Genomic DNA, 60,948 nt, shown 5'->3' with positions numbered 1-60,948 from the left:
AAGTTGTTTTTCTTTAAGCCCATTATGAAATATCTCTTCAATTAAGAATCATTTAATTTTTTCCATGAATCACATCATGAGTCCAAGAGTTTTATCCAAAGGATAAAGTCTCTAATGGTTTCGTTTGGGTTACACTCAATTGGATAGAGTTCTTTTGCTGTACTCCACCGATCACCTTGTCTTGAAAACCGTGGATAAAGGCTGGCTTTAAGGTTATGAAGTTGGTCTTGATCGCTGGCACTAATGTGATGAAGCATCGACTAGCCTTTCCCTCTAAACATAGGTTTAATGCATGTACCTTGGTGGGGCAGTTGGGATTTCCAAAGGCTTCACATCTTTGTTCAAACACTTGTATGAATTAAACAAGATCTATTGTTCCGTTGTATTTGGCCATGATTTTGGAAATTTGTACGGCCGTACGTTTGTATGAGTCATTGAGGCCATATGTGAGTGCTCTTGTGGGTAGGGACTCACATAGTCCTTGGGCTACCCCCCTTCCTAGACTAGTTAGTATGTCCAAGGTGTGGGCATCCAGGAAAGGGTTGGTACCTATAGGATTTATGGAGATGTTAGGTAAAGGACCAAAGCCTCGGTGGGATTGAAGTGACAGGGGGTCCCGATGACACTCTTGTTATAGGCATGGCCAATGGTATTGGGAGGTGCATTTGGGGCATAGATCTCAATGGCTTGAAGATGTCAGCCACCATTGGGTTCAGTCCTTGTGTGATCCTTGGCAATATCATTGCCATGTCTAATTGCCTAATTGCTCCTTAATGAGCAAGCACATGTTTTTTTTTAAACTTTTTATATTTTCTCATAGCCCGTTTACAGCCTCAAGAGGCCTGGCGTACTTTTCGTTGGGTCAAACGAGTGTCCGTTCGCCCTAATTAACTTTATACGCACGTGAACCTCTTAGCGACATTTTTCCAAAAAAAGTGCATATTAGTAAGTTCCCATATGGAAAAGGAAGTCCTAAAACCTATTTTCCATCACTGTCTCAAGACGAAAAATTCTCTAGGAATTTTTCCCTGTTTCGCAGCGCACGTTTTTTAGGGTGTTCGAAAAAGAATTTTGAAAAAACTATGTATGAGAGAGTTGTAGTATTTTTGGAGTGCTACAACTTTGTTTCCCTAAGTTGTTTGTGATTTTGTCGATTAGACCCTCAAAAAGTGGCACGAATATGGTTCGACGTCGTTTTCGTGCTGTTTTTTAACAATTTTTTCGTGCTTTTCAAGCTGTTTTTTGCCTCGATCTTTGGGTCGAATTTTGAGGCTACTGGTTAACAGAGGCTAAAATAATCGATTTTGAGGCTACTGGTCGAATTTTGAGGCTACTGGTTAGAGGCTAAAATAATCGATTTTGACTTCAGACATCCAAGACCAAAGTTGAAGAGCTCGATGTCAGCTTTGCGATGAGCCCTAGAGCGCTTTCATCGGATATACGGTTTAGGAGATACGAGCCTCCAAACAAGGGTGTTTTTCAGAGTCTTAAGGCGTGAGACTTTTAAGCCGTGAAAGGCTTGGCTGTGAAACTCTTGGCCGTGAAAGGTTAGCTCGTGAAATGGTTTAAACCTGTGAAAGGTAATTCTATGAAATGGTTTAGAACCGTGAAGGGTAATCCCATGAAATGGCTTGGAACTGTGAAAGGTAATACCGTGAAGGGACCTTTTCTGGAACTGGGTAAACCCATAATAAAATCCATGGAAATACTCTACCATTTCCTCTCTGGAAAAGACAGCGGATGTAATAATCCTGGTGACTTCACATGCTCGAATTAAGTAATCTGACAGTGCAAACAATCTGTCACATAATGATTAATATGCTTCTTTAACTGTGGCCACCAGTAGAAATGTTTAATGAGATAAATGGTTTTCTTAATTCCTGGGTGTCCCCCCAGCACATGGACTACCATGACATTCTTGTGTCACCAATATCCTCAAATTATCTAAGTCCGAAATGCATATCTTGCTATTCCTCTTGAGAATTCCATTCTCAATGGTAAATCTATGTTTACCAAACAATAAATCAGACTGGGCTAATTCCTCATTTACTTGGCTAGCCTTACTGAATAACAATTGAACATACGGATCCATCTTTTGAGCTTCACGTATTCTATGAATGATCTCATTCTCAACTATACCAAAACTCGTCTGATACAGTATATGAGACAATGCATTAGCAATAACATTCTCTTTTCCTCATCGATACAAGATTTCCATGTGAAACCCTTGCATCAATTTGGCCCATCTTGCTTGACAGACTCTGAAATTCGGCCCCGGCTGATCATGATACTTCAGTGTATCATGATCCGTGTATAACTTAAACTCAGCTCCATACAAGTAATGCCTCCACACCTTGAGTGCATGTATAATTTAAACTCAGCTCCATACAAGTAATGCCTCCACACCTTGAGTGCATGTATAACTTAAACTCAGCTCCATACAAGTAATGCCTCCACACCTTGAGTGCATGTATAATTTAAACTCAGCTCCATACAAGTAATGCCTCCACACCTTGAGTGCATGTATAATTACATAAAATTCAAGCTCATAAGTGGGCCACTTGTGTTGCAAACTACTGAGTTTCTTACTCTCAAAAGCCACTGGTTGGCCTTCTTGGCTCAACAGAGATCCTATGGCAATGCTACTAGCATTCATCTCAAATGACAAAAGGTAATGATGGATCCACAATCTTCAACACAGGTGCAGTTAATTGCTTACTTTAATTTATCAAAACTCTGTTATTGAATGTGAATGTCGGTCTAGACATAAACAACAGTAACTTGTAACAAGCCAGTCAATGACGTTGCTATTTTAGAATAGAAAATAATTTTTTTAAAATTAAAACTAGATAGTCCTAAGAAATATATGAGCATAGTAATGTCCTATGAAACAGGCCAAGCCAAGATTAATGCTACTTCCTTTGGATCCATCTTTATGCCTAGCGCCGATATAATGTGTCCCAAATATTCAACTTCCTCTTGACATAGGAAAGTTTTTTGTTTATTGGCATACAAGACATTTTCTGTGAGCATGCCAAATATAGTAAACAAGTGTGGTTTGTGCTCTAGTAAAGATTTACTATAAACCAAAATATCATCAATAAAATCCACCATAAATTTACTCGTGGATGGCCTAAAAACATCGTAAATGTGGCTGGTGCATTAGTCAGCCCAAATGGCATTACAAGGTACTAATAATGACCAAAATGAGTACGAAAAGTAGTCTTAGATACATTTTGGTCTTTAATATGAATCTGATGATATCCACTATCTATTTTATTGAAGACTTTAGCTCCACTTAGAGCATCTATCAAATCATCAATCCTTGGAATTGGATATCGATGTTTTACATAGTAACTTTATTTAAGGCTCTATAATCTTCACACATTTGATAAGAACCATCTTTCTTATTAACTAGCAAAAATGGAAATTGGGGAAAATGAGTCCTTTCACCAAGTACCCCTCAATCACCTTCGACATCTCATTCTCCTTGACCAAACTCATATGGTACAAAGGTTTATTGACCGCAGTTGCACCGGGCATAAGCTCTATTTGATGCTTCAGATTTCTATGTGGAGGCAAAGAAGAGGGTAGGTCAAATTTGAAAACATTAGAAAATTCCGTTTATAATTTTCTCTTCTTGCAAAGATTTCGTGGCATTACATGTTGAAGTTCCACTTTCATGTGTGTCTACAACACTTGGAACTTTTTGAACCCAGCTTTAAAAGAAAGACTTACAAGTTATTTTAAGCATTTGTGAATGAGTAATTAATGCATTCTTGGGCAGATCTAGCTCACCTTTATGTGATGCATCCTCCCCTCATGCATGAATTGATAGACATGCATTTCAAAGTCGATGAGAGGCTTCTTCCATGTATGCCATTCTTTCCCTAGCACAACATCAAACCGTTCTAGTCGAGTAATATCAAAGTTGAGCTCCTCAAAGTAGAATTGAATTGTGAGACCAAGGCCTACAACTTGTTGGTCCCAAACCTCTATTTCTTTGCCATCTTCTAGCTCAACTGTGTACTGATATATGGTGATGGTTGAGTCTTCATGGCTAGAGCTCATATCGAAGAGCACCTTCACTGGTTTCCCTTCAATCGAGACCTTCATTACAATAAGTTTTGTAACCCAAAAACTGGTAATCGTAACTAGCCTCTAAAGATAAGACTGTAGGTACTCGTTTCTAAATTAACACTAAGAGTATCCTAGTAGAATTCTGGTCTCTGCTTTGGAGTATCATCTAATAAATCTTCCTCGTTCGAGATCATCCCCGTGATTTGAATCTATAGGCTCAATGGTCATATTTGTAGCTATGTGTTGCTTCTTCAATGGACAATCACGCCATTGATGCTTGCCTTCCCTTTTTGCTTTTTCAAACTATTTTGGAGTGAGAGAAGATCTGTGATCATTCTTCATTGACACATTTCTCTTAACTCCTACAAGAGTCCCTATAGAGGAATGTATAGTAGACATAGATGCCTTTCCCTTTTGCCCACTAGTGTACCTCGAAGCTTCATAAGTAGATTGCATAAAATGAGACTTGGAAACTTAACCCTCTACTTGATTTTAACCCTTTCGACCATCAGTCAAATTTCTCCAATTGATCAAACAATTGATGTGATTAGGTGTTTTGATGCATCTACATGCTCTCAAAACACTCAAAAACCCCAATTTCGACTACTTATATAATCAATTTAGACCCCAATTAATACATTTTCTAAATTTTTAGCCTCTTTGAACAAGATTAATCACTCTTAATAACAAAAACCAGTCCATTAAGAGAAATTAGTCAAATTCAAGGGTTTTTTGATGGTTTTAAGATTTTTTTTAAAAGATTAAGCTACTCCTAATGGTTTTAAGATTTGATGGTTTTAAGATTTGATGGTTTTAAGATTTTTTTTAAAAAGATTAAGCTATTCCTAATGCTTGCTAACACTCTTATCCAAATAATTTCAACAAAAAACACACAATTAAACTAAAATTAATGATCTTAGATCTATGTTTAAACTAAAGAGAGCTAACATTCATTAAGAAATGCATTCTCTTGCATTGTTTGATGCAATGGATGCAAAGTAAGCCTAATATAAACTATGTGCAGGCCATAAGAACATGAAAAATCATAAAAACAATAACAAAAATAACAAATTAATCTAAAAATTAAGCAAAAAGCATTCTTTTCAAAAACAAAAAAGAGAGCTATTTTACACCAAATCTCACACAAATCAATCACCATCAACTCCACATCTTTTTCATGGAAAACCACTAATCAAGATAATGGGCAATGTGTTATGCGTAGATTAGAGACAAAACGATGGAAAAGCCAAGGGATGGCTCCTCGGAGCGGCGCCAAAAATGTTAAGGCTCACCCTAACCCTCCTTGAAACACATCCAAAAAAGAGTACCTGGTGAACCGCAACTGTCGTGAGGATCTTTCCAATGGCCGAACTCGTAACCCTCAAGGTCTCCAAGCTCTACAACTCCTTGAGAAGCAATTCCACCGCATCTCCTTGAGCGTTGTCACACCGTCGCGTTGCACTATGGGTCCTCGTCCCTCCTCTCACCTCACTTCACTCACACACACTCACTAGCATGCATTAGGGAGAGAGATTAGCAATAGGATTAGCAAGAGCAAGACTCAATTGCACAATGGGAGAGTCCCTGTATTATGAGAGAAATTCACTTATATACATGGCCATAAGTGTTCACACTCACTTAAATTATGCCCGGCCGAGCACTTTAGGCTCTTAAGAGGCCTAATGCTATTACAATGACTACTCTCAAAATATATCCATGAAATACATCACTTAGGACTTCATCCTAACCTGCTACCACACGCTCTTGAAGTGGATATCGCCATAAATACTCCATCACACCATTACAGGAGCCCGTCCAAGTTGTAGCTTTGGACACTATTGATGTAAGATAATGGCGGTAGCTCTTGTTAATCCTAGAATTGGATTAACATATATACATAGTGGGATTCTTTAAAAGCTCATCTATATCTATAAAAAGCTTCGTGTTATGCTCCAATGGCATTGAAATAAGCTTAGAGCTTGTCATTTTTTATACTTAGAGAACATGTTTAAGCTATATTGCCTCTTTGTAAAAATAGCAAAATGTGATCAGATGATCTCACCACCTCTTATACCAAGAAAATACCACAGATCTTTCATCTCAAACTTCTTCTTTTAAAGCATCCTAACATCATGTATGTTAGCATCACTATCACTAAAATGATAATTAAGTCATCCACATAAATGACTAACAGCATGATTCTGCTATCTATCTTTTTCACATAAACTGAAAATTTTGCATTGGATATCTAAAATCCAATGGTAACAAGCTATGCTTCGATCTTGTTTGACCATACTTTGGATGCCTACTTCAAGCCATACAAGGATTTTCATAACTTGCACATAAAATCTATATGTGTACCGCTCTCAAAACATGGTGGCTATATCATGTAAACTTCTCATTGCAAATTACCACATGCAAGAACACATTCTTTACATCCATTTGATGTAAGACCAACCCTTTGCTGCAAACAAAAGAAAAATATACCCAAAAAATGGCACAAAAACTTTACATGGGGAAAGTAAAAAGTTAGCATGGGGAAAGTGAGAACTCTCGATTGCTTAAGTTATATATAGTGTCTAACTGTTTTAATTAGACTAGTTGCTTCCGGCACCACTTACATTGTGTAACATGGCAGGTAACATTACTAATCATAAGCTTAGCAACAAATACCTCTTAGGTTTATAACTCCCTGAATTGACTATAGAAGAGGTGCAAAGATTAACACCTACATAGCAGGAGTCGAGAGAAAGATTGGAGCGACAATGTGAGAGGATGAATTCTATCGGTTCTAACATCATGCAAACCCTTATCGTGATTAGATATGCAAACCCATTTCTTGGTTAGTAGTTATCATAATATCTAATTATTTTAAAATTTACTAAACTTGATAATTCTTATATAGTTTCAAAGAAGGAATAGAGAAAACTTTTGACACTCCTTATGAGACATGAACAATCCTATAGAACTGGTGATCTAGAGAAAGGAGAAAAACAGAACACTGCAAAAAAACATCAGAACCTAGAATGAGAGGATGAGTGAATACATGCACACAGTCTCACAAGAAATAAAAGCATCTATCTCAAACAAAATTAATGGAATATTACATGGTCTTCATCATTAGGTGTTATTTAGAATTATTTTACAATAGGATTTCCTCCATAATGAAAAACTATTGCTCAAAGTTTTTAATGGAAGATTTTTTTTAGTGCAACTTTTTTTGGGAGTCTTTTGTGGGGATTTTCCAAAGATATTACCCCCTACCTTTTTTGAAGATGAAGTAGCAGAGGAAGAAGTAGAGGGCCTATCTGCATCTATTGTATGTTTTCCTTGATCTAATGCTATGGCGGCACCTAACATTTTTTGAATCAATGATGCTTGAGTTAGCCACATATAGCCAAGTTCCTGAGAAAACTAAATAAAGAAAAAAGCAAACAATATCAAGGGCATTATTCTATAAATAGAATACAATAAGAAAGATAAAACCATCATTCGATTGCTCATCTTCAAATCATTCTTGAGAAAACTAAATAAAGAAGAAAACAAACAATATCAAGGGCATCATTCTATAAATAGAATACCAATAAGAAAGATAAAACCATCATCCGATTGCTACCTTCACATCATTCATTTCATTGAAAACGTGATGCTCTATAAATGGTATTGTGTTGGAAATAACTTTCTAGACACGTGTGGGCATCGTTTTGGAAAGGGACCTGCTATTGTGGGCATTTATTTGGAAAGGGACCTATAAGCTTAAAGATTTAGTATCATAATCATCTCAGTTAGTTAACTAAAATTAAGACTTATAGGTTTGTTGAAGTATTTCATTGATTCGACAAATGTTCTACTAAATTCGTACGCTCTATTATTTTAACCATGGATTACAATAGAAGAAGAATATTTTTCAATTCAAGAGAGGTTGGAACTAATAAAATTTAGAAGATCAACCATACTACAGTCTATCGAAGAAGAATCATCTCATATATATAAAATAGATGATTGACTTATGGGATGAGTCATCTCTAGTTAGTTTAGTGATGAAAACCAATAGGTATTTCTCAATCTTATTCTAGTTATCAATTTATATCACACAAAATATGTTTTTTGTCCTTGGCAAGGAAGGTGATCTAGCATGCAAAGAGAAAGCTTTGGAGCCCCTTGGATGCCTTTTTATTGCATATCGTAGGTCATCTTTGGAGCCCCTTTGATGCCTTTCTATCGCAACATCGGTCATCCCCATAGATTTATAATTAATTTCAATCTAATTAACTATTATTTTTATCAGCTTGAGATTGAAGATGCTGATGGTTTCTTGGATGAGCTGGTGGAAGAATTGGTAAGGACTCTAGACTTGGTCATTATATTGGTAAAATGAGCAAAGAAGTTCTTGCCATTTTTTTATTATAAATACTCCGATAGGCCTAAGGCTACATTACTAACACTTAAGGAAGTTATAAGGTATTTGGGTTAGTCTATTGTCCTCTCAAATACTGAGAGTTATACTTGTAGAGAAATTAGAAGCTATTACAATTTTTGGGTATGCACCTAGGGTTTGGGCTATGATATTATCTTATTTTATAAATTACATCGTACATGCTTTTGTGGCTAATAAGATGGATGCAAATCTCCTAACAGGATGTACAAATCTCAAAAACATAAGTTTTTGAGATTTAGAGGTGAGATTAAGTTTACATCTACTAAAGAGCCATCAAAATCCTCAAGGAAGATCAAAGAAAAAAGAAGCTGCCAAAAGAGGAAATCATCTTCTTACCAACATACCACTAGTGTTTAAAATTTATGTAATTGCTTTTCAATATATAAGTTTCATAAAACTGAGTTTTTATGATGCTACTTGAGCTTCAAATTTGTCACTTATTTATAAATGGTGGATCTTTAATAACAACATATCTTCATGTGATTTATCATGAGTAGGCCTTTAACACCTTTTTCTCATACTTAATTTCATGTGATTTAAAGAGGCAGAGAAATGTATATTCATTAGTTATATTCAAAGTTTAGATTACATGGTTTGCTGACTTTTTTTTATTGTAGAAAAAAAAATATGAGAAAGACCAAAATAATTAGCATTAGTAAATTATCAATTACATCAATCCATAATCTCTAAGATATGGGGGTTAACACACTGTGTGTAGGTGAAGGAGTTCTCAAATCTATTCCTCAATTTCTTACCATCTAACTTAAAATAAAAATAAGTAGGAGGGTCACGTAACCTTAAGGAAATGATTTGGCTAAGGAAGGTTGGCCTTCCATAGTTACTGTAGTTATTTCGTGCTCTTCCCAAAAAATGTTCAGTTCCACCATTACGGAATCACCACATATATCTTGGCCCATGCTCCTACTAATATTTCTACTTTTAAAGTTTATTATTCTACCTTTCTAATTCTTTGTCTAATCCCCTTTGTTCTTTGTCTTGACTTTGAAAAAACCTTGGTTGTTAGGGTACATTAATACCCATTCAAATGTGTTGTATGTGTCGTTAATCTATCTCGTTATTTTGGAACTCAATACTATATATAGAACTTATAACCTTTCATCTTTCTCGCATCTGCACAAATAAAAGGAAAACAGTTTAGATCTTATTTTCTAACTTTTTTTTTGTTTTTTTGCATACAATGGACTTTACATTAAAATAAGACTAAGAATTAAAGAATAAGTAGAATTTAAAATGTGTGATCTTATAGCTCTTTAAAGAAGATGTTGATAGATAAAGCAAATCCTTAAACCTGTAACAAGAACCACGTAAAGATAAACATTATGGAAGATTACCAAAAAAGTAGAACACGTAGACCCAAAAAAACCTAATGACTGCTTATTATCTACTCTTAAAGAAAATCTACAAACATCATGGAAGATTAAGCTCTAAATCTAAAGTCTAAACTTAATTAAAAACTTAAAGAGTGATTATTACCTACTCTTAAAAAAATCTACAAACATCATGGAAGATTAACCTCTAAATCTAAAGTCTAAACTTAATTAAACACCTAAAGAGTAATTATTACCTACTTCGAAAAACTTCTGAGTAGTACCAAAACATCAAAATAAAAAGCTTAAACCTACAACATAACATGCATTATCAATAACTTGGAACCTAAAAAACTAATCAAATAATGACACAACATCAACAAGGTGTAGTAAAAACTAGAATAATAAAGACTTGAAGGCTAGTAGGCTTAACAATGTGCTTGTAAATGTTTTCCTAAATAAGAGAAGGAGAAAAGTAAAATCTATAGTATAGTTGAATGAGAAGTAGGAAAAAGGGAGGCGGTGGGGGAGGGAAAAAGAAGAAATGTGGAAAGGGGGGAGATAAAAAGTAGGAAGTCAAGAGTATAAGTGTAAACAATCATGTTTAAATCACCTTGTTGAGAGTATATTTTTTTTGAATTATGGTTAAATCACCTTTTTGTTAAGAGTACAAGGTAGTGGCCATGTTGCCCACCTGTACACATTATGTGCACCACTTGCAATATTTAATGATCTCTAAAAACACAATGAAAGCTGTAGCACACAATCCTTAGTCCATAAAGCATATACCCAAGATTCATTCATTGAAAGATTATCAACATCCATGTTATCTTATTCACTAAATGAGGCAAAATAGTATGTACTCTAGAATCCAAAGAAGTAAACAATATTTCCATTCCCATTTTCACAAAAACATTCTCATCTTCTATAACACCATATGACAAGTCTTGAAGTTTCAAATGTCAACATAATTTTCATTCTATTATTGGCATATTACTTAATACATGAAATTAATTAGAGCCCATACAATGAAAATATGAAAGTGTGGTTGACATTCCTTATGGAAATTTTAAGAGTCCATACATTGAGAACATGGTTGACATCATGGACACAAAAAGTCATAAACATCCGTGAAAGGAACAAAACCATAGTAAATGTTATAAATAGGGCAAACATCCATGAAATGTCATGAAGAGAGTGGTCCTCTGTAGATGACCTAAAACCAAAATGCTACACCATTGTTGACACGTAGACAGAGAGAGACAAGATTCACTCCCAACAATAGATAGATTATCATAAGTTTGACTAGGTTTGCTATGCACTATCGTGCATAGCTAGTCACAGAGGACTATCATATAGTTCATAGAACTATCATGCTCTGTGCTATATGATATATACAATGTTGATCATAAATCATGTGCATGTAATAACTATACTGTATACAAAGTTGATCATAGACCAAGTGTACGATGTTAAACATGTGACTGTGTGAGAGGTTCGGAGTGAAGGTCTAGCAAAAGTGCATCGTAGTGCTCGATGCATAGACAATGCCTCTGCATTGCTGTGACATTCTACCCATCCCACCAAAACTTGCAAAAAATCAATGATGCTATGACCAGGCTCTGTGAATGTAGTGATAAGCCACCTGCAAAAACAAAGTTTTTCTTATCAAATGGAGAGAAAGCATGCATGGATAAAGCATGAGTAATTAGTCTCACTGGTAGAATAGATCTGTTCTCTCAGCCCCCTCACGTATATATATTCGTGCCACCTTGGTCCTTGGAAAATTAAGACGCCTACTTTCCATGAGCACATTGCTAGTTTTGCTGGAAAGCTCTTGGGATCCACTTGAGCACCATAAACACGATGCATGGCCGGCATGGGATAATCTTCCTCCCTAGAGAACATCCCCAATGTCAAATCAAATACTTGAAATGAAGGTCATACTCATTAGCATATCTTTGATGGATATCCTACCCTCCCGCCATACCAAACATAACCATAAAGGCTACTCTTACTCTCTCTCCATGTCAAACATAACCGTGGTCACACAACAAAGTATTTGTGCACCACAATGCCAACTCATTCTTGGTTGCACTGTTAAGAACAAGTGGAAAATAAGCTACCAGGTAACAAGTAACAAACCAACCTTGATCGGCAAAACAAAGTCGGCAGCAAACTCTGCTGCACCCCATGCCAGCTCATCAAAGAACTTGTTCCAAGCCCGGGACATTCTTTTGAATCTACAAGCTCCACCTTCAAGCTAGTTGGAAAGTCTACCCAAACCAGGTTCACCACTTTTGTGCAAGGCACACCACCATGAGAGAGAGATGGTGTATTTGTCTTTTTCAACCACACTTAAATCCTGAATCTTAAGAACATGCACACAAAGGTTTGATGTGGCAGTTATTACTAATACAAACAAAAGTAAGTACACCCAACTAAACACGTATATCTCGTTGTCTGGACCATCCACTAAGTTGACCACATTGGCAGTGATATATGTATAGAACCTGGATAGTAAGAAGAGAGTTTGTATAGCCAATTTGTGAAAGCATTATAGGGTTGCCTCTAATGGGAATCCAAAAAACTATGAGTTGCTTACTCTACTCTACATTGTACTCAACATCGGTTTGCCGCAAGTTCGACTCCCTACCTAACCCTGTGAGCAATGGATTCAATGCTCTCTTGCTCCTGCTATCCCTTTTATGGCTTGATTCTTCAAACCCCCCTGTATCATTAACAATGATAATTAACAATGATAATAAATTGAACAAAACACAAGTATATGGTCCGAAAGAAATGGAAAATATATTTGGTGCATAAGTGACCATCTGAAGTTCTCTTTCTTCACATTGTCGAACCTTGTTCCTCTCAATGGGTTCATACTCTCGTGTGAGTGAGTAGAAGCACAATGGATATCTTCAAAATCTAATGAGGAATGTAGAAGAGATTTAGCACCATAGATAAAGAATGAGATTTAGTTGAGACAAAGTTACACACGGGCATAGAGCTCATTTTTGGATGAATGCCTCATTCCAAGTGGATAGTCTAACTACCAAGGGCACACATGAATCTCCCACCTCAAAACATCACACTCCCAAAAGCTTTGAGGATACATGAACTCCCCATTATTGGAGTTAGCCTATAATGGGATTTGTGGAGGGCACGAATTTAATTTCAAGGCCCTCATCCAATGAACCCACCCACCTGGCTGCATGTCAATTAGAGTGATTCATAAATCAAAGACCTAGAGCATGATGGAAAACTAGAACACCCCTTACTTATACACAATCCTCTTAGCAGATAACTGAATCTTTGGTTGCTTAGGCGTATCACCCATGGGCTTCATATCGCTTACAATGTCGGGGAAGGCATCGTCTACATGGTTATCCCTTGCATCATTGAACCACTCCACAAAACCTTTGAGTAGCGACAAGGCTCTCATTTCAAGGTCTCTAATAAGACTTAGACTCTCTTTGCACATGCCAATATGTCTCCTTCTTAAGATAAGCTCGGAGGGGTACATGTTGGCATGGTTTTTTGTGAACTCTCTGCTTCATATGCAATGCTCTTCTAGATAATTCTTTTGTTTGTGCTGACAACATTATGTTTTAAGTGCCTTTTTGTTTGCTGTATGCTCCTTCAAAGTGTGCGTAGGAAGATTTGGTTTGTGACAATATGCCCCTTCGAGTGGAGCGTAGGCACATCAACGAGCTCGTTGATTGTACATATATCTCCTTCTTGAGATATGTGAAGACGCATCAAATGTTAGGGTTCTCTAGAACGGCAAACTGTAGCAGTGTGTCTTGTGTTGGGGTAACAGGTTGAGCGATGAACTGAAGCGGTACCGCCATAACCGGACTGCGACACGCTTTGCTCAAGGTCCTTGTGCCGCCGCAGCCGGGACCTGGAGAAAGCTCTTTCGGCGATCTCCATTACCAGGTGTGTCCATTCTCTGCTATTTTGCCTCTCTACGTAGAGGTGGCCGCACCTGCGGCGGGTGGATGTCGTATCTCCCTTCTTGAGTGAAAGGAGAGGCTTCACAAAGCTTTTTCCGAAAGCTCGGAGCCAACCGGAAAGATGTCGAAGATTATCTTATGGGGGTGGAGAAGTGCCTGCACAGCACGTAGGAAGAGTTAAGCGGCCCTGGAGGCCAAGATGAAGGAGGCCAACGAGACGAGACGCAGATGTCTCTTTCAGAGAGCTCTGTTGCTCTCATTCAGGAGCAGAAGGATGCTGCCGTTGTTGCTGTCATCCTCGAGCTGCAAGTGGTGCGAAGAGCGGCAACAGCTCGAAGCTTCCAAGGAGGAGGAGGATACTACCAAGAAAGAAGAAAAGTCTAGCACAGAGGAGGCAGCTGCCATGAAAGGAGAAAACCCTAATTCTAATTCTAATAGTGCCAATGGCTCGGCTTCCCAGACCATAGATGTAGGTGCCAAGCCTGCCACAGGAAACAGCAGCAAAGTGGCCCCTGCTCACACCCTGAGCCTCAGTGGCCTTCTTGCCAAAGAAGCCAGTGCCTCCACTTTGAAAGCCAGTGAGGTGAAGCCCCGCTCACAACTGAAATATCTGTGCGAGGCCATGGACTCAGACAAATTGCGGCTGTTTATTGCAGAATGTAGGAAAGACTTGAATGCCATAAGTGCCGAGCTTCTATTTGCACTCAAGTGTGCAGATGACCCTGCACAACTCGTGCTCAAAGCCTTGGAAGGCTACTATCCTTCAGACTAGAATGTCAGCCATGGCACCAAGAACTTAGAAGGATGTATCTTTACTGGCCAATAAACGTGCATGTGTCATATTGTTGGAATCCTTTGCTGACGTGCTAGCAGATCCTGTCCTGGGAACTGACCACACCATTGTCTCAGAAGATCTCAAGAAGTCAGCTCAGCAGATTGCTGACTTGTGGAAGTGTAAGATCAACCTAGAAGTTGACTTAACATCCAACTTTTCAATTGATGCCCAGAGCTTTTCATAACTGCTGGAGACTTTTGGACTGGCTTCTGAGTATGACCAGGATGAGCTTTGCAAGCTATTGCACAGAGCGAGTCGACTCCGTCTCTGAAAATTCCAAGTTTGTTTTCCAAGATCTTTCAGACTAAACGTACTGCTATGGTTTTGGATACTCTTAGCATCCGTCCTTACGTAGGGGGTACATGTTGGCATGGTTGTTTGTGAACTCTGTGCTTCATATGCAATGCCCTTCTAGATAGTTCCTTTGTTTTTGCTGACAGCATTGTGATTTAAGTGCCTTTTTGTTTGTTGTATCCTCCTTCAAAGTGTGCCTAGGAAAGATTTGTTCTTGACAATATGCCTCTCCGAGCGGAGAATAGGCACATCAACGAGCTTGTTGATTGTAGACATCTCTCCTTCTTGAGACTTAGACTCTCTTCGCACATGCACTACCAATAGGTATGGATGTTCGTGGAGTATTTTGGTCTCTTCATCATCATCAAAGCCTTTTGACATGTTGAAAGTTTCGGCATGGATTGGTCTTTGAGCAGGTTTCACTGGTTTCTTTGCATCAGTGAGATTCACATGCACTTTCTGTTTTTCCCTTCTGATGGTGATTATGTTCCTGTCCCAATCTTGCTTTACCTTACCATGTCTCAGCCAGGGCCTTCCTAATAATTGGAAGATTATAAATCTTCCCACTAATAAGTTTGAAAATTTTAATGCTTTCTAGTCTTACTTTATTTTGTTAAGAAGTAAAACCACTAGAACAAAGTTCACCACTATGGGAGATGATATCTCTCTCCTCTTTTTTCGAATCCTCTTCTTTGCTTGCACTTTGTTAAAGCTTTTGTCTTTATTATTTTTTATGGCTTTTGGACACCATCTTTTTGAGACTTATTATCATCATTTTTATGATGCCTTTTGTCCTTTGAAATGTGTGCGTGAGATCTATTTTCTTTTAAAGGACGTCCACCAATCTCTAAGTCAAAACCTTGCACTTACGAGAAAGGTAAAGCAAAGTATCTTGAAGTGAAAGGTGAAAGAGCTACAATGTTATTGTCATTATTGTCCAAAGAACAACTTAATTGTGAAGGACTAAACTAGTTGCTTATGAGAAGTTTTCTCGACTCACTCCAAACTCCCTAGTTGTGTGTGAATTATGTACTTTGAGCAAGACAATATAATAACTTGGATCTTCATAGTTTACACTACCTAGATTTTCATAGTTTACACTAAGAACTCTTCCACAAGATTTGGGATTTTTTTACTAGTATCCCTCCTCTTCCTCCTTCCACAAGATTTGGGATTTTTTTGATATTTTATCTCCCTCCATGTCTAGCCATGAAGAAAATAATCCTTTTGTCTGCATTATATGAGAGACTCCACTCATGGTTTGAATAAGAGTCTCTACCATGGAACCATGTGCTGCTAGTAAAGGTCTTTTTAGTTGAAAGAAAAAAGAAAATATATTATACTTTTCAAAACCAAGTTGGTGAGGTAGAAAGTAGCTTGTTTGTTTAATTTGATCTCACCTTAAACAATGTCTCCTTTTCTAACTTGAGATTTCTTTTTTCTTTTATGAAAACTTGTTAGCTTCATCACCTTTGAAATAAAACAAGACTTCAACTTCTTAATCATAAGCATATTCATTCAAAAGCAAAGCAAAACACAAATTAAATGCTAAAAAACCACAAAATAGCTTGCACATGTGAAACAATAGGTCAATATGTCATCACTAGATGTGAATTAAGTAGGCTTTTTGAAAGACAAAAGAACAAAACTACTTGCATAAAATATAAGAAAAATCAACTTTGTATAAGCTTTAATAAGAAGATTTATTAAATTTCAAACATAATTTCAATAATTTATTTTATCTTTGGGTGTGTTCCTCTTGATTCATGATTGGTATTAACCACTTTGCAACATGGTTTCACTCGCCCAACCTATGGCAAGACGCTTTGCTATCTTACCTGTGTCGTGTAGTGGAAACCCATCTTTTGTAAGATGGCACTAGGCTTTATAGAGCACCTTATCTTGACCTTAATGCCAAATGGGGAAATGAAAATCTTCATGTACATAGTTGCTTAAGACTAGAACTAGTGCCAATGGACTAAGTTTTGTCTGGCCTAGTGTGAAACTTAGTCATTCGTATATAAGCCAATTTTGGCATTAAGTAATGCACATTTATTCCCTTGCAATAGAATATTTGTGAGCTCTCCTTGTCTACTCGTTCTTATATGTATTTTATTGGATCTTACTTATTTGATTGATTCTTGCTTCGATAGGTTTGATTGTAGGATCTCTCTTGCATGACCTTCTCCTATTTGACCACCTCTTATGTGATTGATCTTCCATAGTGCAGGCAATCTTCTAATAGGGATGAGCTAATGCACTCACATTGTGAATTTGCATTTGCATCTCTAAGGCAAGACAAAAAATGACACTTGATTTGATAAAGTATAAGGTAAGCTCTTGACTTGAACAATTAACAAGAAATTAACTTATAAGAATCCTATCGAGAAGTAAGCATAAAGATTGGAAGGTAAAATTATATCATTGGTGGGAAAGCTCTATTTGTAGAATTTAAGGGTCAAATTATTGAGGAGGAAGCTAAAATTTAAATTGTACATTGAGTTTTCAATTTGGTATGAGGAATGCTTACTTGTGGAGGAGCTTTTGGAGCTATTGACAAGTCAAATGAATTAGCTACGTTAACTTTGATAAGGTTGAAAAAAAGATGGCACATGCAACTTCTTGTGATGTATCAATTTGAAAGCTCCAATGAAACCTTATAAGATTCAAGTCTACCATTGATTTCATGGCCTAGGCAATGTCATATAGGCGATTAGGTGTATGAAAATTGCTAACCAGTCATGGTTATAGCAATTCAATGCGTAGTAATCCAATGCACGAAGCTCTCACATAGCATGTTTTAAATAGCAATTAAGATTAATAAGTGTTGAATTGAAACTTTCATTCAATTAAAGTCATCTTTCACTCAATCCCATGCCATACGGGTGATTAGCTATATGCCAATTTGCTAACCAGTCAACGTGGATATGGTGATTCAATGCATAGAAATCCCATGCATGAAGCTCTCAGATAGCATGTTTTAAATATTAAACTTGATGTGTGTAATTGAGTTTGAAATCCAAAGCATGAAGCTCTCATATAGCATGTTTTAAATAGCAATCGAGATCAATCTTCAAATTGAAACTTTCATTCAATCTGATTCCATACACGTGATTAGGTGCATGCCAATTGCTAACCAGTCGTCATCAATGTGGATATGGTGATTCAACGCCTCTTCAACGCGTAGAAATCCCATGCATGAAGCTCTCTCATAACATGTTTTAAATAGAAAACTTGAAGTGCGTAATCGAGATTAAGCTTCAAATTGAAATTTTTATTCAATCAAAGCCATCTTCACACTAATCAAAGCTTCAAATTGAAATTTTCATTCAGTCAAAGCCATCTTCACAGTAATAAAAAGCATGGACTGGCTAAATCACTTCTTGGTTTCTTAAAAAAAGTATGCAAAAAAACTTGAACTTGATGCATCTGGGACTTTAATCCTCAAACTTGATGTGGTGCATCAAATCATAGCCTCAACTCAAGGAAACATTTGGGTCAAAAGCTTTCTATTCGATGTGTGACATCTAATTCACACTTCAAAGTTTTAGGGTTTGAAACCTTAACTTGATGTTGTGCATTGCGTAAAAGATTTAAGTTAGCATATTCCTAAGTGCATCACTTCATGGAGAGTTTTCTCAACTTGATGTGACACATTGAGTTGAAGGTCCATATTTGTCAAAAGTAGCTCTTCTAAGTGCATCAGTGGGAGAATTAGATGTGCCACATCTAGTTGAAGTGTTTCAACCTTGTATGTCACAAAAATTTAATCATTTTACACGATATGGCCCATTGAGTTGAGGCTTCAAGTTCACTAAGAATACTTATTGGTATATTTACACACTCTTTATTACCTTAACACGATGCCTGTCATCAATTTATCAGTTAAAATCTTGCTAAATAATAATTTGAAATCATCTGTTATTAATTTAAAAATGATAATTAAAGCTACTTTACAAAACTTTAGTCTATTCTTTGATCCCTTAAACCTTAAAATTTTATTTTCAATTGCCTAAGATATCATTGACAAGTAGAACTTTTTTATTAGTTAAATATTTTGGTAAACATCAAGTCCTTGGATTTTCAATTTAATTTTTACTTGCAATATTTTATGAAGTAAGTTTATTAAAGACAATTAAAAAAAGCTTATTAGAATCTTTTTTTTTGGGTATTTAAATTGTTACTTTGCCATCTTTTATGTAGACTTGTGAGCTTTGTATTTTTGGTGTGCTCTCTTGCAACTCTTAGCTCTTGTAAATTTGACTCTTCAAATAAACAAAACTCCAATTATGAGTCTTGACTCACTTATATACTTTGTTAGGGGCCAAAAGTAGTAAGGTCATTATGGTACTAATACTAGGACTTTCCAATAATCACAGCTTAAAAACTTTATAAGATTACCTCCAATAATTTTCTTAAGATGTCAAAGGATGAGAAATTAATCATTTCACTCTTCTCACATGTCATCTCAAAGGAGGTAATACTACATGATTTTCTTTTCAATTCACATAAATTAAAAGATTGGGAGAAATGGATTGAAATGTATCCCATTCTCTACCATTAGATTTTATAAATTTTTGATAGAACCAATTACCTTCTATTGTACATTGTCCTTTTGTGTGAGCTTTAGAATATTGCTATGAGAGTTGAGGAAGGCTCTCAACTAAAGAAGGACGATGACGATAAACCATCACCGTTGTGTAAGCCACGAAGGACAAGGGTACAAATTCTCTCTATAACAATGTGACCAATTTCTACCGATAGATTCTCAATTAGAGCTCCATCTATTTACTTGTTTACAAAGGTTTTGAATCATAAGGAGAAAGTTGTTGGCTATGTCAATAAACATAGCTTTTCTAAGCCTTGGTGAAGTATCATTACTTATATGAAACTCTTTTATAAACACACACACACACACACACACACACACACACACACACACACACACACACACACACACACACACACGCACGTACGCATGCACGCATATGCACATGTAAATGCATGTGTACATGCACACACAGATATGCACATGTGCATGTGCATATCTGTGTTCATGCACACAAATAAGTTGAAGGGTTGTTGTACCGTAACACTAATGATTTTTGTACTCAATAATATTTTAATATTTATGATGTGGCATCTTTTGTTAGAGTCTCATATTTTTTTTTCTAAAAACTTCATAGGTTGCACTATAATATGAGTGATTGATTTATAAAGATCAACTGTAATTGCGTAGATTATGAACAAGCACTTATAAAATTACCTAGGTGCTGAATGCATGAGTTGGGGTTTTAATTTGTGAAGGAATTAAGAGAGAGGGAGAGATTGGAATAGTTATTTCAACACGTGTCTTTGCATGCGTCCGTGCGCGTAGGTGGGTGGCTGTCGTACTTGCGCATGTAGGCGGGCGGGGCGATGATGCCGAGAGATGGATAGTGACTGGGATCATGGCGTTGAAGTGAGTGATGGAGATTGGGGGGATCGAGAGCACGCTGAGGACATGAAATGAACTCATGAGGATGAAGGTGGGGAGGGATGTGAAGAAGTTACACTTGGACTGGATTTCAATGCAATTGAACGCTCAGACGCTGAGAAGGATTTCTGACCAAGGAAAGGTACGTGTGAGAATCTCCTTCGAGCTAGTGGGGAGACAGGTTGGTCTATTCTCAATGTGCAGTGCCATACTGTTCTACCCTGGGAGACCGTCGAGTAAGTTGGATTTAGGAAAATGGTTGCAAAAGGATATTTTTCATGAAAAGGTGGTCTCTCAGATATTCTATCTTGGTGAAGGTTTTTTTAATGTCTTGTTCACGAAAGGCCAAACTGTGGGGCTGATCTATTTGCGAGAGCTCCATTATTCCTGGGATAGATGTTGGTACATGCTGTGCCTTTGATCCTTTGTTTGATGTGAATAAGAGCCTACAAGAGGCTTGCCCAATATGGGTGGAGATTCTAGGCCTGTCCGCCACATGTCTAAGAGCGGCGCTTGGAGAGCTGGCCAGCGCACTAGGTCTTGTTTTGTATATCTCGAAGGAAGAAGATAGTGGTCGCCAATCAAATAGTGTATGTATTACATGGAATACTTTGATAGAGACCCCTAAAACCTTGGAAGTGGAGTTGGGTGAGCTAGGGAAGATGGAACTGAAACTCAAGTTTGGTATATTTCTAGGGGCCTACTTCAGGTGTGGCGGCTTCAGACATATTGCTAAAAATTATGGTGGAGTGGAAGAACAAGAGGAAAGGGGAGAAAGGGAAGGAGGCTCTAGAATATGAGGGAGGGGGCTTGTGGAAGGAGGTTGGACTAAAGTTATTGATAAGGCCAAGGGGAAAGCTAGCCTTAGGAAAATCAAAGAGGTTCCTATGGAGAAATGTGGGGAATAATAGAAAAGCTGTAGCTTGGTTAGCCTGGGAAAAGATGAGTTTGCCTAAGAGGGAAGGAGGCATTGGGATTTTGGACTTACCCACTCATGCTAAAGCAAGGACAGCCATGAGTCTACCTAAATGCCTACATTAATAGGAGACTTGGGCCAGGTTGTTAAGAGAGCTGGTTGAGGATTCTAAAGTGTTACTCAAAGGCAAGTGGATGGGACTAGGCTGGAAAGATAAGCTTTTATCTTATGCTCCCCTAAAAATTATAGGTTCCCCCTTTTGCAAGTTCCTATGTGCTAACTGAAAGGAAGTGTTGGGGTTGGTGAAATGGGATGGCTGTACCAGAGCTACAGGGAACTCTCTGTTTAGTCTTGGTCTATGGTGGACTCATAAGTTCACTCCCCCTCTAGCTCATATGGACATTAGGTTAGCTAGGAAGCTGAATAATAAAGGTTTGAGGAGGTTGGTTGACTACTGGGATTGGTCTTAGGTGGGATGGAAGGAGCTCGGTCAGTTGAAGGAAGAGTTTAAGCTCCAACATAGGGAATTACAGCTGGTGAGATAGGTATTGGTGGAAGTGGAGAGAGGATGGGTATCTACTGCATTTGATGAGACTTTCTGTGGCTAAAAGATGAGCATGGTTTAGTGGGGTCAAGCTAGATAAAGGGGTAACTAGGGTTCTATATGAAGATATGAGAATGAGTGATGTGAATGTGTGGTATTGCAATAAAATTTGGAGGGTTAGTTGGAATTCTAGCATTTGGATGAAGAGATGGAGCTTGCTATGGGAAGTGGGTATCCCTATGAAGGCTCAGGTCTTCTTGTGGAGAGTGTCTGTATGCGGGCTTTGCCTATTGGATATAAACTTTTATAGAGGAATTTCACCTCTGGGATATGCCCTAGATGCAGGTCAGCATTGGAGGATGGGAGACATGCTTTCTGGGACTGTCCCAGCCATTAGAGAGGCTTGGGGCAAGATTGGGAAATGGGTCTCAAGCAGTATAGGTCTGCAGGGTATTGCGGGGACTGGGTGTTGGGAAGATTGTCTGAAGCTGATGGGGTTGCTAATATGGTTTTAAGTATTATTAGATACAATTGTATGCGGGAGATATTGAGCTCTAGGAATATGGGTTGCTAATATGGTTTTAAGTATTATTAGATACAATTGTATGCGGGAGATATTGAGCTCTAGGAATAGTATAATATTTCAGAAAGAGGCAAGTCAGGGGTAGATGTGATGGAGTTGATGCATAGATGTGTATATAAATGTTGGTATGTATATTATGTTAATAAAAATGAATCATGGTGTCGTGGTGCACCTCATCCAAGCCTTGCAGAATTGGATGAGATGATTCGTTCTTCGACTGAGGAGATTCTTGTACATACTAGGTTTTCCTAACATATATTGTCATGTGGCAAGGCTGTACAAGGATGGATTTAAAGGCAAAACTTTCCAAATTTGGGCCAAAGATCAAGAGATGGTATTTGAAGGAGAAGCACCTAGTTTACACATTTGTTGCCTTCATTGAGAACCCCTTGGGTAGAAGATTAATGGTGAAGATATGGACTAAAGGAGAGTATATAGAGAAGTAATGTCCAAAAAGGTTGTAACTTTGACACTATGATTACAGCTTGTATGCAACTAGGTTATCATATTTCTTGGGAGCAATCCTCCTTTGTTTGGGCGGATGAGAGATGGGATTTGATATGCAATTTGTTGAACAGTGAAAAAGTGGTATATTTGACTCTTGTATATAACTGTTGATAAGATTTTAATATAACTATTTTATGTTCCCAAAAAAAACCTAGGTGCTCTAGTCATAACAATGCTTTTGGAAGCTTGATTACTTATAAAAATTAGCGAGGTGCTCTAGTCATGTGACAATGCTTTAGGAAGCTTGATTACTTATAAAAATTAGCGATGTGCTCTAGTCATGACAATGCTTGATTACTTATAAAAATTAGCGACGTGCTCTAGTCATGACAATGCTTTTGGAAGCTTGATTACTATGGGAGAACCATGGGGCTTGTTCATGAAGGGTCATTTTGGAGTAGGAAATGCAAACTCTAGATCTCTTCTATCTCACACTTTATATATTATATATACGTAGATGATACACCTTTAAGGGGAAAATGAAATGTTGATTAATATTGTTTGTAGAGTTACAAGAAAATTATGATACAAAGGTATAATGTCGTATGAAGTGGTACAAGAGAGAACCTTTTCAAACTTTGTCCTGGCCTGGCGTGAGATTGTGGAGGGCGGCGTTACAGTGGTGGCGGGGGACGGCGGAGAGGCATCTAGAGGAGCGGGGGGCGAGGTGGGCGGGATCCGGAGAAACTGCGGCGAAGAGTGCGAGCCATGGCGGCGCTAAGGAGGGCGACAGGGCTGGCTTCGACGGCGGGGTTGTCGGGGCTGCAGCCAGGGCGGATGCGGTGGTGTTGGAAATGCGCCTGGAGCGCTTCCTCCAGAGGGATGCGGCACGTAGCAAGGCGCAGCTGCTCCACGTGGACGGCCTCAGTGCAAAGGCCGCACAACCAACGGCCGCCGTGGCGAGCGCGCACTTGTCCGGCGTACCCCGCCGTGCATTCCTCCTCCATGCCGCAGCATTCACACCGCAAAGGGGCCACGTCGGCCTCGGGGGCATCTTCCGCCTCGGCCATGCCGGATCTCTGCCTCTGCGTTGATCTCAACCCCCCAGGCGGCGGCGATCGTCGTAAACCGCAAAACGAACTACACAACAATCTAATTTTAATAAGAAACCACAAACGCCTTCCGCGAAAGGCCCGAATGCTTGATAAATGCTCAAAAAACACCGATCAATTAGCACAGAAGCGCTCTAATGAAGGATTGATTAGTCAATTAGCACAGAAGCGCTCATAATTAAGGATTAAGTACCTAGACTAAGGTAACCTGCCTGGTTGTATCCTTTTGTCTGCCGTGTATAAAGCTCTCTGTCATCCCCACGATATCTGCCATTACGTTACACTCTTCCCCGCATAAAATAATGTTTTTTTGGGGATCTCGCGTGCAAGTTTCCTTTGTTTGGCCATATAATTTTTATTCTTTCCTTTAATCCCAAAGTCCTTGGGTGTTCCATCACTGTCCTCACACAGAACGCAACCCATGCAATGGCGACTGCCTTAACAAAATCCAAATCCTCCTATACTTAACTTGTAGCTTAAGAGTATAATCCAAGCGTAAGAGTGCAATGTACGCTTAAGACTAATCCATTTTGCTCCCCTCCCCCCCTTATCATAAGAAAATGCCCCCATTTCTTCCATCAAGCCGTGTTCACATGAGTCCGTAAGTCTCTTTCTTAGCGTGCATTTCCACACCTCTCTTAATTATCAAATCAATCCTCCTCACAACTACTAATAGTACTGCTTTGCTTTGTTGCACAGCATGAGTCCAAAACCTCAATTATCCAAACAATGGCTCCACTTTCTCCACATGTCCAAGGCTTGAGCACATCGAGGCCAAGACATCCATCTCCATCCATCGAGGCCACAATTGTCCAAGCCATCCATCACCATCCACCAACCACATCCCTTTTACCCATCCTAACATTAGAAATAGATCTTATATTAATAAAAGAAGGTAAACTAACTACCTACTTCGCCCCTCATCTAGCCCAATATTGAAATGTACGTTTTATTTGGTTCACCCCCTCATTTAACCAAATATCAATTATATACACACAAGATTTAGATGACCGAGATATTGTATAAAGAAGGTTGTGCTTCCAACCAAAATACACATTATTGTGTAATAAAATATGGAGGGCTCAATGGGAGCTTTCCACTTGGAAGCCTAGATGACAGTTGGTGTGGAAGATGGATATCCCTAAGAGATGCATAATTTTTTAATGGAAAGTAATAATGTGGGCTTTGCCCTTAGGGTACAAGCTGGTCAAGAGGAATTTTACCTCAAGTTCTTGCCCTAGATGCATGCCCACTTTGGAGGATGGGAGACATGCCTTTTGGGAATGCCCAACAATAAAAGGAGCTTTTGGACTGATATGAACTGTTACATAGTGTCCACCCTGCGTGGACGCTAGTGTGCCATCCTAGTGAATTAGTATCGTGGGTGACCCTACATTAAATACTAGTTACCTAGTGTTATTGGTATAGCTTGAGACCATGCTTGACAGGTGTATGTTGTTGAGGTGTAACAAGTAGTGCCATGCTTGACAACTGTATTGTGGTCAAAGTGAAACAAGTGGACTATGCTAGACAACTGCACATGGTCGAAGTGTAACAAGTGGTTTATGCAATTGATATGCCATGCTAATTGAAAGTGTAACAAGTGGCAATACACGTCATGCTAAATAATGTGTATACTGATACTCTCATTGTAGTGAAACAAGTGGTAAGTTTATGTTGTGTTTGTGCCTATCAAAGTTTCATATTGGATTAACTATAGAGAAGGAAAATTAATGAAACAATTAATATGTTTACGTTTGTGAGATAGGTGATGAGCAATGTGTGTGTCGTACATGGAGGATCTTGTCTATATCATCTTGGAACATTATTATTTTGTAGTATTATTATTTATGATGGAATCCTTGGGATGGACTGGTTAATCACAAACAATGCTAGTATTCACTGTAACCAGGGGAGTATCACTTTTAAAAATGAGCATGGCCAAGTAGTATCAATTCAGGGGAAGACAGGTAAACCTAATTCTAGGATAGTCAAAGCAAAACATCTTCTGAAGGGAGCACGTAAGGAAAAACAAGTTTTCCTAGTTAAGCTCAACAAAGCTGCTGAACCTAATAAAGAATCACAACCTTCTTGGCTCCAAGAATCCTCTGACATCTTTCCTGACAAGCTTATATGACTACCACCTTCTCGGGAAGTCAATCATGAAATCGAGCTGATCCCTGGTGCTCAACCTATCTCAAAAACACCCTATAAGATGTCTCTCCCTGAAGCCATAGAGCTCAAAGAGCAACTTTCCCAACTCATTGAGCAAGGATTTGTACACCCCAACAGCTCTCCTTGGGGAGCACCCATTCTTTTCCAAAAGAAGAAGGACGTCACTCTTTGTCTCTGCATTGATTTATCGGGGGCTAAATCAAGTCACCGTGGTTAAGAACAAGTATCCTATCCCTCGCACAATGAGCTTCTTGACAGGCTTCATGGGGCCAAGGTTTTCTCAAAAATAGATTTGCGGTCTGGTTACTATCAGATTAGAGTCAAGGAAGTAGATATACCTTAGACAACTTTCAATACCTGTTATGGCTACTATAAGTTTACTGTAAATAAGAATTTTCACGCCGTGAAGAAGTAGCAGGTCTCCGTGAACTAGCAGAGTGTGTTTCACGTCATGAACCAAATGGTGTTTCACGTCACGTGCTAAATATTTATACATATTATTTATGCACGTTTGTGCGTGGCGTTGCTATATTCCTAGCATATATGTTAGAAGAGTTTTGATTATTTACACTTAGTGTGTGACCAAGCTCTAGTGTTTGAGCTATTTTTGTAAAAGTGAAAAAGCAAGCCCAATTTTGTACACACAACTATTAATAGCTCCTTGGGTTATTTATTGAATACAATTCTCAAAATATTCATGTTGTCGTGGAAGTGGAGCTACATGCATGAGGGGGGAGATTGCACCCAATAGTGTCTTGATGGTGATGCTACTGTTTTATTCTATGCTGTGCTCTATCATCATATCAATTTGATTCAAGCCTATGTTTTAATCTTTTGATGTATTTGTGAGTTTTAATTATTTCTTCAAGAAGTACATAAGGTCTTGTGACAGTGGTATCAGAGCTATGGTACTTGCACTCGAAGAAAAAGCAAGAAGCTCACAAAAATCCAAAGGGTAAAGGAGACAAAGCCTCAAGAACTTATGGATAAAGTTTGGAAGGTTCATGGGAATCACGTTTAGTTTCACAAAAGCGATTTTGGCAAATTGAATATGGTTTGGCGATCCTTCTTTACAGATGTATGGAGAGCAAGGCTTGAGAATCATTCTCCTACTCTCAGATTTCAGGACAGTGGTCAGAGGAGAAATTGTATTATGGAGGGCTCATGATTTCTCTTTCTTCTTCAAAAGATAGGCTACAATTTCTTCTATCAAGAAGGCTGCGATTTCTTCTACAAGAAGGCTGCAATTTCTTTTATCAAGAAGGTGGATTATAATTATTATTTTGTTTCCTCCACTCCTTCAACAAAATCGGCGCGACGACTGCGTGATTGGGGGCGAGTTTTTTTTTAAAATCTTCCTTCCACTCGACGGCGGCATATTAAACTTGAATTTCTTCTTTTCTCACTTGTGCGCTAGGTGCTTTTGGCACATGCGGAGAAGCTTGTTTGCAAGCTAAGCTTATAAGCTTATTATAAAAAAAAGGGAGAGAGAAGCGTATACTTTTATAAGCCCCTTTCTCTATTTTTTACTTTTGCTGTGGGTTGGTTGCATGTGGGAATACAAGAACCACCTTCCAAACTTACTATTATAAGCTTAAAAAAGCTTATAAATATTATAACCATTAAAAGCTTATGACTTACCTACTACTACATAAGCTTTAAAAAGCTTATATTTACACAAGCTTTAAAGCCTTCTTTATCCTACAAAAAGAAAGAAAGGAAGTTTTACCAAAGTAAATACTAGGCAATCGTGGAAGACTTTCACAGTGGTGCCTCTACAAAGTTTTATGAACCTTTTGAATATTTCTTCAACGAGGTATTACTTTGAACATTTCAGCATCAAGGAGTTATCTTCTATATATTTATTGGGCAATATTCTCGAGCTTTTGGAGATTTTTGGATCCATGGTCATTAGTTGATTTTTTGACATCAACAAATATTATTTTTCCTACTTACTCTTCGACTTACGAGCTTCCAACTTCTTATAAATTCTGGGTGAAAGCTAAGTATTGTTATTATTTCAGCAAATTTTTCACTTCTACATTTAAAATTTACAATCTTATCTTTCCACATTCTCTCTTTCATCATAAATCTTGAACCCCCTAATATTCAAGAGCAACTCATTAGGGGGTATTTGAACATATTTTGGGCCTTTTGATAATGAAAGTAATTAGCCAACGGACCAATAGGAATAGAGGATTGTGCACATTTGGTCTCCTTTGAATATAGGGAGGGAGACTAGGCTATAGGGAGGGGGACTAGGCTATTAGTACCAATAATTACACTTGTTTCTTTAAAAAAGTAGGGGTTTTAGGGTAGGTATGGTCCCACCATTTTCGTGGCTCAAAAAATCCTTAAAATTTTAAAATTTTTTAGATTCTCCCAAAACTCACTTTTTTTCCCAAAACCCATCTCAAATTTCATTGTAGTCAAAAATTTCATTTTCAAGTCCGCTTTCCCTCTTGAACGTCCAAATTAAACTCTTCCTCCCTTCCTCTTGAACGTCCAAATTAAACTCTTCCTCCCTTCCTCTCCCATCTCTATCTCATTTGCCCAACCCTAATGAAACCATCAAGCCCGAAACCTTTATCTACATAGCATCTTCGCGTTTTCTTTCTCTATCTCATTTGCCCAACCTAATCTTACTTCTATAGCTTCACAATTGATATGGCTGCACCATGAAGAAGACCAAAAGATGAGATTGAGGAGATCTCACTGTACAATAAGAGGGACGATGATGGTGCTTGGGTGAGAGAGGCATTTCGCAAGGGTGCTTGGGTTTTCTTACAGCTTACTATTGGTTCGACGAGTTGGAGTTTCATTGGAAGGGTCATTTAGAGGGATTCAAAAAATCGAGCAATGGAGACCTGGTGGCCATTGTACAACATGTGTACACGGCACGAGACATACATCTTCGTAATAAACAAACTCGATTCCCCTGTAACTGTAAGTATCATAGGGAAGGAAGGAGGCTTGTGATATTACGATAGCTATATCTTTCATGTTTAATGATCTTATTTTGGGTTGTAGATATTTTCCTTCCAACTTGGCAGAGGAGCAACCATTACGAAGCCTTACCGGAACATTTCAAGCACTCCATGCAGACATTGGTGAGGCATTGTTTTCTTGTAAAACTAGTGTAGAACTTCTTAAGGAAAAGATCTTCTTTTATTGGCACTCCTATGTGGTGCCAATGCATGACGGTGGGTTTGGTAAGCTAGAGATCATCACATCTCCTCTCCTCTCTTCTGTTGAATGGCCAACTCCTAATGCTTGGATGGTTATGGTCATGAAATCAAAGATGCTTTGTGAAATACAAGGATCTTTGAAGTTTGCAAAGCCATCTCGATCTGTGGGTCTCAGCTGGGTATGTCCAATTCATCTTTTTGTTAAGATGTTCAATCAATTTACTTTCTCACAAACACTTACCATGTTTGTGTGCAAGAAATTACTAGGTGATGACATGGTTGCCTTGCTTGGAACATTGTAGAGGGGAAGCATAAGGATGATACATTCAAGTGCAAAATAGTAGAGTCCAATGTTACATTTCAGTATCTTAAAGCTCGTGCTATCTTATACATTCGCTTTTATTACGAACGGTGGATGAAGAAAAATAGTAGTTGGGTCCCATTCCAAGCAGATGAACAAGTTATTTTGCCTCTTGACATATGCATTAGGTTGCCCAATGGTGTGGTGAAAATTGTAAGTACAAGCGGGCATTGGAGCCTACTAAATCTTAGGGAGCACCTCAATATCATGGGAAGTGAGGATATAAGTGGGGCAGAGTTCAAGGTGAAGAATAGAAAGATTCGAATGCGAATGGAGTCGAAGACCTTGGTAGATGCTGATTGGGAATATGATTGTATAAGCATGACTTAATAAGAAAGCTTTGGTGTTTTTTTATGAAGTCTGTTTACTCTGGGATTTTGTAAATTTACGTACGTAATTCATCAATGAAAAGTTTTGTCTTGTAATTGCTGTGTCTTTGTAACTTTTTATGTTGTTCTTTTAGAATTACAATATTCAAACCTCTTTTTATGAATCCCTTTAAGAGTTCTAATATTTTCCTTTTAGAGATGTACTCGAGTCATGAGATGACAATTATGGCACAATATCTCAAAACCATTACAAACTCAAGTACAAATGTGTTTTGAGTAAAAAACATCACAACATGAGAAGAGAATTTCTCAATCTTTACAAACAAGATTATAAAATTAGAAAAAAATTTACAAATATTTATAATGATAAATAGGGAGGAGGATGAACCTTTCTATTTTGTCTCCATCTCCTTTGGTTTTATCTCCATGTCCCCCTTTGTCTTCTCTGGTTTTTTGAACTTCTTTGTCTCCATGTCCCCCTTTGTCTTCTTTGGTTTTGTGGCCTCCTCTTTTGTAAACTTGAACTTGAGTTCCTTCTTAGCTTTCTTGCCAACACCCTTCTTGGCACCCACTTTTGAGGACCACTTTTCTTTGAGGTATTTCCTGTTTTAGTACCTTTGGTTTCTTTATGTGTGCCTTGTTGAGGAGCACCCTTGGTTTCTTTTTGTAGAGTTCCTTGCTTAAACATAAAATGCTTTAGTGGTAAATGTATAGGCATTTTCTTCTTCTTCTTAGATGGAGAGGCTTGCCTTGGGGGTGGTGGAGAATCTGGATCATTTGGAGTAATTGAATTATTCAAAATAATATTGATAGCTCTTGCACAAACACTCCACATCCAAAACTCGTGAGATCCAAGAGTTTGTCAAATTAAGAAAAATACTCAGATTTAAGAACCAAGAACTATAGAAAATAAGTTCAAAAATTAAGTAAAAATTTACTGCAAAAATAGTGGGTTTTTAATTTAACCTACACTGCTATCAATCTTGGTATATTTAGATAACAGATATTTCCACATTGGCAATAACATGCCATCCACATGAGGTAGAATCTTTTTGTAAAGCCACTGGTTGATTCAAAAACTTATTCTCTACCTCCTTTTTATAATTTGGATATTCATCTTCAATAGCTGCAATAGCTCTCTTACATGCCCTATTAAAAACCAAATTTGAATATAAGGAAAAATAAAGTATAAAGCTGAATATTCAAGTTATTAAGGAGAACTACTTACAATTTAATCTACCCATACATGCCAATTAGGCTGTTCATGAAAATAACAGTCCTTCTCAGAAGATTAATGACACAAGCACTCTAGTGCCCACTGGAAAAAAGAAAAAGATATAATTAAGAAAGTAAATATCGTATGTTAAATATTTAAACACAAAGGAATCATCAGTTTAGAGACGAACCTCTCTACATATGGCAAAACAACAAAACAAATGTTCTTATTTCTCATTGGCCTGAAATAGGATGCCAGCTCGGAAGTCTTCTTCTTCATATCAATCAATGCAAACGACACTAAGGGATCACAAATGAATATTTCGTTGACTTGATTTGGAATCAATTCCTTTATAAGTGCCCTACAAGAGTTTATGAAGGAATGAACAAAATATGAGAAAATATACATATGTGAAAAATGTAGTCATACCTTATACATATGTGAAAAATGTAGTCATACCTTATACACATGAAAACAACGTTGTCATTGATCTCCCTATCCTTCTCTACAAGCATGTAGAGGTCCCCAAGTGCAATATAGAGATAGTCTTCATCCACTGAGCCAACATTGCAGATTAGCTGTCCTTGGTACTTGGGCAAGCCTCTGAGTACTGGCCTTCTCCATCTAACAAGGGTCTCTAAGCTATCATACACATGTGAGAACTTTTCAATCACCTCCTCCTCCTTTTCCTTCACCTCCTCCTCCTCCTCCTCCTCCTCCTCCTCCTCAGAACTCTTATCATCTGGCTTAGATTTCTTAACCAACTTTCTTTTCTTCTTCTTCTTGGAGGGGAAGTAACTTCTTCAACTTTAATATCATCTACCTTTGATTTCCTTTTCAATGCTGGGGGAATTCCAAGGATCTCAAAAGCTTTTCTATCCCTCATTGCTTTAAGGGATGAAGAAATTTATCAAACCTGTACCTCACCCTGCTAACAAGTGTCATGTCTCTGTCCATCAACGTGACTCTTCTTGCATGGGCAGCACATATGAAGCTATCATTCATGAAGTCTATAAGAAAGTCTTCAATCACAAGCTTCTTAAAGACATGCCAGTGCACTACTCTGCCATCTATAATGTCCTTGCCCTTTGATACTGTCACTTACTGTTTCTAAGAAATGGTGCCCTAAGGATGAGCAGATGTGTAGCCTCCTGTGCTTGCCTTATCTCAACAAACAATTTCTTTTATCTCTGGAGGAAAGTTCTTGCCTTGGATAAATTGGTTCTACCCTGAACTTGTTTCTTCTCTAATGGTTGCTTCGAAGTGGTTGCCTTTGGCTCTTGCTCTGGCACTAAATCTTTAGGAAGGGAGGGATTTGGGTGGTTTAGGAAGGGAGGGATCTGGGTAAACCATCCTCATAGTTTATGAGCCATACTGTGAGGAAGCTACGGTGCGATAGGAGAGATCAGAGCATGCCGGATGTGTCTACTCGCATCATGGGAGGAGGGCGACAAGGCGTTGAGGGCGAGAGGCTGTCCACGGTGCGATAGAAGGTGTTGGAGCCTGCCGGATGTGTTTACTCGTGCCGTGGGAGGAGGGCGAGAAGGCGTTGAGGGTGAGAGATGAAGTCGAGTAGTCACTCAACGGCATGATTAGCCTGATTGAAACCTACCGGACGAGTCTATTCACACCGTCGAGGGAGGAGGGTGAGAACGCGCTGTCCACGGTGTGACAAGCTTGTTGAGAGCTTGATGGATGAGTATTTGTGCCGTAGATGGAGGTTACGAAAATAATCATAAAAACTTTCACGCCGTCAATGGTACCCAAAAAAATATTTTACCCATTTTATAGAATGCGATGTCATCATTGCAAGGATGATGTAAGCCCTACAACGTGGCACTCTGGTGATGATGTCAGCCCTACACGTGACACTCCGATGATGATGTCAACCCTACATGTGGCACAATGGCACATTTTGGTGACATCAGCCTTCACTTCCGTCGTACATGTATGACATCAGCCCTAATAAGATCCATATATATTCGTGCCTTGTTTAAATTTTAATTTTTTCTTATTTCAGTCCTCCTTCTTTGCCCCTTCCTCCACACGCGCTTTCAGTTGTTGGTTTAGTTCACCGTGCGATAAGAGAGTTTGTTTATAGTCCTTTGTTCGTCCTTGCATTGTGGATTGGCTTCCTTCCCCCTTCACTCGCATCTGCTCTGCAGTTCACCGTGCGATAGAAAATTCTGCTTCTTATTAGTTATTCGTCCTTGCGCCGGCCAGCATGGAGCAGGTGGTTCAAGTGGTTCACTCCTATGATCCTTTGGAAGATGTAGAGACACTTGAAGAGGTAAAAGATGAGCCAAGTGCCAATGAGAACCTATTTGATTTATTAAGGAGAGCTGGGCACACGACAATGAACGTCTTCTAGATGTTGAGCCTATATTCAATGTGTCCTTTAATTTAGAACAAATTGTTAAGGACATGGCAAGCTCCATGTTAGGGAAAGAGTGAGAGGCATATAGTAAATTTGTTAGTACAGAAATTATAAATGAGGGATCATCACAATATGTTCACATGTCCAGCTTTGCCCTATCCTCATATCTGAAAAGAAGAGCATGCCAGGCAGCTGGGATGCCTATTCAGAAGATAAGAGGATAAAGATTTGTCTTGAACACTACCCTCTTTACAAGAAAAAGTGCAAAGTTCTTGAGTACTACTTTGGATTTGTGGCTTATCTTTTTCTTTATGTAGACAAAAGAGGACTACACAAAGGATGAACTGGAAGTCAGAAGGGTCTAAAGGTTGCATAAGCTTCATTTGTCACAGAGATTAAATCTGATGATGACATAGAGTCGCTCACACCGTCACATAAGGCAATCACTCTCTCTCACTCTCCCACACAAGCATGAAACATACAAGCATAGAAGAGGAACAATGCTAGAATGCTCTCTCTCTCTCTCTCTCTCTCTCTCTCTCTCTCTCTCTCTCTTAATCTCTCTCGACACAAGGAAGAGCTCTTTATAGCACAAAGGGGATTGTGTCTTTTCATTATGAGAAAATTACTTATATACATTTGGCCCTTATTCACACTTGGACGCCCAAAACTTACTTAACTAGGCCGCCTTGGGTGGCCAATATCTCATAATGTATAACTTTTATAGTGCCGTTTTATGACACTTATTAATGTCCTCAATTGGAGGATCATGTTTGTTAATCCAAAATGGGATTAACAAGATCATTGATCCCCACATGTTGATTAGAACCCTACTCTAAAATACAAAAAATGATTCTTATCAATTACCCATTATTAGAACCCTACTCTAAAATATGTTAAACCATTATTATAAATTACCCATGATGGATCCTCCCATTGCTACTTAAAAGAAAAAATGAATATTGTTGATTGTTAAAGCCCACAAAATATGTAGAGAAACCTAAGTTTTAATTGGAATTTTAGCCGGCCCAACTAGAAAATGTGCAACTACCTAAACTGGGTAAAATGGGTTGTGTAAATTTAAGCCTAAATGCACCCAACCACACAGTCATTGATGCATGTAATCAATGCTTACAAAAAAAAATTATACATTCATTGGTATTAAGGTACGATATACTACATCAACAAAGCCGTGGTGCTTCTCATTAAAAGAACCTACTATCACTAATCACTTACCTAATCATTACTTTAACCATAAAAAGAACAATAAACATTTACCAAATTGATAAACACATAAATTCCCACACCCAAAACATTCCATCCTAATTAAAAATAAATACTCACAACCAAAACTATCCATTATACTCTATAGGCAAGGAAGGTGACAAGCCAAAGAAAAAGGGCACATGGAACTATTTCAGGAAATCTAGTCACTATGTTAATGAGTGCAGGAAGAGGCCAGAGAAGAAAAAGAAAGACTTAGGTATGGCTATAAGCTGATGCGTTAACATCTAATGTAGAAAACAAAGAATCTACAAACTATGCACATAATGATTGGGCTTTCATTGTGCAATGTAGTTTTGAACCTTCTCATAAGATGTATGCATGGCTGTTACAAATGTACATGTCTGGTATTTTGACAATGGTGCTAGTAAGCACATTATTTCTCATCATAATTTGTTCTCATCACTTGAATCTTCTCCATAGGAAAACACGATTACATGTGCAAACAACTCCTCACATCATGTAAAAGGAGTAACTGGTATAAAATTGTTCTCACTCACTACTATAAATGGTGGAACAATCACGCTCTTAGATGTATTGTATGTACCAAGGATCAAGAAGAACTTGTTATCTGTCTCTGCCACCATTACTAAGGCTGGCTTAGTGGTTCAATTTGTGGATGACAGATGTATTGTTCATGATTGTAGTGATGGCAATACAATTATTTCTTTTGGTACTTTGTCTCATGGCCTTTACAGGATAGATGCATGTGAAAGACAAAAGCATGATGTATGTATAATTTCTACCACAAAAGCAATGGGTGATGCGAAGCTATGGCATGCATGCTTTGATCAGTTGAACTTTGGTTGTTTATTGCATTTGCATAAGCATGACATGGTGTCTGAGTTGCCACATCCTGAAGCCCCTATCAAACATGTTTGTGAGGGCTATATTCTAGGGAATATTCCTCATACTGTTATCTTGGGGCTCTCGCTAACGCTTGTAGTCATTTTTCTTTCCACAATTCAAGGCTAACGAAATAGTCAAGCTAAGGGAATGTAGTCGAAACATATTCACTTGTGATCAAATTGTAGGTTTCAAACCTGCTATGAACTTTCTTCTTTGATCCTTGGTGCGAACCTTTTTGATTCCTTATATTTGTAACAAAGTTTGCCAAAACCTATCCACATAAGCTGATATATTCTCTCCGTCAAACTATCTGAATATAGACCATCGTTGTCGAGCCTTAACTTTGTATTGTGAAGGTAGGAAATATTTTTTGATAAGTTTCTGAAATCTCTTCCAAGATTTTGGTTTGCACTTGCTGGTTCTAATGACATTCCACCATAATGCTACATTGTTGTTATGGGCTACCACACCTCCAAGAGGGAACTCTACACATTCACCTAATGGATGAGCAATAGATCACAACCGTCTTCGTCGTGGGGTACTTACCAATGCTTCGATCTTGAGTCCCTTGAGGCCTCTAAGCTTGCTTGTCAAGCTCCAAACTCCAAGCTCCACCTCCACACTATCAATGGCCAGATCGGGTATCCTTCTCCATGCTTTGATCCATGTTAGCATTTGTTGTCTTTGTTCTTGAATATGGCCAAATGTTGCTGGTGTGAAGATAGGGAAGTTATAACAAACATGGGAGTCCCTGTTTTTGGCCTCTTGGAATTCTAGGGCATCCACCTTCTCTTGATAGGCATGTACAATGGATCTACTCTCATTGTTGGTGGTGCACTCATGTATACTTTGCTATATTCTGGAACTGACAGAAACTCCTTCCTCCATGTAGGCTGGATTCCAAAATCTGTAAGTTGTGGATGTTCTTCATTAGTGAGATGATGGTGGCGTAACCACCTCTCGTGTGCACAGGATGTATCTTTCTCCATCTTCTATAACAGTAGTAGCTGATCATGAATGTGACAATGCGAATGTCCAGCAAGTCAGCTAAATGAGGGTTGGCGAGCCTTGTGTGTTTTGTGACATTTGCCCACAATGTACCCTCTCCAGCCACCAAAGGAAGTAATTCTTCTAAGTCGGGACGTGGGACATGAAGAGGGTATGGTACATAATGTTTCCTTGTTGGTGTGACTACAGAGTATGCTTCTGGCAAGATCTGGTGGGTAGGGTCGAATGGAGCAATCTGCATGAGAACTTTGAACATGAGTTTTGGCTTTAAAAGCGGATTGCCTGCTCGAATAAAGTCCTCGTACTCTGCAGCTGTCAAAGAATCCAAGACATTATTTTCAGTGAAAGGCGCAATATTATCATGTGGAGTGAGATCGCATACCTCCTGAGGTTACCGTGGTGGAGATGGGTTAGATGCTAGTCCTCCTCCGAGGGGGCGAGAGTGTTAGTGGGAAAATCTAACTCTGGAGGAGAGAAAGAAGAGTAAATACAGTCAGCTTAGGAGGAGTTAGTAGGTGGCGTGCTAGGATAGGGATTGAGAAGCTTACTGGCTATATTAGAATATATAGGGTAAGTGGATTTTAAAACTGAAGAGGGACCTTCTTCTTGACCTCCTTGACTAGTGCTAGGGGGTGGGTGGCTAGGCTTATGGGCTTTAAAAACTAGGCATGAAAATAATGTGAAACCCATCCCCATGAATATGCAGACGTGAAAAACATTCACGTCGTGAAGCAGTGGAACATGAAGTTACAGATGTGAAACTGTGCGACGTGAATCAGTGGGGACGTGAATCATCATGACATGAAACTGTGGGGCGTGAAACACAATGATGTGAATGTGCAAACGTGAAACACAATGATGTGAATGTGCAGACGTGAAACTCTGAGGTGTGAAACACAATGACATGAAACAGTGGGGACGTGAATCATCTCATGACGTGAAACTGTGGGGCGTGAAACACAATGACGCAAATGTGCATGACGTGAATCATCATGACGTGAAACTATGGGGCGTGAAACACAGTCATGTGAAACAGCATGGCGTGAATCACCCTGACCTGAATGTGCAGACGTGAAACTGTGGGGCGTAAAACACAATGACGTGAGTTACATGTATTGATTGCACACAAGTGATTTATCTTCAACACAAGATGACAGGCATTCATTCATTCAATCGTCTGATTTCAACGCTAGTAGACATGTTTGGTCACACACAATCAATTGATAACATCATAGAAAAAATAGAAAAAAGGAAAGCAAAGAAAAAGAAAAAAGGGTAAGCTCCCACCTCGAAGGGCTTGGGTATGCAGTTAGAAGCGGTTGAATGCAGAGCGCGAAGATGCTTGATGATTGGAATTGGCTCACGAACACGGCTCTCACACAATGCAAAGTGATGAAAAAAAGAAGAAAATTTGATTTTATAATGCAGCCGGCTGCATTATAATGAAGAAGCCATGTGTCATTTCATAATTGGCTGTTAGAGTTTCTTCATTAAAAGCAACCGGCTGCTTTTAATGAAGAAGCCATGTGTCATTTCATAATTGGCTGTCAGAGTTTCTATCGTTTCATGGCGTGAAACTCTTCAAACTTCTTCACGGCATGAAACACTAATCAATGGTTCACGACGTGAATGACTATAGTGTGGTTCACGGCATGAATGACTATAGTGTGGTTCACGGCGTGAAGCATTTTTCTACAGTTTCACGTGGAGTGTATAAGATCGACTTTTTTTCTTACTATGCTCAAAAACTCACACATGCATATGATGATGCATTGCTTACCTTGTCCCTTTGATATCACCATGAAAACCAAGGGTTCACCTGGGTACTTTTGGGCATTTGCTGATGCAGTCTTTTTAGCTCTATGTGTGAGCTCCTTATTGTTCCTTCCACCCAACTAAACAATTTTTTGCTGTCTGGTTGTGGATGGTTTACATTTGGAACCTCTTTGCTTCTATCTTCACATTTCTTGTTCAATTCTGTTGTCAGAGTAGGTATTGTTGTTGCCGTGGTCATTCTCAATTTAGTTGGCTGAATTTTCTTTCTCCTCCACACAAAAGCAGGTGTGGTACTGGTTCGATCGGGGAGTTGATGCTGTAAGCCATCACATCTTTTTGTATATCGATTCGAACCTTTTGTGGTTTTGGCCATGGACTTGGGTTTGGGTACCCATACTGCTGTATTGCCTTAATAGTAGCCTTGTGCTCGCAATAGGTCCTTTTCGGACCCATTGCTGCTGTGAGTGACGACAGTCATGAGGCCTCTGAGAAGTGCTTGGAGTTCTGCCACTTGGTAGGTGTTGGCAATGGCCGACTTTTGAATTGTGTTTTCCCCTAACACTTTTCATTACTCATTGTGTCCTTCCTCTCTATTTGATCCTTAAGTTGATTCTTGAGCACCCATTTTTGTGTACCCTTGTATGTTGGGTATTGTGTAGGCAAATTCAACATAATGGGTGTAGATTCTATTTTTCGAGGTGTTGCCTCTGCACTGATTTGTTTCCCTTGATTTTTCGAGTTCCATAATGGTATGGACATGACCTTCTCACCAATGCTCAACGATGTTGTTCTTTCTTCCCACCATTGGATATTGCACTTGCTGGCACAGATCCACGATCATCCTAGGATCATCTCTTCCTCCATTGTACTTGCAAGCATCACAAACACCTTCTCGACCAAGGAATTATTACTAATGGAGATATTAACATTTAAATACCCCTCAGCCTTTGTGGTTGTTAGGTGCACACTACGAACTTGAGCATCCGTGGGTTCAAGGTGTGGTTTTCCTAAGGCTACCCAAGTATCATATGAGATTAGGTTATGGCTGGACCTTGTATCTATTAATGCAATACTTGTTGCAATGTCCTTAGCTATAGTGAGTCCCAACTTGAGTCGTGCTGGCTCAATGTTTAGATCCCCTTCATCCCCACCCACAAGGGTTACGGAAGCCATGTTGACATGTATCAGGCCTTTATGCATTTTAGCTTTGACTTGCCTAGCCTTACGCTTGCTGGATTTTTTCTTTTGCAAGCTGTTTCTGTTGTTTTAAGAGGTGTTCCTGCAAGAGAATCTCTTGGGTCAATGGTCCAAAATATTTTTTTAGTTTATTCCCATTGACATAGCCCTCCATTTGGATGCTGTCAATCGTTTCTATTTGGACAGACCCCTATGGTGTGATTTTCGATACTCGGAATGGTTCTAGGCCTTGGTATTTAAGTTTCTTTTTCTTCCTGGCATTTCCCACACCATACATGAGGACAAGGTCCCCCATTTTTTGTTCTTTTTGCTTAAGGTTTTTATCAAACCAGTGTTTCCTGCGTAACTTTTCGACCCCCATGAGCCCATGTGATGCTATCAACCGGGTCTCATCCATTTTTTCCAAGTCAATTAGCTTTTCAGCTAATGCATTTTCAGCTAGACGCTCCTATATAGTAATCCTTAAGCTTGGGACTAGGTATTCCATGGGCATAACCGCTTCAATACCATAAGCTAGACGAAAAGGAGTATATCCCATTGCTACCTTATATGATGTGTGGTAGGCCCAAAGAGCTGTTATCAGCTTATGCTCCCAATCTATTCAATTTGCTTCCAATGTTTTTGTCAAGATGGTACACAAAATCTTGTTGGTACTTTCTGCTTGACGATTGGCTTGTGGGTAGTAAGGTGATGATTTTTGATGGATCACTAAGAATCCTTCAAGTAAATGAAAAATCACCTCATTGATAAAATGTGAGCCACGATCACTTACTAATTCTAATGGGCAGCCGAACCTTGATATGATTTGCTCATATACAAATTTTGCAGTTGTTCGCGCATCAGCTTTCTTTGAAGCTCTGGCCTCCGCCCACTTCGTGAAATAGTCCGTGGCCCACGATTATGTATCAGGCTTGGGATGGATGTGCCGCTGGACTAATCGGCCCCACAAAATCTATCCCCCATTTCTCAAATGGTTGCCTTATGATGATGGGGGTTGGCGGCATCTTGTCCTTCTATTTTGGAACAGCAAAACGTTGACATTCCTCACATCTTTTGATGAACTCTATGGCATCCCCAAATAACGTAGGCCACCAGAGTCCAGCTTGAAGCACTTTTTGAGCTGTAATTTCTCTAGCAAAATGCTCGCCCCGTCTGAGAACATCGTCCTTGCCTAGCCTATATAGTTCTCCTGCAATCAATTGATATGGTGCCACAAGCTTGATAAGTGGCCGCATCTTATCTTTGTTCAAGGGTATGTCCTATGCGAAAAACCATAAGCTAGATACTCTGAGATCTCTTTGGAATTTTGGACAAGTGGTTAGCCCAACACATGCTGTGTTCCCTTCCTTACTGACAACGAAGTCGAATTCCAACAACAATAGTAGCCATCGGGTGATTCTTCCTGCGTGGTGCAAGGTTTATTCACTAGATATATTAAAGCTTGATGATCTACAAAAAAATTAAATTTGTTGGCCAAGAGATAATGTTGATATTTCTTGATGGCGTAGACTATGGCCAATCCTTCTCTCTCTGTAGTGGTGTAGTTCACCTTTGCATCATTCAACTGACGAGCAACGACTAGCGAAGCAAACTAGATAGTCCAATTGCAACTCACGAGGTGGCTAGCATGCAACCAATAGCAAAATTTGATGCATCGATGTGTACGTGAAATATGAGATCCTAATTTGGGGGTCGAAAAAATAGACGCGCTTGCCAAGGCTTGCTTCAGACAATCATAAGCTTCTTGACACTCCTCAGTCCACTCAAAGACAATGAGAAGTTTGTACAAAGGTCTGGGTATCTCAGCATAAAAATTGATGAAGCGTAAATAATACCCCACATGACCCATAAACCTTTACACTCCTTTGTAGTTGGTAGGCGGTGGTAGCTCCAAGATCAGTTTGACCTTGCTATCATCAGTGGATATACCATTGAGTCACAATATCACACCATGCTTGACCCAGAACTGGCACTTCAAAGGGTTTAGTGTGTGATATATGATATAATTGGCAACGTTTAAACACTTTCCTTAAGAGAGCAGGCCAAATGATCTTCCCATCGAGAATGTGCACATAGATCATCAATGAATACCTCCAACCACTTTTGCAAGTAGTCCTTAAAATCTGTGCACATCAACCGTTGAAAGGTTGCGGGGGCATTTGTGAGACCGAACGGCATAACCTTGTAAAGCGAATGTCCCCCACATTGTGTTGAAGGTTGTCTTATGTTGGTCTTCTGGTGTATGGACACGTGATTGTACCCAGAAAACCCATCCAAGAAGCTGTACACTTCCCTCCCAGCAGCCACTCTTTCCAAAACATGTTCGGTAATGGGTAATGGGTAATGGTCCTTCCGAGTGGCTGCATTTACTTTTTTAAGATCAACACATACTCTCAGTTTCGCATTCTTTTTAGGCACTATCACAATTGGTGACAACCAATCCGTATGTTCGATCTCATAGATAAAGTCCACAAACAGCAATGAGCTTATCAATTTCCTCCTTTACAATTGCTGCATACTTAGGATTCATCTGATATGGTTTCTGCATGGCTGGTCTTGAACCTTCCATGATTCGTATGTTGTACCACCTCTGATGGTACCCCTTTCATTTCTTTGTAATTCCAGGCGAAACAATCCTTATATTCCTTAAGGAGAACAATTTGCTCTTCTTCCTCTGTAGGAGTCAAATCTTTAGCAATGTATACGGGCCGTGCTTCTTCCCCCTGGTCCTACAATATCAACCTCCTTGACTTCTGTTGGGCCATCGTATGATGCGATAGCCCCTTCTCTTTTACCCTAGTAGCTATTAGCCGGACCACTCTCCAATCATCGACCATATAGTTCTTGAAATGGTCGGGTATGAAAGCAAGTCTGGTTTGTCCTCATTGTCACTTTTGGCTTTTGCCATGATCTTCTTAGCCCTCACGCTCCGTCTCTGCTAAGGCCTTTTTGCATTTTCGGTGCCCTACTTTTGTAAGCTTGGGTGCATCGATTTCTTGAAGGACAATTTTCTCTTTGTGCCTCCCTTCCAATGATATTTTACTCAACTCCTCGCCCCAGTCCTTTGAGAATTCATCATGTACTTTTGTAGCCTTAAGGTATCTCAACCATTGGGCATCCGCCGTAGGTCTACTTTTTTGTAGCATGGCATTTCGTCGGGCTAGATATCGTTTCTGTCTCTGCCATTGTCTGAGGCGTTGAGCACTGGTATGGCTTCGTGCCACAGTACCTTCTGTACTTGATGTCTCCCTTTCTGATTCCCCATCCAGTGTCTACCAATTAACCACGTAGATAGAAGTCGTGGGGACGGTTCTAGATTCCAAATACTGGGCTCCCCTGGGCTGTATTACATCAATGGTAGCCAACACATGCATCCAATTCCCACTGAAGTCTGGAGGAGGTAGCGACGCATACATTCTCGTTTCCTCCTCATCCTTGGTTTCCCCCTCAGTCTCGGTTGGCATATCTGTATGGATGTGGTTTGCTCCATTTGTGACCGAATCATTACCAAACAATTGCCCTTCCATGGGGTGTGCTTTCCATGCTCTTAGATCAATCTTCAAGATTTGTGAATCCCTGCGTACATACACATGATCCAAGGCCCAATCATGCACCAATTTGGATTCCCTTATGAAAGGTCGTCCCAATATTATGTCAGATGTATCAGGTTGGCGTAAGAAGTCCATGACCACAAATGTATGATGATAGCAAAACGTAAAAAAGTATGAATTTAACATCCTCCACAAGAGCCCAATGGGTCTCGAAGATGTTCCATCAGCCATTAAATCTGCTTTTTTAAGATTAGGTTTCCCCCAGTTTTCACAGCAACGTTTGGTAATGATGCTAGCCCTTGCCCCACTATCCAGATAGCCAATGCCTGGTATCCATTATGATGAATGGGGATGGTAGCGTTCGTGTCGTCACTTTCATAGTAGCGTCCCAGTTGGTTAACTGGTATCTTAATGACTCAAGTTTCCTTTGTATGCTTCAAGGTTCTTTCTGCTGCCAGGGGTGGTAGAGTCTCCTCCATATTATAGGCTAACCTTAAACCACCTTCGACCCATTCTTTTACATCTATCCAGAAGGTTGGTGAATTGTGTAACAGTTGCCCCAACGGCATCTGGATAGGCATGGATAGTACAGCCGTGAGGCTTCCTATATCCCTAGGTTCTCTGGATATAGAGGGTTCTTCCCATGTAGGTGTTTTGTATTCTTCCACGAGGAAGGAATGGATAGACCCCCCCAACTCATTTTCATTAAACATTCTAGACATTGTGTTGGTCTAGGAGTCCTCTTCTGTTCCTTCCGAAATCGGGGTTGGCATGTTCAATACCCTATTTCGTGTTGGTTCATCTCGTGGATAGTTGGTATCCCTTACTCAGCTGATCCTCAGCTTAGTGTCATGAAGTCATTGGTACTCTTCAACTAAGGCCTTGGCATCTTCGAGCTTTCTTATTTCTTCGTTGGCATTGGGATATTCACCAACCCCCTTAGGAGTTGCTGGTTGTTCTCCTTATTTTCCCTGGTCTAATCCTCCAAGATTGATCCCTTGAGCCCCCTCATCCTTTGATTGGGTGGATCTAGTATCAATTGTATCTTCTTTGGATCCGTCTTGGATTGTAACCCGTGTGTCCCCCTTTTCTACTTTCTTTACTCTTCTCCGGCAGTGATTTGCATAGGTGGTGCCGACAAAGCTAATGGGGTTCTATTTGCTGGTAGCTGTGCCACATTTTGAAACCTTGGATATCTACACAATGAAATGTCATGATTTTCCAATTTTACACAGTGAGCACAAAATAAAGTAATGGCCTTGCCCCTTAACTGAGGACATTCGGTGGTGGTATGATTTAATCTGCACATAGAGCACCACACCAATTCCCTCTGCAGGGGTAAAGGTGGCTATGCCCATGCCCAGATGTCTCTCTTCCCTCCCTGACCTTTAATTTTTCTAATATGGCATTGCTGAGCTCATCCACAATCATGTTTCTGACTTGCTTACTTAAAGGTCCAATTTCTTGGTGACTCGAGACACGCAAAGTCGTGGTACTACAGATGTTCTAACACCTTCGAGTTGTGGCAATTCTAACATATTATCTTCATATTTGATTGCCAATTCAGCATGCATCAAGAGTAACTGGCCGGGCTAGTACCAGGTAATCATGCATTTTATGGTCTCTAACCCCTCTCCGAAAACAAGGCAACAATTGATCACCTGTCAACCTTTCCCGAAGTTTGTACCTTGAATTTAAGTGTTTAAGATGAGAGACATAGTCTCTCATTGACTCATCTTCCTTTTGTTTGATGTTATGTAATTGTGCCACAGTCAATGAGAGACATAGTCTCTCATTGACTCATCTTCCTTTTGTTTGATGTTATGTAATTGTGCCACAGGGCTCCATCTGTCACTCACAGGGCTCCATCTTTCACCACTGCGGGCAAAACTGGGCACAAAAATATTCTTTAACCTTGTGAAGATAACCTTATCCTCAAGCTTAAGGGTTCGGAACCACTGATGAGCTTTTCCCTCTAAGGTCAGCGAAGGCATGTATCATGGTCACATCACTGACCGATCCGCAGGTTTCACATGTGGATTCAAAAATCTCTACATGTTGGATAGGATCCCCATCACCAGAGAACTTTTAAACAAGTTTTGAAATGCTATGGGGTTTCATCTGGGAAGGTCGGGGTTCTAGAGTAGAGCCTAGTTCCCTGACCATCACTCGATCCATCTCTGCTATTGCCATATTTAACAGCCCTTGTGGCCATATTAAGGTCCATGGCTGGATCATTTCTAGGCCTCTCGGGAATTGCTCCCCCCGTTCCTAGACCTCATCCCCTACCTGTATTGGCTCTTCTAGGTACCTTGGGTTCATGGAATGGTCCAGTTGTGGTACCATGGTGGGATTCCCCATTAGTCGCTTATGCTCGTCTTTGTGTAATTAAGAGCTCCATGTCTTGTAAGAATGTAGGGTTATTGATCATTAGCTCAATATCCTTTTTGGTATAGAGTCGGTCTTCTACTTCTACAGCCATGTTAGCTAGGTTACCCTCTTCTTCTCTGGTTGTAAACCCTTCCTCCATTCTAGATTCCTCATTGATGGGTTCCAAGTTTGGAATTTATCCCTCACTTCTACCTGTAGCAATTTCAGGTTCTTTTCCTTGTGTGATTGGAGTGGGTTAACACTTCCTATCTCCTTTCTCCTCAGCTCTTTCACCTACGAGTATCAAGCTTGTGTTTCCTTAAGCTCAATTCTCGGAGTTGTCGTTCTACCTCACTTCGTTGGAGGTCCAATTCCACTTCCTCGGTGGTGGGAAAGAATATTTGACCCATCCTAGCTGCACTTTCCATATCTCATCTAATTCGAGGGGTGTCAGTATTTGTTAGCCTAGAATTCAACGTTTGGAATAGCACTTCTTGTCTTGGACCGAGTCCAGCGCTAGTTGACGGACCCATGCCTGCAGATTGCGCTTCTTCATCATGACTGGTTTGGAGACCAAAAAATCCCTGAGCGATATCGATGATCCCACTGGACTTGATTGGGGAGTGTGGTTTATCTTCTTCCCCAAACCTAGCGTATCTCATCCCTTCTTCCATGGATTCTTCTCACTACTGGTTTCAGCGGGTGGTGGTCAGGTTTCTCAAAACACTCAAGTGTGTGCTTGCGGAATGTCCTGATCTCACACTTCTTTGGTAGGAAGTTCTTGGGTGATTTGATGCACTATCGTCAGGCGTAAGATCGTCTCCGATGAGGAAATAATCCTCCCTTAAATTATAAAGCTTTTGTATGTGGGAGAGAAGAATAAAATTCTTGCCATTAATAAGAAAGGAGGGCAGCCTAGGGAGGATGAAGTTTGATTTCAAGTGTTCTCCATGCACGGATGATCCCTCTCATCAATAACAGTGGATGCCTTAAAGTCTGTCACATCAAAACCTATGCTTAGAAGCTTCTCCTCACTAGAAACTGTGTATGCCATCAACTATCTCAATTCGAATAGACCCTTGAGGCGTAATCTTAGATACTCGGAATGGTCCCAGGCCTCGATATTTGAGTTTCTTTTTCCTGGTGCTTCCTACACCATACATGAGGACAAGGTCCCCCATTTCTAGTTCTTTTTGTTTTAGATTTTTGTCGAACCAATGTTTCCTGCGTAGTTTTTCGACCATGAGTCCATGTGATGCTATTAGCCTGGTCTCATCAAGATTCTCTCAGTTAATTAGCAATTTAGCTAATGCATTCGCCTTCAGACGTTCTTGTACTGCAATCCTTAAGCTTGGGACTAGGTATTCCATAGACATAACTGCTTCAACACCATAAGCTAGACAGAAGGGAGTGTACCCCGTCACTACCTTATATGATGTTCGATACGCCCATAGGGCTGTCAGCTTATGTTCCCAGTTTGTTTGACTTGCTTCCAAGGCTTTTGTCAAGATAATACATAAAATTTTATTTGTACTCTCTGCTTGACCATTGGCCTGTGGATAATAAGGTGATGATTTCTGATGGACCACTAAGAATTCCGTAAGTAAATGATCAATCACCTCATTTATTAAATGTGAGCCGTGATCACTAACTAATTCTAATGGGTAGCCGAACCTCGAGATAATTTGCTCGTATAAGAATTTTGCTGTTGTTCGTGCATCAGCTCTCTTTAAGACTCTGGCTTCTGCCCATTTTGTGAAATAGTATGTGGCCACGATCACGTATCGGGCTTGGGATGGATGTGCCGCTGGACTAATAGGTCTAACAAAATCTACTCCCCATTTCTCGAATGGTTGTCTTACAATAATAGGGGTGAGTGGCATCGTGTCCTTTTGTTGTGGGATAGTGAAAACTGACATTCTTCACACCTTTTGACAAATTCTATGGTGTCTCTGAATAATGTAGGCCACCATAGTTCTGCTTGAAGCACTTTTCGAGCTGTGATCTCTCCAACAAAATGCCTCCGTGTGCTATCCCTGAATGAGCTTCATCCAATATTATGAAGAACTCATCTTCTCTAACGCATCTTCTTAGCACATTATCTTTTCCTAGCTTATATAGTTCTCTCGCAATCAGTTGATAAGGTGCAGCAAGCTTGATAAGCCGCCGCATTTTATCTTTGTTTAAAGGTATTTCCTATGGAAAACCATGAGCTAGATAATCTGAGATTTTACTCGCTCCATTCAGGTACCATGTCCAACTTGAACAAACAAGCATCAAGGAGATCATCATTAACACTAATTGCTAGTTTCCCATTTGGAATTGTTGACATATGATTGGCTAACACATGCTGTGTTCCTTTTCTTACCGCTGTGACTGTAAAGTCAAATTCCAACAATAATAGCAACCATCATGTGATTCTCCCTGTGGTGCAAGGCTTATTCACCACCAACAGATATAATAAGGCTTGATGGTCCACGAAGAATACGAATTTGTTGGCCAAGAGGTAATGTCGATATTTCTTGATGGTGTAAACCATGGCCAATCCTTCCCTCTCTGTGGTGGTGTAGTTCACCTCTGCAACATTTAAATGAAGATTAGCGAAGCAGACTGGATAGTCCAATTTGAACTCACCAGGCTGGGCTAGCACGCAACTAATAGCAAAATTTGATGCATCAATATGCACGTGAAATATGAGATTCCAATTGGGGGGTCATAAAATTGGTGTGCTAGCCAATGCTTGCTTCAGTCGATCATATGCTTCCTGGCATTCCTCAGTCCATTCAAAGACAATGAGGAGCTTGTACAATGGTCTGGCTATTTTAGCATAGAAAATTATGAAGTGGCGATAATACCCCACATGGCCCATAGATCTTTGCACAGCTTTGTAATTAGTGGGCGGTGGTAGCTCCAATATCAGCTTGACCTTGCTATCATCCGTGTATATACCATTCTTTGAGACAATGTATCCCAATATCACAACATGTTTGACCCAAAACGGACACTTTAAAGGGTTCAGGGATATATGATATAATCGACATCGCTCGAACACTTTCCTTAAGCAGGACAGATGGTCTGCCCATCGAGAGTGTGCACACAGATTGTCAATGAATACCTCCAACCACTTCTGTAAGTAGTCCTTGAAGGCTGTGCACATCAACCGTTGAAATGTTGCTGGGGCATTGGTGAGGCGGAAGGGCATAACCTTGTATACAAATGTCCCCCACATTGTATTGAAAGTTGTCTTATGTTGGTACTCTGGTGCTATGGACACCTGGTTGTAACCAGAGAATCCATCCAAGAAGTTGTAAGCTTCTTCCCCAGCCACTCTTTCCAAAACATGTTCCGTATAATAGGGCAGTGGATAATGGTCTTTCCTAGTAGCTACATTGACTTTTTTAAGATCAACACATATCCTAAGTTTTTCATTCTTTTTTAGCACTATTACGATTGGTGACAATATGTTCAATTTCATAGATGAAATCCACAGCAATGAGCTTGTCTATTTCCTCCTTTACAATTGCCGCATACTTAGGATTCATCTGGTATGGTTTCTACCTAGTTGGTCTCGACCCTTCTATGATTAGAATCGTATGCTGTACTACCTTAGGTGGTACCCCCTTCATCTCCTTGTAATTCCAGGCAAAACAGTCCTTAAATTCCTTAAGGAGAGCGACGAGCTTATCTTCTTCAGTCGAAGTCAAGTCCTTAGCAATGTATACGGGTCGAGCTTCCTCCCTGGTCCCGCAATATCCACTTCCTTGACTTCTGTCAGGCCATTGTCGTATGATGTGGACAGCCCATCCTCCTTAACCCTTGTTGACGTTAGTCAGACCACTTTCCTTTCATCAACAACAATATAGGTATTGAAGTGGTCAGGTACTGAGAGCAAGTCTAGTTTGTCCTCATTTTCACTTTTGGTTTTAGTCATGATCTTTCTAGCCTCACGTTCTACTTCTGCCAATGCTTTATTGCGTTTTCGGTGCCCATCTTTTGTAAGCTTGAGTGTTTCTAGCTCTTGAAGGGTGACTTTCTCCTTGTGTCTTCCCTCCAGCGATATCTTACTCAACTCCTCACCCCAATCCTTAGAGAACTCATCGTGTACCTTAGTGGCCTCAAGGTATCATCTCAGCCTCATCTCAGCCCATTAGGCATCCATGGGTTTTCTTCGTAATAGGGCATTTTGTCGAGAAATATATCTTTTCTATTTTCCCCACCTTCTGAGGCGTTGAGCATTGATACGGCCTTGTGCTATGTTCCCTTCTTCTGTACTCGATGTCTCCTCTTCTGATGCTTCATCAATTTTTGCCACCTTCTGAGGCGTTGAGCATTGATACGGCCTTGTGCTATGTTCCCTTCTGTACTCGATGTCTCCTCTTCTGATGCTTCATCAATGGTTTGCCAATCAACCATACAGATAGAGGTCATGGGGATAGTTCCAGATTCCACATACTGGGTCCCCCTGGGTTACATCACATCTATGGTGGCCAACACATGCATCCAGTTTTCACTGAAGTCCGGAGGAGGAAGTGACGCATACATTTCCGTTTCCTCTTCTTCCTTGGGATTTCCCACTGAGGGCTGGCATATTTGTACAGAGGTGGTCCGTTCTGTTGTTGTGACCAAATCATTACCAAACAATTGCCCTTCCATGGGTGTGCTTTCCATGTTCTCAGATCTATCTTTAAAATTTGTGAATCCTTACATATATACACGTGATCTAAGGCCCAATCATGCACCAATTTGGATTCCCTCAAGAAGGGTCTCCTTAATATTATGTCATATGAATCAGGTTGGCGTAGGAAGTCCATGACCACAAATGTATGATGGTAGCAAAACCTAAAGAGTTTGAATTTCACATTCTCCGAAAGTCCAATGGGCCTCGAAGATGTTCCGTCAGCCATTTTAACAATTAGATCTGCTTTTTTTAGATCAGGTTTCCCCCAATTTTCCTAGCAACGTTTTGTGATGATGCTAACCCCCGCCCTACCATCCAGGATAACCAGTGCTTTGTACCCATTATGATGAATTGGGATTGTAGCATTTGTGTTGTTGCTTTCGTAATAATGCCCCAATTGATTAACTAGTATCTTAACGACTCGGGTTTTCCTTGTGTGTCTCAAGGTTCTTTCTGCCCGCCAGAGGTGGTGGCAGAGCCTCATCTATAGTATCGGCTGGCTTTAAACCGCCTTCTACCCATTATTTTATATCTGTCCATAGGGTTGGTGAATTGCATAACGGTTACCCTAATGGAATTTGTACAGGCGTGGACCGTCTCCATTGCCAGTGTCTTCATCTCCATCCACCATGTTAAGTCGTGCAATTGGCTTCTTGTTGTTGTTGTTGTTATTGTCATCTGGACACTTATTAGCATGGTGTCCCCTCCTCTAATGGCAAGTGTAACATCGAACATTGGTTGACTTTTCATCTCGAGTCAATGAATCTGGAACATCTGTCTTCTTTGGTTCTCCACTCGCTCCATTACTATTGTTTGCCAATCTTTGCTTTGTTGTTGTTGTTGTTGAATTGCTGGCTTCTTTGTTAAAAGGTCGTTTGAATGAAGAACTCGTGTCAAAACCACTAGAAGATGTCTCATCTTTGGAGAATTTAGAAGTACAATTCTCTTGTTGGAACCTGGGCACATCATTTTTCTTTTCACAATTTAGAGCAAGAGATTTAGCAGAGACAAGAGTGTGAGGACAAAACATATTAACCTCCACTCTAATCTTTAGATCTAACCCTAAGATAAACTTCCTTTTAAGATGCTTTTCATGTACTTTTTCTATAGATTGCATTTGAATGAGAGCATTCCAAAATTTCTCAATGTAAGTTTGGACATCCTTCCCTTTCAATTGCCTAAGAGTGTCCCAATGCTGTCGGGATTTGGCCTTGTACTGAGGAGGTAGAAAATGTCTCTTAATTTCGTGCTAAAAAATCCTCCCAACAAGTACGAGGTTTATGTCGCCCATTCTTGGTAGCATTCCACCATAAAGCAGCATTCTGAATTAGATGATTCGCAGAGCACACTTGACCTTGTCTTTCTCGAAAAATTTCCCTCTCGAAAAATAGTCATCGAATCGGCTAATCCAAGCCAAAAGATGTTAAAATTACAGCAATGTGATGAGCCATGGTGGATCAAATGCTAGAATCAACATCATTAACAAAGTGATTAGATGATAATTAAGAATGATAATTAAGATGTGATTAGTGAGTAATTAACTAATAGCTTAATGTAGGCATGGATAATAAAAAACCAGCAAGTTCTCATTAGGCCAATGCCTCAATTTATAGAGCTTACATCCAAGCATCTAATCCCACTGATTTCTCCTTGATTCACTCCACCTCTTTTGCTTGATTCTCTCCACCTCTCCCATAATATCTCCACACTTCCTAAATCTTCTCATGCTACCCTTTATTCTCTCCCAGTAGATTCTTCTCACCTTTTCACAGGTTCTCTCACATTTACACATTCTCTTTTACAGCCTCTAACCAAGGGCTTGTTCTCGCACACACCCTATTCACTTGTATATTTCAACACCTCCCCTCAAGTGAATACTCCTAGCACACCTGGACCCTATACCAAGTTTCCCTCTTACTTGATAGTCCGCGACCAGTGCCTCAAGTCCCGAAACTCATAGTCCTTGACACTCTCTCTCTCTATGTGTCCAAGGCTACTACAAGTGCCCGCGACCTTGACTAAAGTGCTCACACATACATCTACCACGTGGCCTACATCATCGATGGCTCAGAGGTGGTTTTACTTTGTTGGGGCAGGTTACATTGGGTTGTGGGGTTTCTCTCTCTCTCTCTCTCTCTCTCTCTCTCTCTCTCTCTCTCTCTCTCTCTCTCTCTCTCTCTCTCAGAAAAGATGATTCGACTCCACTTCCTTAGGAGCCTCCATGAAGTTTGCCGATGTCGTTCCTTCTCCACTGGGTTTGCTGTAGCAGTCTCTTGCCATGTGTCCTGGCTTTCCACAGTCTCTTGCCATGTGTCCTGGCTTTCCACAGTTGTGGCAAGTGAAGGTAGTGTTGCTACAATATTTTCATATTCACCTTTGTCCACACTCTTCAGAAGCACTGCTAGTGCTTCATCATCTTCTACCTTTTTGCCAATAGCTGCCAGTTGTTGCTTAATGCTTTTATATCTGTTCAAGTGTGTGATTAAAGGTTCACTTTCCTTCATATCCAATTTGTAGAATTGTATTAACAGATTTATCTTTGAATTTTTAGCTTGTGTGCCAAATAATTTACTGAGTTCATCCCATGCATCTTTTGCCCATTGTATCCCTGTGATGTGATGAATGATTTCATCATTTAAACTGAGTGCAATAAGTCCCAATGCTTTTTCATTCCTACTCTTCCACTCATTTTTCCCTCTCACCTCTGGGCATTCATCTCTTCCCTCAACTAGCCCCCACAGATTTTTCCTCACGAGCAGATACATGGTTTTTGTCTGCCATGTGTAAAACTGCTCCCCATTAAATTTGGCTATCTCTTGTGCTGTACTCATGATTGATGATGTGAAGGGGGTTTTACCTCTTGATCCAATTTCAAGATTCAAGGGCAGTGTCTACCCTTTTACAACTCAATCTGGTGTTTAAGAGATGATTACAACAGATTTATCAGCATAAAATCACCAGAAATTACATTAAATCAAGGGTAACCAATTTGTACGGAATGGTTGGAGTATCAAACCATCTCCGAATTGAAATATGAAGTTATAAGGATCTGTATCAAATACCTAATGGTTAATTTGAACCCTCAATTATACCAAAATATAGTGATTAGCATTGATTAATCATTGATTAGTAAATTAATCCTCTATTTTGTGTGTAGAGAACAGAGTATGCGGGGAGCCCAGATCTGAGGCCTTAGAGTTTAAATGAGTACAAATCCTTTCAAGGCCATCAATAGCAATTAGTCTAGTAGAGGATTAAGCCAAGAAACATAAGATTTGATCAAAAATTGAATGCTTAATCTCTGTTTTACCAAAATCACCTGTAGATTTGATGAAGAGCTTGGATCTCACTGTAGACTTGATCAAATCAATTTCTAACTTCACCAGCTTGTAGAGCATGCTTGAAAACCCTCAAGGCTAAGAGGAATTAGACCCATTTGATCAGGAGCAGCAGAGAAATCAAATTCACCTCAGAAAAAAGGGTGCCTCTTTATTCGCGAATTTTTACAGTTTGCATTGGCGGTTTGCGCTTCTGATTGGCTTGGCTCTGGTACCATGTTAAAATTACAGCAATGTGATGATTTATGGTGGATCAAATGCTAGAATCAACATCATTAATAAAGTGATTAGATGATAATTAAGATGTGATTAGTGAGTAATTAACTAATAGCTTAATGTAGGCATGGATAATAAAAAACCAGCAAGTTCTCATTAGGCCAATGCCTCAATTTATAGAGTTTACATCCAAGCATCTAATCCCACTGATTTCTCCTTGATTCACTCCACCTCTTTTGCTTGATTCTCTCCACCTCTCCCATAATATCTCCACACTTCCTAAATCTTCTCATGCTACCCTTTATTCTCTCCTCACCTTTTCACAGGTTCTCTCACGTTTACACATTCTCTTTTACAGCCTCTAACCAAGGGCTTGTTCCCGCACACACCCTATTCACTTGTATATTTCAACAAAAGAGTGCATGCGTCCTTCTTTCCATCAAAATTTTGAAAAGAAAAATCCTTGCATCTAATGCGAGATTCTTTCCGAGCCATTTGAGCATCTAAAGTTGCTTTCATGATTCGAAGAATAGAATCCTCATCATTATCGCCTTCAATGTCATGCTTATGCCTTTTACGTGATTTCAATTGGTCTTCTAATGCAAGTCTATGAGTGCGTTCCTTGACCAATTGTGCTTGCAAAGCTGTGAGTTGCTCTTGAATAGACGGAAGTGCAGGTAAATCAACCACCATGAATACTAAAAATAAATAAAAGATAGGAAAAAGTTAGAAATACTTATATGATTTTTCGCTCGTGGTAATAATTTTTGAAGATCTTGAATCCTGTGGCAATTAGAAGAGTGGTGTGGCCATCCAACGCAGTCACCAAAGTGCTTGAAGTAGCCTCGAAGCGTCAAAAGGTCGTCTCTGCTGGTAGAAAAAATATTGAGAATCGAGAGTGAATTTAAGCTTTGAGAAGGCATAAAACAACCAAATTTTAAAATCCCGCAACTTTGAATTTCTATAATTTTCTAAGCCGAACTAGAATAAGAAACTAAAAATATTTCCAGTTCAAAATTCAGACGAATTTTGATGAAGTTTTGGCTTGAAGAAGCTTTGCGTATGAATCTCCTCTTATCTTTTTAGACTTTTTTGAGTAAAGCAAAGATGTAATTTTTCTCCACCCTTGATTTCTACAGAGCTTCCTCCACCGTTGCAAATACAAATCCCTGGATCTTCCACAAAACCCCTCAGACAAGGTACAAGATTTATGCAAGAGAACACGCCAGACGCATCTAACGGAACAGATCTTCAAACTAGTTGCAGAACTTAGAGCCTAATTCCCAAGCAAGAAGAGGATGGCATCGTTCGCTGGCCTGACGGGCGAAAATTCCTAGCCGTGTAGAGCATTTTTTTGTAAGCTAAGCTTTAAGCTTTGCTTAAGCTTTATGTTATGCCTTAACCAAGGCTTTGGGTAAAGCTTTTATCCTTTGGTTATATGCTTGATGTGACCTTGAAAAAGAGACCTTCAACTAAGCCTGCACTTGAATTCTTCTTTTTTCACAGAAACCAGAAAATTGCACGTACCTTCTCTCTTTCTTTGCAAGCCTTCCTCCCTTTGATTTTTTCTCAATATTTTTCACCTTCTCTCCTCCCTTTGCTCTGATACCACTGAAACCACTAGGATCATGGGGGGAGACACACCATCCAACCAAATACCAACTGGTTCATCACTTCAATCAAATTACCATAACTGAAAAATTAATAAATAATCAACTTCTTGAGTATTTATGCTTTATTAATAAAAATAGTCCATAAGCCAAAAATAGATGCACGCATATAACCAGACTGGCGGAAGGAGCACCTGACAATTCCGGAATATAGCGAGGTCTATATGGGCGTGCCACCAACACAGCGGGTTGATCCTTTATACATGCCAGTTAAGAGAAGATGGACACCGCTGGAGTTTCAGGAAGCCAAAAGGCGCCACTCACATGTTTGCTACAACTTCCCAATCTTCATGCCAGCAACATTTGCAAACATACAGGAGAAAAGACAACAAATGATTACATGGATACGGGCATGGCGAAGAATTCCAGACCCAGCAATTGTGGCTAGCGTCAGATTTTTAAAATTGATGGTGGTGCTGATTGATCAACCTAAGGAGCCCTACGATGGCTATGAAGCTGAACAATTGAAGTTCGAGGGCCATCCCCGATAGGGGCATGATGCTCTACTATCACTGTCTAAGATGTCTTCTGGGCTACATGCATGTAACATTCGAAGACATGGTGGATACAGGATTTTGGCGATCCCACTTAGCATTCCAATGCACACTCAGAAGCTCCAATCAACAAGAAATTTCTACCGACATGAGTTTGGTGACCAGGTCTTTAGACCTTGGTAACAGGTTTTGCGGATAGAACCTACATTAGGAAGGGGGGGGATGTTAATCCCATTTTGGATTAACAAACATGATCCTCCAATTGAGGACATTAATAAGTGTCATGAAATGGCACTATAAAAGTTGTATATTATGAGATTTTGGCTACCCAAGGTCTAGTTAAGTAAGTTTTGGGCGCCCAGTGTGAATATACGGTATTTTCTCATAATGAAAAGACGCAATTCCCTTTGTGCTATAGAGAGCTCTTCCTTGTGTCTTGAGAGAGATTGAGAGAGAGAGCATTCTAGCATTGTTCCTCTTCTATGCTTGTATGATTCATGCTTGTGTGGGAGAGTGAGAGAGAGTGATTGCCTTATGCGACGGTGTGAGCGACTCTACAGGACAGTATGGAGGTGGAGCTTGGAGGTTGGAGCTTAACAAGTGAGCTTGGAGGCCTCAAGGGACTCAAGTTTGAAGCATTGGTAAGTGCCCTATGACAGTTATGATCTATTACTCATCCTTTAGGTGAATGCATTAAGTTCCCTCTTGGAGGTGTGGTAGCCCATAACAGATCTAATGAAGATTATATCATGGTAAAATAATCTTAAAGTCGTGTAAATTTGAGATTCTTTTGGTAAAGTAGCAAGACATGTTGGATGATATGGTTTCAATGTTAATAGAAGTCTGAAGAAGATCATCATCTTAAGGAGCAAGGTACAAAGGTATTTGATTTAGACAGTGCTATGGCAATCAAATGGAAAGGCAAGAAAGGGGGGAAGCAATCAAGTGCAATTATTGGAACAGGCTTGGTCACACGGAAGAAAAGTGCTTCAAGAAAAATGGCATGAGAGTGTAAAAAGGAGCATGCAAACCTTGCGAGATTAAAGAAGAAGAGGAAGACAATGAACCTGAAGAAAAGGCATTCACAGTATCACTGCACCAACAATGGAGAATCTTTCTCTTAAAGAGGAAGATTATGATTGGGCCTTCTAGTTCCCATTATGTTTGAGTCAAGGGTTCTTTGCCCAGTAGTAGTCACTGAAAATCTAAGTTATATATTTTGGATCCTTTTGGATTATGTAACGCCTTGTTTTTAGAAAAGGCTCCTCTCCATTATTCCCTTTTTGCCCCTGGTTTAGGCAAGGGGGGTTATTTTGGTATGCCGATGTATGTTGTCTTTGTTCCTCGGGCAGGACCTAACCTTTGAGTCTTTCGCAAAGACCATGCTTGTTGAGCCTCTAGGCCAGGCTTGTTGAGCCTCTAAGTCTTTTGAGCCATGCTCACTAGCCTCTGAGCCATGCTTACTAGCCTCTAAAAGTTTAAAGAAAGCGGGGAACCATGTCTTGTGTCTTTGCTTATGTTGGTGTATGAGACTATTGAAGGTAATGCATGCAACTCCACCATCACTCCGAAGGGGGGTCTGTTAGATATTTCAGAGTTAGACTGGGGTCTAGTCAAGTGTCCTTAGTGGTGTGAACACCCTCTTTTTAGGGTCGAAAGATATGGCCTTGGTGCCTATAAAAGCAATGTACATAGTGGAAGTATTCATATAATCCATTCATCATTGTGTTGTGCAATCTTGCTCTCTCATACTTGAGCTCTACTGTTTCTCTCTCTCCCTCCCTCTCTAGCCCTGGTCAACCATCACCTTTACGATGGCTTGAGTTTCCATCTCCTTCACCACTCTCACCTCCTTCACCATTTTTTCAACAAGGAAGACGGCAAAGCATGATTTGTTGAAATTCCACGTCATAGATGTTTACATGTCCAAAAAGCTTTCGACACCTCAAGGGGCCATTTGAGTGGAGGACAACACAAGACCTCTAGCCTCTGACCATTTTGGTGATAGAAATTGGTGTGAGAATGATGTTGAGGGTTTAGTGCGACTAAGTGTGAATTGTTGTGCATTAAATAATGTGATCTTTTTGCCGCCCCGTTTGAATCCACCCTAAGGTTTTCTAGTTTTTAGTTACTTAAAAAAAAAATAGGCCAATAATGTAAACTAGGGCGTCACCCACGGGCAGATAAGAAATAAGCGCCCTACAAGCGGTGAAAAATTGGTAACTACGGGAGGATCTTTGGAGTAAGGCGAGTCGAAAATAATAATGTGAACCAGGACAAAATAGGGGAGGACCTTTGGAGTAAGGCCAGTCTAAAATAATAATGTGAACCAGGACAAAATAATGAAATTTCCGAAACTAATCCGAATACCGATTAATAAAATCTCCAAAATTTTCGGATCATGTGAGTCGTGACATGGATGTCCGATAAACAAAAAAATTTGCAGAGTCGAGGCTCAGACTTTTAAGGTATTTTTCAGAACGTGCAGGCTGCGCCGCTGCAACCTGCAACTTGCAAAAGCGGGCGTTGTGGATTTTTTTTAAAAAAAAAACTGCCAACTCCAAAAATCATCATAAAACCGTGTCGGGACTCGGATACAAGCGGCAAGCAAAGCGTAGGATGGCTCTGCAACAAAACCAGGTCCTCAAACAGAAGCCAATCAGCATCCCGGGGAAGCACCAATCACGGGCGCCTGCATCTCGCGATTGGCCAAGAATATTTTGTGGAAATGTAATTACTAAATACGGGCTTTTATCCAACAAGGCGTATCTAACATGGGGGAATCGGTGGGCGGCGTAAGGGCCTGTTTCCACGGAACAGGCAAAAGTGGCAATGAGTAGTTCTCAATAAGTTCCGTTCACATGGGGTACGCGAATAGCCCTTGCTTCTGTACCCACCTCTAAAGTCACGGGAAGAGGGTCTTCAAGATTGAGGCGCTTACTTTTTAATGCCTTGAGGCTTGGGGTGTACATGTTATTGGATGCCCTACAACTTTTGCTTGGGGCATCATTGATGGAAAAAGAAGGGCTTTGTCATGCATGGATGTTCATGTATAGACTTCTTAGTATGAGAGGTTTACCAAAGAAGCAAATATTTCTTTGGTACACTAGAAGCGTGATTAGGATTTGACAACAAGGTCGAGTGTAAACTTGTGCATGGTAATCGATGTCAAGGCTTCAAGGGTTGAGGAGATGGTTTGTGTGATAGATACTCATTTCAGGCCTTAAGGGTTGAGGAGATGCTTGGTGGGATACATACTCATTTTAGGCTCCCCCTCACATAGAAGCATTGCCACGGTATGTGATAGAGTTTTTGTATTGCTATGCAAGTGGCTTTTACATTGTGCTTTGTTTACATAGCCTCCTCTAAGTACAATCTCCTCATCATCACTGAACTTGTAGAGGTTGCAAAAAACTTGCAAGCCATGGGGTTATGTGTAGTACGAATAACTCAAGTTAAGCACCATTTTGGGCTTATCTGCAACATGGATGTAGGTATTTTCCAAACTAGCTTACCTGGGAATACCATGTTTTCCATGGAACTATATTATGGCTACCTTCCACATCGAGGAGTGTTTTGCCTTCATCTAGGTTTTTTCCTAATAGAAAGTCTAGCCATACTCGCACAAGCAAGACCATTGGCTTACCCCATTCAAAAGTGTTATTGTAGTCAAGTTTGCTTGGATATCGGTCTCTTTGTTTAGGGCAACACTTAATGCATCAAGGGGTATGACTTGTTTATATTTATTGTGTTGTGCATAAGTGCCAGTAGTTATGGGGATGTTAATTGTTGCTAACAAATGTATCAAGGTTTTTTAGTCTTCTGGCTCAAAAAGTAGTGCATACTCCACCAAGGGTTTTTTCTAGGTACGACACATATTGGTAAATGTAGTCCTTACAGTGGTCTCAAACTCTATTGCTAACACATCTCTATCCATGGGATGTATTTACTATGTGCGGAGATTGACCTTTATTGTCTAGTTCTTCTTTCTTAGATAGATGTGATTGTTACTCCATTCGTACACAGCTGTGTTTCTTGCATATATAGATGCCCTAAGATGATAGCATACACACCAAGCTATTTGTGGAAGTTCATCATCATGAAGGTGTTTTTGTACCATTTGTGTTATGGGAAGCATGCACTCCCTCATGAAGTGGAATTAGATGTGGAATCATATGAGGAGGAAGAGTTTGTAGTACCATGAAAAGACAAGAATTTTACTAAGTGCCATTTCCAACATGGTACATACACCTTTTTGGATAGTGATGGCAGATCTAACGTACAGGTAGATATGATGATTATTAGCCAAAACAATGGGATACGTTGCCCTTTTTCTACATTGGATAGTATTGTTAGGTCTAGCTTAACGACAAATGGCTACAAGTAGATATGAGGATTATTAGCCAAAGAAATGGGATACAATGCCTTTTTTCTACGTAGAATATTTTTCTATACATAGCAAGGGGACAAGAGTGGCCAAGCCCCACACCACACGCAGTGGTGCTACAAAAGCATCACTAGCAAGGTTGCGCTGACAACAACAAGGAGCGTGTGCAGACAAGCCGCATCACTTCAGAGATAGCATCAAAAGTCCAACTTTTGGTGAGCCGATTTTGGTCAGGTACTAGTCTTCATCTTGCACTTGAATTTGATTTGTTACCATGACCTCAAAAGTTTCTAAGCACCTCGAGGGTCATTAGCATGGCAGTCATCCATCTCTGGATACCAATATAGTTGATCTAGATGCGGGTGATCACAAATTTGTGGATTTACACGCACACAATGTATTGAACAAAGTTTACTTGTTCTATTTTTGTTTGTCTCTTAAGGTGGATTAATCACCCTTAATGACAAAA

At 39.8% G+C, this 60,948-nt stretch overlaps 1 protein-coding gene and 1 pseudogene across 2 annotated transcripts; one reads left to right on the top strand and one right to left on the bottom strand.

Moving 5' to 3' along the window:
- The first annotated feature begins 13,590 nt into the window (after positions 1 to 13,590).
- Positions 13,591 to 15,488, top strand: LOC147610825 (FRIGIDA-like protein 3; annotated as a pseudogene). The gene has a single exon (XR_015263858.1). The product of XR_015263858.1 is annotated as an FRIGIDA-like protein 3 (transcript).
- An 8,122-nt stretch (positions 15,489 to 23,610) lies between these two features.
- LOC147610824 (uncharacterized) lies at positions 23,611 to 23,973 on the bottom strand. The gene has a single exon (XM_086785298.1). It carries the CDS (start codon positions 23,971 to 23,973, stop codon positions 23,611 to 23,613), a length of 363 nt encoding a protein of 120 aa, XP_086641424.1.
- Between the last annotated feature and the right edge of the window lie 36,975 nt (positions 23,974 to 60,948).

Source organism: Cibotium barometz, chromosome 48 (assembly GCF_041138505.1).
Source record: "Cibotium barometz isolate CiBa-2024 chromosome 48, ASM4113850v1, whole genome shotgun sequence".
Lineage (NCBI taxonomy): Eukaryota > Viridiplantae > Streptophyta > Polypodiopsida > Cyatheales > Cibotiaceae > Cibotium > Cibotium barometz.
This window is presented reverse-complemented; position numbering and strand designations above follow the sequence as displayed.

Bases quoted from the DNA above. Each gene is read 5' to 3' on its own strand.
- LOC147610824 (XM_086785298.1), bottom strand. From the start codon at position 23,973: ATGGCCGAGGCGGAAGATGCCCCCGAGGCCGACGTGGCCCCTTTGCGG.